Raw genomic sequence first — 72,089 nt, forward strand, 5'->3', positions numbered from 1 at the left:
TAGAATTTCTTTGGGTGCCATTGAGGCTGATTTTTGTTGTTGTTGTTGTTGTCATTTTCCTAATAGAAGTATTTGTTACTATAAATTTCCCACTATGCAAGTTTTAGCTAAATCTGATTAGATTTAAAAAACTAGTTTAGTTCAAGATTTACTCAAAAGTCCTTTTTTATGTCTTCTTTCATCAGTAAGTTATTTAGAAATGTGTTAATTATTCACCAATTCTTGGAGATTTTCCAAAAATTCTTGTTATTTATTTGATTGTTGTCAGAAAACACCTTTTACAATGTAACTTTGAATTTATTGAGACTTGTTTTGTGACCAAACCACTTTCTATATAGTAAGTGTTTCATGCACCTTTGAGAAGAATGCATATCTTACATTATTGTAGGAAATTAATGTAGTTTAGACAAAAATTGAAATATAAAATAGGGATACAATGTTAGTGGAACCAAAAGTTGGTTCTTTCAAAAATAAACAAAACTTATAAAAGTTTAGCTCCATTTATCAGAAAAAAAGGAGAACATACATAGATACATAGATTACTTAGGTAAAGTCCTATAACCCTCAGGGAAAGTTGTTTAATAGTATTTTCTTTCTTGTTGTTGTTTTTTAAAGATTTTATTTGTTTATATGAGAGAGAGAGAGAACAGAGCAAGAGAGCGAGAATATAGAAGAGAGTGAGAGGGACAAGCAGACTCCCTGCTGAGTAGGTATCCTGATTCAGGGCTTGATCCCAGGACCCTGGGATCATGACCTGAGCCAAAGGCAGACACTTAACCATGTAAGCCACCTAGAGACCCCCAGTTGATAGCATTTTCCAGTCTACCTTACTGTTATTGAGTACTCTGCCTATTTTTAAAATTAATTACTGAGAGAAAGCTTTTACAGTATTCAACCATAATTATGGATTTGTTGATTTCTCCTTGGAATATTATTAGTTTTTGCTTTGTGTGTTTTGAAGCTATATCATTAGATGCATAGGTATTTGGGATTGGTTTGTATTCTTGATTAATTTGTCTTCTTATCATTATGAAATTATATAGTTAACTCTAGTAACATAATTTGCTCTGAAATTACTTTTCCTATTATTTATATAGCCATTCCACTTGTCTTTTAAGTAGTGACAAAATGGTGCACCTTTCTGGCCCTTTACATTGAACCTATTTATCTTTAAAAAAGAGTGTTTCTGTGTTGCCAGGGTGTCTCAGGCAGTTACATGTCTGTCTCTTGATTTCAGTTCAGGTCATGATCTCAGGGTTATGAGATCCAGCCTCTGCTTCAGCTATGCAATGAGTGTGGAGTCTGCTCATGATTCTCTTTCTTCCTCACCTTCTGCCTCTTTTCCCCTGCTCACACTCCCTCTTTAAAAAAAAAAATAAATAAAAGGAGTGTTTTTTCTTTTTTATCTCATCCAACTTCTTCTACCTTTAACTCGAAGTCTTTAGACTATTCACATTACATGTGGTTATTGATATAGTTAAATATGACTCTCGTCTTACCTTATGTTTTCTACTTCTCTGTTATTTTTTCTCCTTTATTGTCTTTTCTACCTTAAATTATTTTTAAATATTCCATCACCATTTTTTTATTGGTCTATTACCTATTACTATTTTTTGTTACCTTACCGTTCAGTATAGGGTTCATATATTAAATTTATCACTGCCTAGTGTCACTTGATACTATGTAACCTCATATAGAGGAAAGGAACCTTTTTATGCTATATTATTGTCAATCATTTTACTCTAATAGATGTTATAATCCTCACAATATGTTTTTATTGTCTTATTTAAATAATCAATCCTCTTTTAAAGAGATTACTCAAATATGGTTGACTGAATAATAGCTTCCCAAAGATTTCTACCTCCTGATCTCCAAAACCTATGAATATGTTACCATACACGGTAAAAAATAATTTACAGATGTGAACAAGTTAAGGATTCTGAGGCAGTAAGTTATCTTTAATTGGCTCAGTTGGTCTCATATGATCACAAGGGTTCTAAGGATAGGAAGACAGGAATATCAAAGTGAGTACTAGGATAAACAAGGACTAAAGCAAAGGTCATAGAGGGAATAACACTATTTTGTTGACTGGACATTGAGGAAGGGTCCATAGCCAAAAAGTATAGGTGGGTTTCAGAAACTGGAAAAGGCAAGGACATAGATTCTCCAGTAGAACTTTGAGAAGAAACACAGTCTTGCAGAACCATTTTAGACTTCTGACTTCAGGAAATTAAAGACAATAAATTTGTTGTCTTAAGCTGCTAATTTTTTACAACAGCAATAGGAAACTAATACAAATAATAAGAAAAATATTCTATATATCAACTCATGTAGTTACCCACTCCGGTGGTCTCTGTTCTTTTTTGGTGATCTAAATACACATCTAGTATTATTTTTCTTCCTTCTAAAGAATAGTTACAATATATCTTGCATTTCAGGTTTGGTGCTGAGAAATTCTTTCAGCCATTTTAATGTCTGAAAATGTTCTGTTTTTCAAGTGGGTTAATTTCTATGAACATTTCTTCAGGTTTATAAATTCTGTCTTCTTCCATCTTCAAGATCATATTGTCTGACTAGTAAGTTTATCATTTCAGATATTTTGCTTTTTAAAAATCTTTTAAAATCTTTTTATTTATTTTAGCGACAGAGGGAGAGAACATAAGTCGGGGACAGATGAAGAAGCAAGCTTACTGCTCAAGGTGGGGCTTGATCCCAAGGCTCTGGAATCATGACCTGAGCCTAAGGCAAGTGTTGAACCAACGAGCTACCCAGGTCCCCCTTGGATATTTTACTTTTAGGTTCTGATTCTATTTGTTGTTTTTATAGTTTATATCTCTCTGCTGATTTTCCTGTGTTCATTCTTCATTGCCATACTTTTTTTCTCTTTAAAATATTTTAACTATTCTTTTGATAGATTTTCAAACATTATTCTGTGCTTATTTCCACATCTGGATCATCTACTTTTTGACTTATATTGGTTTTTCTTTTGACTATGTCACATTTTCTAGATTGTTCATTTGTTTATATTTGTATTATATACTGAACATTGTGGATTATGTGTTGTAGAGACTATAGGTTCCACTGATTTCTATTAAAAAGTGTTGGTTTTTGTTCTAGCAGGGAATTAATTTAGTTTAACTGTAAATCCAAACTCTGCTGTCTTTGTGATGAACAGCAGCCAAATCACTTTACTTTTTCATCCTTCCACTTGTGACTTTCTATCCCTATGCGTGCACTATTTAGAACTCAGCCAATTATTTTGGTGGTGTTTGTATGAAGCTTTTGTGTTTCCCTTGTGACACCATCCTTCCTGGAATTTCTGCAATTATTTTCCTATTATTCCGGCAACCTCAATCTTTGTTCTCTGTCTCCTCAAGCCAGTGAAACTGAAATTTTTTTCATGTAATTTCTTACCAATTTAACTGGGAAAAATGGGATATACCATCTGGTGAAAAACTAAACAAATGCAATCCTCACTCAGAATCCTTCCTCTCAGTTTCTTTTTCCCAACACTTTTAAGTAGTTATTTTTCAAGAATGTATAACTGTTGTCTGTTAGAGGACAAACCCAGCATAACCTCTACTGCCATCATCAAAAATGGAACCCCATCTGCCAAAACGTAAAAATCCAGGTTCAATTTTCAACTAGTCTGTTCTGTAGTCTTTTCTGGTACTCTGATTTATGGGAACTGCCTCAACAGACTGTTAAGTCCTACAGGCAGTTCTGTGTCTTGTGTTCAGCCATACTTTGAATCACCTCTCATATTTCCCCAAGATTGTTTATTTGTTGACCTATTATGTTTTCCTGAGCTTAGATACCCAACTGCACAGCTAATATCTTCTCTGTAATTCCCAAGCCAGATTCACACATGGACTAACCACTCAGAACTTTAGTTTATATAGAGATGACAATTCTTCTTTGATTCTACCTGAATTTATCCTCCCCTGTGGTCTACAAACTCCTTTACATTTTGCAAAAGCCATTTCAACTGTGCACACCTTTCCATACTCACCCTTCTAATGAACAGGTTAGATGATTAATGGATGAAGAAACAACCCCAAATAAATGAGTCAATACATAAAAATGCTCTATCAGTCATTTATTTTCAAATTATTACTCATATTCAGTACATGATGTTATGCGATGAAGTAATCAATTTCAGACATATCCCATGAGATATTATTTACTAGAGGTGGAATGTGTATAAAGCAATCCATAGGGATAGTCATAGTAACAAAATCCAAGGTTGCAGCCTTCTTTTATCATAGTTATAGCATATTGGTTCAGTTATAATCCCTGCTGTCTAACAGAGCGATCATCCCTGAAAATATGTGAAATTTCAGGAAATGATGTTTTTGAGGTTAATTTGCAGTTCTGTAGATTTTCCTCAACCTCACATGGATTTGAAATCCAATGCTCTTAGCAAAAGTTGCTATACCAGTCACATTCTTTGGAGCTTATTGTATAATTTTAAAATCTCAGGAAAAGAGAATCCATTCTGAACAGTATGATTGCATCTAAAAAGTGGTATAACATCAGAATTGTTTTCTGTTTTCTAAAGTAGAGTCAGCTGTTATTCAAAGGAAGTTTCCAGATGCTTTACCTTTTCTGTTTTGTGATATAAGGAACTAATTGAATGTGGAAAAATGTAAACAGCTTCTATAATAATGCAATATCCAGTTCCAGAGAGGATATGTGCCACTATTTTCTGATCACATAAGCCATCCTCATAGGCACCAGAACTAGATTTTACTGTCTATGGTTAGTACAAACTCTGAGCCTACAGTGCCTCCTCATTTAGTAACATTGGAGAGTAATCAGACTGTGAAAATTTGTAAACCAGCTGTTCATTTATGTTTATGAATTTTATTTCAGCCTTTATGGGAATGGTTAATCTGTTCTTTTTATGAAATGAGGCTTAAAGCTTTTAATCCACCCAAATGCTGAAGCTGGACATCTAACCCCTCCTACTCACAAAAATATAGAGAAAGAGTTGGTTATCTCTAATGGCCTTATTTTCTCCAGTCTAGCATAACCAATAACCTTTGTGATTGTTTTTACTCTGGGAAAAATCGCTAATAGTACACAGACACAGTAGGGAACAAGAATTAGTCAGGCAAACCCATCTTCTCAGAGTCTCATAAGGGAATGAGTTTTCAAGTATCTCTCTGGATATTCCAAAGGTCAAAGTTTTAAATGTGCTAGCTATTCTGCTATATTTTTCCTGACTAAAATATTTTTGTTTAATTCTTACCCAGTTTTGACCATAGTAAAAATTATTAAATGTTTTGTACATATACTATTCAATATAAAGTTTTGAAACATAGGTAAAAAGACTGTTATAGTACGTAAATGTAGAAATAGTAAAAAATAAAGTATTGAGATTGTACATGACAATGTAATTATTTAGAAAGATAATTCTAGGTTTTTGTTTATATGGAAAGAGTCTTTGTTCTTTGGTCATTTGAGACTGCAGCTTTGAATAAATAAACAAACAAAATGTTTCTTTCCATTCTGGTTATTTTTTATTTTTTAAATTTATATTTTTGTGAACATGTAGTGTGACACATTTCAATATTAGCCTTAATCTTCATCTCCAGTATGACATTTACTCATTTCTTGCTTTCCACCTTTTTGCATATATTGTACTTAATGGGCAATATGTCTTCTACTTTTTCCCTAAGATGTCATATATAATTCTTTATCTGTTGATATTTTTAAATCAACCATTCCTTTATGATTTCTTTCTTTCCACCCTCCCTTCCTTCGTCCTTTCCTTCATAATTTCTTCCTTCCCTCTTTACTTTCTTCATGCTCCAGACTTAATTTCCTTTTAGATGAGATACAAATCTAAAGAAAGAGTACAAAGCACCCAAACCACCAATACAGGTAATCAAATCCTGAAACTTGTAGGTATCCTCTTTTACACTTGTATGATATTGTCTTATATGTAATATAATTTTCCATCATATATGTGTATAGTTAAATAAGTGTGTTTATGCATGTTTGTGTAACTGTGTATAATATTGTATTCTGTGCTTTAAAAATTTATGGTGTGACACAATACATTGCATTCATATCTTGTAATTTGACAAAAGCAAAGCCAGTTTTCTTTTTTTTTTTAGATTTATCCATGGTAAGTCTTATAGCCTTGTTCTGTCAGAGATTATCAGATACTCTTTAGGATCAGTGTTTAAAGTGCAGTTCATAGATATTATAGAAGAAATTTGTCTCTAGGTCCTCAATATTATTATGTGTCTTTCCTAAAAGTAATCTTATTAGAAAAAGTCTTTGCTAAAGGTCAAGGTGTGCCTTTGTCAATCAATTTCCTCCTACTTTGCAAAATAATTTCAAAGTATTTTGTAGAAAAAATACTTTTTGAATATTAATTTCATATGTTTTGCCTTCAAGAACGTTGAAGAAGGAATTAATCAATCTGTCAGTTCCTCAATCACTAATATTACTCAGAAAGAACTCAAAGAATCAAATGACAAAAATTCTTACCTGCTTGTCCATTAATTTTTGTCAATGTTTCTGACACAGGTTTAAATGGAATTCAAAGAATCAAATGACAAAACTTTCCACCTGCTTGTCTATTAATTCATGTGAACACAGATACAGTGCCTAGATCTAGAGAAATGATACTGAAACTCCGACTCATTCAAGCAGCAAGTAGTAAACACAATTTAAAATAAATCAAGGTGTTGCTCATTTAGATATGCAGATGAAGTTAAATGATATTCCCTGCATCTTTATATTTAAGATTTACTAAAATTTATAACGCATTTCTATGGTTTGATCAACTTTTCATTGTAATGTATCAATGCCATTGTAATAAATCAACCCAGATTATTAACTTGGAAACATATGATTATAGAGTTTTTTTAATCACTGTTTATAGATTTGAATTTATAATAGAGACATGATAGAATAATTTAAAAAGTACTTCAAGTATGAAATATATTATATAAAGATAAAATACTGTGAAATTTTGTGAGAAATGGAATGGAACTACATTAGAGGAAAAAAGACTTGCAAAGAAATGCTTGCACATTATGAAGAATAGCAAATCACCATAGTATTTAGATTGTTTGGAGCAATTTCAAAGATAAAATTAACAGTTTTATTTTTAAATGTTTAATCAGGTTGAAAATTTCACCCTATTTGACTCTTTAAGCTTTAAATGAAATGTTATTTCCCCACTGAAAAACATCCAATGTAGTATGTAGATTTCCAAAACTTTTAATTTAGATAACAAACAAAAATAAAACTCTGAAGAAAATTGCTCTATAGTATTTCTTTATAATTTTAAAATATTCCATCAAAGATTCAAGTTTTGTTTTTTTTTTTAATATCGGTCGTCATTTTCCTGCTCACTATAAAATTATTTTCTATCATATTTCAGGTTGCCATATTGATGTTGACTTGTTCCTGGACTCAACAGTTTTCAGTGGTCTATATGTACATTTCTATATCAAAAATATGCTGGTTTATTTTTACAGCCTTGATACTTAATAGACCAAATTCTGTTTCTTTATTTTCCTTTATTTTTTCTACTTCTTCATGCATAAAAGTATTCAAATTGATCTGTAAAGTTATGTGAGATATAGCTCTCTTAAAATTTTGACTGAATTTTAGGGCATCTGGGTGGCTTAGTTGGTTAAGCCTCTGCCTTCAGCTCAGGTCATGATCCCAGGCCCTAGGATTGAGTGCAGCATTGGGCTTCCTACTCAGCAGGGAGTCTGCTTCTCCCTCTCCCCCGTGCCTTCTCCCTGCTCATGCTCTCTCTCTCTCTTAAATAAATAATAAAATCTTAAAAAAATTTTTTTGGACTGATTTTTAAATATCTTTTGGAAAGAATTTAACTCTGTAGTATATATGGTTGTTCCCTCCATGTACATAATTTACCTCTCCCTTTAATTAGTTTTCTTTTAGATCTTGAAGTAATATTTCATAGTTTTCTTCACAGTGTTCATTCATTCCTCAAAATCTTAGAATTCTCTTGCTATTGTGACTATGGCTTTCAAAATTTGCCTCTTGGGTGTTTTTAGTTTCTACAATATTGATTTTTGTTTACTGCTGTACATTCTATTATCCTACTTATTGCTGGTTATTTTGAATTGTTTTTATTTCTATAGATTCTCTTGGGCTTTCTCTGTAGAAAAATCATATTATTTGAAAGAAAATTATTATTTTTTCTTTTCTTAGACATATCATTTGTACTTTTCTTTTTATTTTATCAGTCTTCAATTCATTATATGATACTGGAGTGGCAAAGTACACACGGGAACATTTTGTAACTAAGTTTAAATGGGACACAGTTATGTGCATTCATTTACATATTGTCTGTAGATGGACTGTAGTAACTGGAAAGGAAACCCTCTCAAGTATCCAAAACTTGAGAATTTGGAGACATGTGACAAGTAGAAGAAGGGTAGCAGGACCAACCCTCTATACTGCCATGATAACGTAAAGTTTCCTGACTAATCCCTGTCCCCACTGCCTTCATTTGCATGCAGAAACATGAAAAGTTCTTGGCTCTGACCACCTCCATCTGACTAGAACGTGGATGACTGCACACTTGTCAGCTGGCAAAGCCAAAAGTAGTTTCACTGAGTTGTATAAAGACTTGATTCTAAGACTGAAAAAGGCAAAGTAACTTAAGGACACAATGATTAAAACAAAATAACAATAATAACACATCCAAGGAATTTCTGAAAGTCACTGATACAAAGAAAACTTATAAAACTCCCAAAGAGAAAAATAACATTTAAGAAAAGGACAATCAAAAAAAAAGCAACAATCAGATTCATAATCTTTTCATATAAAACAACAAAATATTAGCGTTATCATCAAATAGAGCAACATATACAGAAAGCAGAAATAGATTAAATGCTGCGATTATAATTCCAACATACTTTTATGTTTGAGAAAGAAAGAAATGTGTTTTCAGGCATATGAAAGCCAAGACTTATTATCACTGTTATAACACTGTAAGTACATTAACAGGATAAAACAACAGTGTTTATTAAAAAAAAAAGTGTGTCCTTAAAAATTAAAGAGAAAATTCTGAATTCCTTCTTTTTGAATTTGGAAAAAATCAAGGGTTGTTGATAGCACCACTTCTACTCAGTATCACTTTAGACGGTTGAGTAATAAAGTAAGGCAATAAAAAAAGGAAAGGAAGGAAAACACAAAACTGCCACTATTGGATGATGTAATTGTGGATAAGATCATCCAAGGATTAAATTGTCAGAATATATTATGAGAACGAATAAGAAACTATCACAACTTTAATAGATGAAATGTCATTAAGACATAGACTAATTGCAATTTTATAAGGCTGTAATATAGAAAATAAACAATTTTAAAGCTACTATTTATAATAGCAATAAATTAAATACTTCAGAATAAATATAATAAAAGATGTAAAATATATTTATGCAGTAAACTAAAATATAATATTGGCATAAACTTAAAAAGGCATAAATAAACAGAAAATATCATGTTTACATGGATAGGGAGACTCAATAAAGATGTTAATTCTTTCCACATTCATTTTATATTAAATTAAATTAATTAAATTCTGAATAGATATTTGTGAAAAGAACTGACTACTGAATTCTAAGCTTGCAAAAAGAAATGAAAGGGATAAGAATAGACAAACCCTCTTGAAAAGAATAACATGGAGGCATTACCTATATTATATCAAATTTATTTCAGAAGTTTTATTTTTGAGTTCTGCCAAAATGATCCCTTTCTTCCTCCATCCTCCCCCCTCTAACTAAAGGACCCTGAAGATAACACAGTTAACAAGCAAGAAAATCTCTGAAATGTGGAAAGAAGGAGGAGGACTGCCTAAGGACCTCCAAATTTGAGGAATGTCTCTGTTCTTATATATCCCAATCAAGGTGCTGCAGAAACCTCCACCCTGGAACCTCCAGGAAGAGAACAGAAGAGCTTCCATAAAGCCTATCCTTTTAACCAAAGGATGAGGAAAAGGATGGCTTGACCACAAAAATCTTTTTGGCAATGCCAGCTCACCTTCAGTAAGACACTGATCAGAAAACTTCCTCCCTCCCAAGGTCTCAGAGGAGGCCCCATGGGAAGTTGGTCTTGCACCCACGTACCTCATTCTGCATCTTGTGCTACAGGGGCAGACAGAAATGCTCAGAACCCTGCAGAATGCTGCTAGGCTGAGTAGGGAGCTGATCTCCCAGTTTCTAAAAATGGAAACAAGAAGTACACCAACTTCTCTCATGGGATAGTGCTGGTGAGGCTGGCAAGGAGCTGATTTTCCACCACTTTCCTTCTGCCCACTGCCATGTCATCCAACTCTGGGTAACTGAGCCTTGGCATCAACCTGACATCAACAAGGCTGAACAAGGTGGTACAAGTCAGGATTAGAAAGCAGTCCTGCCCTCCCCCATGCCACCCCTGGTTTTAGTGAGACTCAGGGAAACCTGAACCTCCACATTCAGCTGACAGCAACAAAACTGGAAAAGCAGTACAAAACAACGGGAGCTACCACTCTACCCTTTCCTCCAGCCCTTGATGTTAGTGGGTCTACGAAGGAAGCTCAGCCTCCACCCAACTTACCATCAATCAGGCAGAACAAGACAGAAAAAGGTGGAGTAGTCAAGACTCAGTTCCTAGCCTTCCCTGGTGTCTGTAGAGGCCAGTGAGGAGCTGCATCCCTGCTTTGCACAGGTATCTCTGAGGCAAGGTGGTTGAGGGAGCACTTGGCACTCTGGACTTGCTCCCTTCTCTCTGGGAGTGGGGCAGGCCCAGCAGGTAGCTTCTCAGCAGGTACCTCATTACAACGATAAATCAGTGTGAGTAAACTCCCTGTTCTCACCCTCCCTGGTGGCATTTGAACGCAGCAAAGTTGATCTTACAGTCTCACTTGGAGGCAACAGATGGGTGCAAGTCAATGTCTCACATTTGAGGTGGTGGTGGTGGACCCAGAGAGAAGTTCATAGATGCACACTCCTGTCTTTCATGCTTTACCTCAACAGAGATTTCTGCGAAAACAAAAGTATTAATTGGGATCCAGAGTCTCATAAAAGAATATCCCAAATGTCCAAGACACAGTGAAAACTCACTTGTCATATCAATAACCAGAAAATTACAAAAACAATGAGAAAAAAACAATTGATGGATACCAACCTCAAGATAAATTGTTGGGATTATCTAAAGTGGATTTTAAAGCAATCATCATAATAGCATCTTACTTAATAATTATGAATTCTCTTGAAATAAATGAATAATTGGACAATATTAAGAAAATAATACAGGTTACTGCAAAAAAATGGTAATTGCAGAACTAAAAATACAATGACCAAAATAAAGTACTCACTGGATGATATCAATAGTAGAAGAGACATGGCAGAAGATATAGTCAATGAACTTAGGACCAATAATCAGATTGTATTCAATCTGCATATTTTTTAAAAAGACTAAAAGTGAACAAAGTCTCAGAGATCTACAGGACAATCAAAAGTGCTAACATTTATATTAAATACCCAAAGGAAAGGAGAGACTGAAGTTGAGAAGGCATAATGGTTGAATTCTCCTCAAACTGGCCAAAAGTCATAAAGCTACAGACTGAAGAAGTTGAGCGAAACCTAAATAAAGTAATTCCAAAGAAAACCATACCACACCACATCATAAATTACTCATGAAAACTAAAGAATAAATAATCTTGAAAGCAGTCAAAGAGAAATGATACATCACTGAGCGGGGCATGGCCGGCTGAATGACAGCAATCTCTCACCAGAAACAGTCAAGGCCAGAAGGAACTGGTACAGCGTATTTGGGTAAAGAAAGGCCCGAAATGTTAACGAAGAATTTTGCACCTGACAAAAATGTCTTTAGGAATCAAGAGGAAATGAACGTGTGCTGAGAAGAAGGTAAAATTAGATCTGTTGCTATTGAACATACCTTCAAAGAATGACTAAAGAAACTTCTCCAAACAGAAAGGAAATAATAAAGGTGGAACATCAGAAATGGAGGGAAAAAAAAGAATATTGAAATGAATAAAAACAAGGATAATTTTAATATACTGCACTTATTTTCAGAAGTTTCTTAAGTCATATTTGGTGAATTAAAATTTATAATACCATCTCATGTGATACTCAGTATATTTAGAAATAAAACAATTAATTTAAAAAGTGGGGAGGGTAAAGGAAACTACACTTGATTCAAACTACTAAAACATCAATACAAGTAGAGTGTGATAAGTTATATATAAGCAATTTAATACTTATAGTAACTACTGAAAACACAATTGGAAGTGATATACACAAAATAAAACACTGTAAAAAAGTCAGGATGGAATCCTAAAAAAAAAAAAAAATTAATTTTAAAAAGATCACCTAACCAACACAGAGGTAAGAAAGGAGAAGCAGAGAAATGAAAAACAAAGGAAACAACATAAAGCAACTAATAAATAATATAATAAATAAATAATGGCAGTAAAACACTAACATCTCAATAATTAATATAATTTTTAAAATTCAACAATTAAAAGAGATAGATTGGTAGAGTGGATGAAACAATGAAACTCGGTCCAACAATAGGTTTTATACAAGAAACTCACTTCAAAAACAATGGCATAGGTAAACCAAATATAAAAGGATGAAAACATAGTCCACACCATCTCTACTTTAAGAATAAATGGCAACATTAACATCATGGAAACCAGACATCAGAATGCAGAAAATTATTAGTGACAGAAGTGCATTGCATAATGATAAGCCAGCAGAAGGATATAAAATCCTAAATGTGTACACACTAAACAAAAGAAACTTGAAAAACATGAGGCAAAAGCCAATGGAGCTGAAAAGAGAAATAGACGAAGTTACCATTTATAGTGGCGACCCCAACATGCCACTCTCAGCAAGCAATGGAAATACTAGACAAAAATTTAGCAAGAATAGAGAAGTGAACACCACCATGAACCAATAAGATGTAACTGATAAATGCAGAACAAAAACCCTAAGACAGCAGAATATACATTTTTTCAAACATCCATGGACACTTACCAAGAGGAACATACCCTGTGCCTTTGGCAAACCCCAACAAATATAAAGGAATAAAGGAATAAAAACCATACAGAGTGGGTCTTTTCACCAAAATGGAATCAAACTAGTAATCAATACCAGAAAGACGACAAGAAAATCTTCAAAAACTTAGAAATTAATAATAGCCCCAACTTAATAAAGAACATTGACAAGAAAAGTAAACAAAAAAATCAAAAATCTGGGGCGCCTGGGTGGCTCAGTGGGTTAAGGCCTCTGCCTTCGGCTCAGGTCATGATCCCAGAGTCCTGGGATCGAGCCCCGCATCGGGCTCTCTGCTCAGCAGGGAGCCTGCTTCTCTCTCTCTCTCTCTCTGCCTGCCTCTCTGACTACTTGTGATCTCTGTCAAATAAATAAATAAAATCTTAAAAAAAATAAAAAATCTAGCACAATATCATGATTAACAGTAAAGGACAATACAGACAACGAAAGACTTAGGAATAGATCTGTTTACTGTATTGTGAAAATGGTCTCGGTACTTGAGGGAAGCATTATATATTTTGAGAATAGCCTACAGAGTGTTAAGACAAATGACAAACTGTATTTTAAACTCAGTCTTGATTTAAGGGAAAGGCTATAAATTATTAGCTGGAATGCATTCAGCATGAACTCAGATTCTATAGAACATAAAGCATGAAAGAGTACAAAAGATGTCTCAGTTCAATAAGCCCATACCTGAATTTTAACTGTAAAGCTGCAAGGACTTTTTGTTTGTTCTTTTATCCTAGTTTTCTTCCGAGACAAGTTGAATTTACTCCAAGACTTAAAGCCGTTCTCTGTAAAGAAGAATGACAAGGCTTACGATTATTGAAACTATGTAAAACCAGCAGGTTATTCCGTTGTGGCCAAGCCCTCATTCAAAGATATCACATCAACAATGAAACCCAGGATGTACAAAACAGACTCATGAAACCTCACTCGGGTAAGTACTTTTAGTGCTAGATTTGGAAATAATCACTAGATTTGTAGTTTGGACTTCAAAAAACTCCAGAGAACCCATTTCACAAACATTCTCATGGGGATCAATCTGGTTTTAAGCAAATAATCCAGAATGATAACCCCCAAAAGTGGAACATTTTATTTTATTTTATTTTATGTTTTAGTTTATTTTTAAAGATTTTATTTATTTATTTATTTGAAACAGAGAGAGAGAGATCACAAGTAGGCAGAGAGGCAGGCAGAGAGAGAGGAGGAACAGGCTCCCTGCTGAGCAGAGAGCCTGATGCGGGGCTCGATCCCAGGACCCTGAGATCATGACCTGAGCTGAAGGAAGAGGCTTAACCCACTGAGCCACCCAGGTGCCCCAGTGGAACATTTTAATAAAACAAATGTTACATTTCTATTCCTATTCAGAGAATATTATATTACTACAATGACAGAGGATATTACATAGACTAATAAGAAAAAACATAAATTTTTTCTCCCTTTCTTCAGTTCAGGGATTATCTGTAAGAAGCCTTGTTATTTGACTTTGCACGAATTCTCACGTGGGCAGTAACAAGGACCTCTAGTCCCTGCTGAATTGGCTTCTCAGTGCTGACATTTGCAAATGCATCTTCTCCAAATATGGAAGGAGCCATAAAACCACAGTAAACAGAAAAGGTCTGGAATAAATTTTTGATAAACTCAGTACTTTACTAGGGCACATTACATAACCAAGACCAAACGGCATAAGTGAGTTACCACTTAAAATAGTACTTATGTGGTGATGGTTACACAACTATGAAGATGTCAAAACACAGAACTATATGGACAAAAAGTGTGAATTTTACTGTATGCATGTTATATCTCAATAAACCTGACTCCAGAGAAATAACACATTCCAGTTTGCATTTTTTTTTTTTTTTTATTAGAGAGAAGCAGGCAGAGGGAGACGGTGTGAGAAATTTAAGCAGGTCCACGGCTAGCATGGAGCCTCACACAGGGCTTGATGCCATGACCCTGAGATCATGACCTGAGCCAAAATCAAGAGTCAGTCGCTTATCTGAATGAGCCACACAGGCACCCCCACCCCGCAACTGCATTTATACATTCTCTGTATACTTACAGAGCTGTGGACTGCCTCCCACACCAGACTTTACCGTCCATGAGAGAAGAGACTATTCTCATTTTGCTCTTTACTGTGTACCCCGTAGCTCACAGAGTACGGGGCATATAATATTGTCGGGGAAGGTCATCAGGAGAACATGACTGCAGGTTGACTGATGAGCTGGAACCCAGCAATCAAAGCCACCCCAAGACCTCCGCTGGCCTCAGAATGTGCATTCCATGTGCCTTCCCTGTTCTCAGGCTGCTCCAAGGACATAGCCTCGAGATACTGAGGTGGTGTTGAAACCATCTGGTTGGTATAAATTACTGAACCCAGCTCAGGCTGTTCTAGAAACTTTCAACTTTTGGGTGTGAGAACAGAGACCTTCTCACCTTGCAGCACCCAAAAAAAGCTTGCATATAAGTTCCCTTGCTGATTATACTGTCCACCTGCCCATTGTGCCCTGCCTCTTCCTTCCATCTCTCCCTGCCCTCCACACAGGAGCCGGTTTCAGATCTCACTCAGAAATCTCCTGAGGGGGCAAAACCATTGGTGAGCCAGCCAGGGGACCAAAGAAAGGTGCCTTCTGAAAGGAAGGCAATGGAAGGATAGGGATGCTTGCCAAATGCTGGCTTTAATACACTTGCTTGAGGAACTACGCAAAATGCACTTTGGCAGAAAAGGAGGCATATGGCCCAGTGGGCTGGCTCCTCGTGTGGGAAGTTCAGTTGGCCACTAATGCCCAACTGGCAGCTAAAGCCCAAGTTAGGAGTTGGAAGAACAGCTGAGGTTAGGGAAGGATGTGTGGGTGTCCACTACTCTGTTAGCTTCGGGGCCGGCAGATAGGTGGAGAGCAAGATAATCAGTTGGAGACGTTTGTATGCCTTTCTGCAAAGCTGATAGAGCACGAGATGTTATGGATTAAAATCTGATTGGGATGCTAGGATTGGGATGCTAGGAGACAAAAGCCTTGGGAAAACAAGGACATGGAAGAAGAGAGTGTTGTGATGGACAGGGAAGGGGACAGGACACTGTCAGGCACCTGACCCCTAAAACAATGGAAAACAAAAACACAGCCCCAGTAGCCCTAACCAGCCAGGCAGCCCCAGTTCAGGGAGCACTCATGATGAGAGAATGTACTACTTCTGTTGAGTTTACTGACATGGCTGCCAAATTCTAGCAAAAGGCCAGGGAGAGCACCCAGGTGTGGACAGTGCTGCTATGGGATTTGGGGGTGATGCCATTTCTCTGACAAGACAGGAGGCAGAGAATACACAATGTCACCACCCGCCCTGACCTTCAGCAGCACCTGCTCTGCACAGGGAGAGGGGATGCTCAAGGTACTCACTCCCTTAAAGATCGGATTATTCTAGCCTGTAGGAAGGCTTGGGCCAAAGAGGGGGACCTCGCTGGGCATGTGGGACCCTAGAAATTGATAAGAGGGGCATAACAAATTCTTAGAGAGTTGGGAATGAGATAGGTTTCTGTCTTTGAAGGTGCAATCAGGCCACAGTCAGTGCAGGGATGAAAGCCAAAGATTCTCCAGTCTGTCCCAGCACCTGATAGGAACAGATACCGTGCTGAGCCCAGTGATGAGACAAGACATTTACAATATTGGGCAACCCATCGCTGATGTGGGGGGGACTGACAAGTCTCAGAATAGGTACAGGATGAAACATAGAGGAAACTTAGAAAGCAAAACATCATCCTAATCGGCTGTAAAGGGTCTTGTAAAAATAACCCAGGCAGTTTGACTCCTTGCTGCTAAGATCCACGTGAACAGGTGGACCGACAACCATCTGCTGTGTTGGTTGGCCTGTGAAAAGCATGAAGCCTGAACAACAGTTCAGACCTACCCTATCTGCCCCTACCATTCCTGATGCCTGCCTTCTCAAGCACAGTCTGAGGAATACAGACCATTAGGGTTGGGTGTTTCCCACACCTTGTGGGGGGAGGAGCCAGGCCAAAGACTGTCTCCAGGTTAGAGCCCTTGGAGCCAACTGTAGCCCTCAACCTCCTGTTGAGCTCACTATTCTCTGGTCCTCCAGGAAAGAACACAAGTTGGCAGATCTTGTGGATACTGGAGCTGAATGTACTTCAATACATGGTACATGTTACTCTCCAGAAGTTTTCTGATCCCCTTGGTACCACTGATGATTATGGGAGAAAGCAGTCATGGTCAGGAAGGTACTTTGATACTGCAAATTGGGTGTTGTCCCCCTTGAGATTATAAGTCTTTTATCTCTCCAATACCAGAGAACATATCAGGTATGGATATTCTTCAAGGTCAAATTTTGCAAACCTCTATCAGTGAAGTCTGCTTAGAGTAATCAAACCAGTTAGAGTATCAAACCAGTGCTGAGGGGAAACACCCATTGGAAATAAGTAAGACTGCCCCCATCCCCGTGAAAGGCGGTAATGTCATACAATATAAATTGTCTGCGTGGGGAACGGATAGATAGGAGAAATCAAGAACGGCACCGAGTGGGCATTGTACACCTTGCCCATTGTGCATTCAACAGCACAGTATGGCCAGTGGGGGAAAAAAAATGACTCGAGGTAGATGACCATGAGCTACTGAGGTACTCTCACCCATATGTCTATGTCCAACATGGCCAACATCTTAAGCAACTTGGCCATGGTCCTAGGAGGATATCATACTGGGCTGTACTTAGGAAATGTGTTTTTCGGTGTATCCCTGGGCATTGAGCAACACCAAATTTGCACACTGCAATCTGCAAACTGTATTTGTTGGATAGACGGATATTTGAATTAGAACTTGTTTTTTGGGGGTGCCTGGGTGGCTCAGTGGGTTAGGGCCTCTGCCTTCGGCTCAGGTCATGATCCCAGGGTCCTGGGATCGAGCCCCGCATCGGGCTATCTGCTCCACAGGGAGCCTGCTTCCTCCTGCCTCTCTGCCTAGTTGTGATTTCTCTCTGTCAAATAAATAAAATATTTAAAAAAAAAGAACTTTTTTTTGGCAGTAAATAATATTATGACATTGGTAGAAATTTTATAAAGAAAAATAATTCCTTAGAACCTCAGCTTCCTTTGTTGTCTTTCTACTGTTTTGTCATACACAAACATAACAGAAAACAGGGTATTTCAACAATTCTGTACTTGAGGAGATATACTCTAACCTACAATCAGAACAACAGAAGAGGTCAGCGACATTTGCTAATCAGCATCACAAACTATTTTGGAATAAGCCTTTAGCTGAGAGGGAGAAGACTGAAAATAAAAACTCAAGTTGACTGTTCAATTATCCACTGCTCTAGGAGCAGAAGGCTGGTATATTTCAGTAGGAAGGCGTAAACAGACTCATTCACTCTATGGGGTTACTCATTTCAGCTCATTCAGAAGGATGCTGTTTTCCTCATGCTGAATAATAATAAAAATACACTGGAGGAAATATAGGAAAGTCAGGAATCTATTATATGACGATCAGATTTAAGTCATATCTTACCTCTCTGGAGTGAGGCATTTTATGTCAGTTGACTTTAATATGTGCTGTAAATAGTCATTAACATCAGTTATATTTGTGCTAACCATCACCTGTGCAGAGGGAGGAAAAAGTCAAAGAGATGATAATTCTTTCAAAGAGAAAGTTGTGAATTTCCTGCCTTGGGGCTGAGAAAACAATCACTTGTATGATGTATGAGAACCTCCTTCCCACTACTCAGAGAGTATAGACAACAAGCAGTAAATGACACGTACAAAATCCAACAAATTACATCAGAAATTTCAGATATAGATTACTTCACAGAGGATTAACATGCTGCACATAAAATATATCTAAAACATAACAAAACAGAACAGTACAGAGCAAGATTAGATGCTTTCCCTCGAAGATGGGAAACACCATAGGAATGTCTACCCCAGCAGCCTTCTTCAACATAATGCTGGGAATTTTCGTCACTTCAATAAGGTAAGATAAGTGATGAAAATTAGAAAAGAAAATATAAAGATCATCTCTATTTTTCCTATTTGCAGGTGACATAATTGCCTATGCATAAAATTTCAAAGCATCTGAGTAAGTTTGTTAAGGCTACCAAAATACGACAGACCAGGCGGCTTAAAAAACAATAATTTAGTTCCCCCTGATTTGGGAGGCTGGAAGTCCAGGATGCAGGTCTCAGCAGGGTTAGGTTCTCCTGAAGCCTCCTTCCTTGTCCTGCAGCTGCCTGTTTGCTCTCCGTGTCTTCACATGCTCCCATTCTGTGTATGCCTGGTGTGTTCTCATCTCTTCCTCTGAGGACACCAGTCATATTGGATTAGGACTCATCTTAATTACCTTATTTTCCCTTAATTACCTCTTTAAAACCCCTATCTTCAAATACAGTAGTATTCTGAGGCACTGAGGGTTAGGACTTCAATATAAGAGTTGTGGGGGTGGGTCACTTTTAACTCATAACAGCATCTAAAATTAAAACTTCTGGAATTAATAAGTATGTGTAACAAGTTTAATATATATTATATAGTTATATAATATATATAAATATAATATAATATAACAATATGACATATATTATATATACATAATACATAAAATGCATTTATGTATAATATATAATGTATTTATACATTATATATAATATATATAACAATATGGCATATAATATATATACATAATATTATATATAATAATAAAATATATTATATATAATATTATGCCATACTGTTATATTATATTATAATATATATTATATTATATTATATATAAAAGACTGATCTCCTCAGAGCAAGAGGGAATTCGCTTTTTAATTAAGTTAATTAAGTTTAATTAAGATAATATAAATCATATATTATCATATATATCATAAGATAACATATATCTATATTATTATATTATATTATATTATATACATAAAGTCAATACTCAACAATCAACCACATTTGTGTACATTAACAGTAGAATACTGTTATGTGTACATTATGTGTACATTAACAGAAGAGATAGAAGCAAAAATTAAAATCACAATATTTTTCCCTATGTTTTATTTAGGTAGTTGACACACAGAGTCACATTACATTCACTGTACAATACAGTGATTCAGCAAGTTTATACGCTGTCTTATGCTTACCACAGTGTAACTACCATCTGTCACCATGCAATGCTAACACAATGCCGTCAAATCACAACATAATTTGAATCACTGTAAAGAATACAAAATACTTAAATATATACGTTACATGTAAAGAATCTGGAGGCAGAAAATTACAGAAAGTGGATGAAAGAAATGGAGTAAGTTAATAAATGCAGAGATGTACTGTTACTGAACTGGTAGAATCAACGCAGGAAAGACGGAAATTCTCCCTAAATTGATGTTTAAGTTTAGAGCAACTTTTCTTTAAATGGGTTTTTTTGTGTAGATACAGATGATTATTGTTAAGATTTATATAGAAATCAAAGTAGTTCGGATAGATACAATGATTTTGAAAAATGCAAATAAAGTGGAAGAAATCTCTCTACCTCTTTTTAAAATTTTTTCCGCCTTATGATTTTTTTAAATGTTATTTTTTCAGTGTTCCAAGATTCATTGTTTATGTACCACACCCAGTGCTCCATGCAATCTGTGCCCTCCTTAATACTCACCACCGGTCTCACCCCCTCCCCCCCCAAAACCCTCAGTTTGTTTCTCAGAGTCCACAGTCTTTCATGGTTTGGCTCCCTCTCTAATTTCCCTCAAATCACTTTTCCTTTCCTTCTCCTAATGTCCTCCATGTTATTCCTTATGCCCCACAAGTAAGTGAAGCCATATGATAATTGACTCTCTCTGCTTGACTTATTTCACTCAGCATAATCTCCAGTCCCATCCGTGTTGATACAAAAGCTGGGTATTCATCCTTTCTGATGGCTGAGTAATATTCCATTGCATATATGGACCACATCTTCTTTATCCATTCCTCTATTGAAGGGCATCTCGGCTTTTTCCAGTTTGGCGATTGTGACCATTGCTGCTATGAACATTTGGGTACATATGGCCCTTCTTTTCACTCCATCTGTATCTTTGGGGTGAATACTCAGAAGTGTATTTTTAATTTCTTAAATACTCCACACTGTTTTCCAAAGTGGCTGCACCAACTTGCATTCCCACCAACAGTGTAAGAGGGTTCCCCTTTCTCCACATCCTCTCCAACACTTGTTTCTTGTCTACCTGATCTTTATAATTATTATAGACTGCAGTAATTTACACTGTGTATAATTGGAAAATGGATAGATTCCTAGGTCAATATAATAGAATAAAGAACCCAGAAGACTCACATAAAATGCCCAACTGATTTTGGGCAAAGGGCAAAAGCAGTTCAATGGAGAAAGGACAGCTTTTTTTTTTTTAAAGATTTTATTTATTCTTTTGACAGACAGAGATCACAAGTAGGCAGAGAGGCAGGCAGAGAGAGAGGGGGAAGCAGGCTCCCCACTGAGCAGAGAGCCCAATGCAGGGCTCGATCCCAGGACCCTGAGATCATGACCTGAGTCGAAGTCAGAGGCTTTAACCCACTGAGCCACCCAGGCGCCCCAAGGACAGCATTTTTTTTTTTAATTTTATTTTTCATAAACATATAATATCTTTTTATCCCCAGGGGTACAGGTCTGTGAATCGCCAGGTTTACACACTTCACAGCACTCACCATAGCACATACCCTCCCCAATGTCCATAATCCCACCCCCCCCACCCCCCCCCCCCCACACACCCCCAGTTTGTTTTGTGAGATTAAAAGGACAGCATTTTTGACAAACGGTGCCAGACTAATTGGACAACCACAGGAGAAAATAATTGAACTATGATTCATATCTTATGCAAAGATTAACTCAAAATATGTCATGCACTGAATTCTTAATTCTGTTGACTGGGCCGTGGTGCCCAAATAGTTGGTCAGCTATTCTTCCTGTATATTAAGGAGTTTGGGAAAGATTTTTATTTAAATTGGTGGACATCTAGAGAAGCAGATTGCTTTCCCTAATGTGGGTGGACCGCATCCAATCAGTTGAAGCCCTGAGTAAAACAAAAGACTGACCTCCTCAGAGCAAGAGGGAATTCTATTTTTAATTAAGTTTTAAATATTAATTCCAGTATAGTTAATACACAGTGTTATATTAGTTCCAGGTGTGCAATATAGTGATTCAACAATTCAATACAGTACTTAGCACTCGTCATTAGTATACTCCTAATCCCATCATCCTTCCCCTACCTATGTTCCCGCCCACCCCCCATAACCATTTGTTTGTTCTCTGTAGTTAAGAGTCTGGTTTTTGGAGTCTCTCTCTCTCTTTTTCTTTTGTTCATTTGTTTTGTTTTTTAAATTCCAAATATGAGTGAAACTATATGGTATTTGTCTTTCTCCTGCTGACTTATTTCACTTAACATTTTACTCTCTAGCTCCATTCACTTTATTGGAAATGAAAGATTTCATTCTTTTTTATGTATATATACACACACGATATCTTTATCAATTCTCTACTGATGGACACTTGGGCTCTTTCTATAATGTTTCTATAATTTGGCTATTGTAAACAATGCCATAATAAACATAGGGGTACCTATGTCCCATCATATGATATTTGTTTTTCTCTGACTGACCTCTTTTGTTAGATAATATACTCTAACTCCATCCACATCATTGCAAATGGCAATATTTAATTCTTTTTTAAGGTGAGTAATATTCTATTACATATATGTATACACCACTACTTCTTTATCCATTCTTCAGTTAATGGACCTTCTTTATCCATTCTTCAATTAATGGACTCCAGGGCTGTTTCCATAAGTTGGCTATTGTAGATTATACTGCTATAAACATGGGGGTACATGTATACCTTTGAATTAATATTTTTGTATTCTTTGCGTAAATACCTAACAGTACAATTGCTGGATTATAGGGTAGTTCTATTTTTAACTTTTTGAGGAATCTTCCTACTGTTTTGAAGAGTAGATACATAGGTTTGCATTCCTACCAACAGTGCAAAGAAAATTCCCTTCCTCCATATCCTGGCCAACACCTGTGGTTCCTTGTGTTGTTGATTTTAACCATTCTGACAGGTGTAAAGTGATATCTCATTATGGTTTAGATTTGTATTTCCCTGAAGGTTAGTGATGTTGAGCATCTTTTCATATGTCTGTTGGCCATCTGTAGGTCTTTTTTGGAGAAAGGTCTACTCATATCTTCTGCCCATTTTTTATTGGATTATTATTTTTTTGGAGTGTTGAGGTTTATAACTTCTTTATATAGTTTGTATACTAATCCTATAACAATTATGTCCTTTGCAAATTTCTTCTCCCCTTATATAGGTTACCTTTTGGTTTTATTGATTGTTTCCTTTGCTATGCAGAAGGTGTTTTTTGTTTGTTTGTTTGTTTGTTTGTTTTTGATGAAGTCCAATAGTTTATTTTTGCTTTGCCTTGCCTGACGGGATAAATCTAGAAAAAATGTTGCTACAGCTAATGTCAGAAATTACTACCTATGCTCTCTTCTAGGGTTTTTATGGTTTTAGGTCTCACATTTAGGTCCTGAATCTATTTTGGGTTTATTTTTGTGTGTGGTATAAACTTCATTCTTTTGCATGTTGCTGTCTATATTTCCCAGCACCATTTGTGGAAAAGACTGTCTTTTTTCCCATTGCATATTCTCACCTCTTTTTTTTAAGATTTATTGGCTATGTAATCACGGGTTCTTTTTTGGGTTTTCTACTCTGTTCTATTGATCTTTTTGCCAATTTTTGTGCCGGTACCATACTGTTTTCATTAATACAACTTTGTATAACTCGAAATCTGGAATTGTTATATCTCCAGCTTTGTTTTTCTTTTTCAAGATAATTTTGTCTATTTTGGGTTTTTTATGTTTCCATACAAATTTTAGGATTATTTGTTCTAATTCTGTGAAAAATACTGTTGGTATTTTGACAGAGATTGCACTGAATGTGTAGACTGCTTTGGGTGGTATGGACATTTTAACAATACTTATTTTTCCAATCTATGAGCATGGAATGTCTTTCCATTGTTTGTTTCATCTTCAATTTCTTTCATCAGAGTTGTATCATTTTCAGAGTACAGGTCTTTTATCACTTTGGTTAAACTTATTCCTAAACATTTATTATTTTGGTTCAATTGTAAATGGGATTGCTTTCCTAATTTCTCTTCCTCTTGCTTCATTGTTGTATAGAAATGCAAGTCTTCTGTACATTGATTTTTGTATCCTACAACCTTACTAAATTCATTCACCAGTTCTAAGAGTTTTTTGGTAGAGTCTTTAGGATTTTCTCTATATAGTATCATGTCATCTGTGATAGTTTTACTTCTTTCCTACCAATTTGGATGCCTTTTATTTCTTTTTGTTGTCTGATTGCTGTGGTTAGGACTTCCAGTACCATGTTGAATAAAAGTGGTGACAGTGGACATCCTTGTCTTATTCCTGACCTTAGGGGAAAAGCTCTCAGTTTCTTCCACACTAAGGATGATGTCAACAGTAGGCTTTTCATAGATGACCTTTATTATACTGAGTTATGTTCCCTCTAAACCTACTTTGTTGGTGATGTCTTTATCATGAATTGATGTTGTACTTTGTCAATTGCTTTCTGTTGTGTGTGACTTCAAATACATCTCTCTCTCTCACTTTCTCTCTTTTGTTTGATACAGCTTTTCATCTTCAGGGTCAACATTCCTAAGTCACAGTAGAAGAGAATGTTGCTCTGTAAACCTACAGAATATATTGTGAGTCTTTATGTTGTTAAATCAAATACTCAGATTGAAGTGAGGAAAAGAGAATGATACTATAGGAAAAAAAAAGTTTCACAGAATGATGTACACATTAAATAATTATCAAGAATCAAAATACATGAACTATTAATTCCTAATGTAATCATGATTTATAACTTTGTGAAATTATTTAAAACATGTTTAGCAAATCTAACCTTTGGATGAACCTTCAAGAGTATATCTTATTGGAGTAGAAATGTTTTAATAGTAAACAACTATATCACATTGTACTTAATGTTATGACACAAAAATGTGAAATATCATGATGTGATAAATTCAAAGTATGGCCTAAATTTTACTTCTGAATTTTTTCTTGCACTTTTTCTTAGGCAAATTTTGGAATTATTTTGGAGATTTTGAAATTTATATTGAGATTTTGATTGGAATTTCCTTTCATTAAGTGTTATTTTTTGTTAGTGTACTACTAATAGTTCTTTAACTCTCTAGGTAGGGTTGAAGCTGTTCTGCACCCAATTTTTTCATTATATTTGTCAAAGTTAAAACTGAAGTCTGTTGGACAATCTTTCAACGTCTTCATTGTGCCTTTTTCTACACTCCAATTTTCATTCCCAAGATTTATGCTTTCTTGTCTCCTTTTCTCTGAATGTAGCCAGAATGGATGCCTTTCACATTCTCTTTCTAGATAAATCTTAAACTGGTCAACACTGTTGACCTTTTCCTCAATTATATCCTGCCACACAAATATTTCTCAAATAATCTGGCTTCTTTAGGGTGCTAGTTCCCTAAAAAAGGTTTTTCCCTTAAAAAAACAGCACTATTGATGAGATCTTCTGTATGATTTTGTGTTTGTTTACTATTTTATTTTGTGATCTTTGGGTGATTAGTCATATCATCTTCATAAGAGTATACAAATAGAGGGGAAAGAAGCCCTGCTTTGGTTTTCAAATTGTTTATTCCTCTAATATAAAGGATGTAAGGGTAGGAAGGATTGTAAGCACTTGGCTTAATGTCCAGTGACTGACACCCATTCTAACCCTTTGACGGAGCTGATGGGTGGAGGCATGACTAAGACATCCTTCAGCTGCCTAGAAAACTTTGAAGCCATTCCCAGGAAACTAACAGACTCACTTATAAATCCTTTTCCTCTCAAACCCCCTTACTAAGTATTAGAAACCTATTATTCATGCCCATTATTTTTGGAGGATTTTAACTTTTGCCTGGGAGAGGAGCAGGAAAGCATTTTAAAAGCAGGTAGAGGGCGCCTGGGTGGCTCAGTGGGTTAAAGCCTCTGCCTTTGGCTCAGGTCATGATCCCAGGGTCATGGCATCGGGCTCTCTGCTCAGCGGGGAGCCTGCTTCCTCCTCTCTGCCTGTCTCTCTGTCTACTTGTGATCTCTATCTGTCAAATGAATAAATTAAAAAAAAAAAATCTTAAAAAAAAAAAAAGCAGGTAGATACTGATAAACTGTATTCACCTAGTAGAGAGACCTAAGTCTATTTGGGGGGGGGATTTCTGGTTGGAGCACACCCTAGTTTCTATACTTGTAGGTTGGAAACCCTGGGGAATTGAAGTGAAACAACAACAAACAAAAACAAAAACATGTTTGTCATATTCACTTCTAAGTGGTAAAGAGACTCCAGGATCAGCTGTTGCCTGAGATTTTATTTTGAGTTAAATGTGCCATACGTTTATGAGAAATGTGCTCAGAGTTTATCAATTAGCTGTTATTTTGTTTTGTTGATATGATTTTTTATCACTCCCTCCCCCTGAATTTTAATGTTTTAGTAGGAAATTGGGAAAACATAAGCCAAGGACTTAGATACCATCTTGAATGGGTATTTTGTGCTGATATTTTAGTGCAAAAGAAGCAAATATCAACATATAGAAGAATCCTTTGAATTTCTAAGTCATTTTTAATACTAGTTTTAATAAATAAAATCTTGAACATATTTTATATATTACTCTATTAACTTGAAAGTATACTACAAGCATTTATAAAACCTCTAAAAAAATTAACAGTCAACCATTATTTTTACTTCCCCAATAATTATAACATCTTTATTTCTCTTTTGTGCAAACAATTCAAAGTTAATTACATGGTTGTCCATCCTTAAATGCTATCATTATTATTATCTTTTTATTAATCTTTTTATTATCTTTTTATTAATGTATGGCAAACTGCTCAGCTTAGCTTGTAATAAGGAGTTGAATTATTATTGGAGCCATAGAGAATTGAACAGTTGGAAGTCATAAGCTAAATGACTATGGGGAAAAATAATGTCATGTTGCTTAACTAGCTCATGTCACAAAATGGTTTATTTAGCTCCATTCATACAGAGATAAATATCACACAAATTTGTTTATGTTTCTACAAGTCAGATTTCTAAGTAGAAATGTTTAAAAATTCCTTACCTGTGGCATAGCTGGTGAGGCACAAAATGGATTTCAGAAAACAAACATATTGCATCATCTGGGAAATTTACCCACAGACCAGTGCTGGCAAATAATAGTAAGACATTCATAGGATTCTGAAAGAAGTGTATGGAAATGTAAGAAAGTAGAGTGTTATAATGACATTTTAAAAAGTAAAATGTAGTTTATTTTTAAAAAAGCATTTAGTTGAATATATATAGATAATTGTTTCCAACTTTTTTATTTTGAGAAAATTGTAGATTTGCATGCAGTTGTAAAAATTAATACAGATATGCCATGCACTATTTATCCAGTTTCCTTCAAAGGTGACAATTGGATACCTAAAGTATAGTATCACAACCAGTGTATTGATATTGACACAGAAGTTTCTGTCACTGCAAGGATCTCTCATGTTGCCCATTTAGTCACAACCTCCTCACTGTCCCCATCCCATCTCTTACCTTTGGAACTATTATTACCTTCTATTGTTTTGACATTTCAAGAATTTTATATAAATGGAATCAACGTATGCCATTTTATGATTGGCTTTTTTCACTCAGTGTAATTTTCTAGAGATTCATTGTGGTTGATATATATATCAGTAACTTATAACTTTGTATTGCATTTTGTTACATTGTATGAAAATTCCAATCTGTTTAGCCATTCACCAATTAATGGACATTTGAATTGCTTCTAATTTTTTTGCTATTAGAAAAAGTAACTGCTATGAAAATCTATGTACATATTTTTGTGGGAACATAAGTTTTTGTTTATCCAGGATAATTACTCAGGATTACAATTGCTGGGTTATTCAATTATTCCATGTTTAGTTTTATGAGAAAACCCCAAAATGTTTTCCAGAGTTCCTCTGTCACTTTAAATTCCTACCAGTAATATGTGAGAGATCCAGTTTTTTTGCATCACCATTAGGATTTGATGTTGTCACTACTTTTTACTTTACACATCCTGGTAAGTTTATAGTAATATCATTTCATGATTTTAATTTCTATTTCCTTAATGGTGAATTGTGTTGAACATCTTTTCATGTGCCTGTTATCTGTACATCTTCTTCAATGAAATGTCTGATATGCCTTTTGCCCTTTTGATTATTTTATTTTATTATTATTTTTTTAAGATTTATTTATTTATTTGACAGAGAGAGGAGGAAGCAGGCTCCCCGCTGAGTGGCGAGCCCAATGCAGGGCTCTATCTCAGGACCCCGGGACCATGACCCTAGCCAAAGGCCGAGGCTTTAACCCACTGAGCCACCCAGGTGCCCCGGTAATTTTATTTTATTATTATAATTTTTCACTCTTGAGTTTTGAGAGTTCCTCATATATTCTTGGTACTAGTAACTTGTCAGTAGGTTATTTTCTCATTTTTTCTCCCAGTCTACAGCTTGCCTTTTCATCTTCTCAAAAATATACAGGCAGAACAAACATTTTAAATTTTGAGGAAGTACAATTTATCAACTTTGTTTGTTTGTTTATGCTTTTGGTGTCAGGTTTATGAACACTTTGCCTAGCTCTAGATCCTAAAGAATTTCATTTCAAATGTTTTAGAAACTAAGGTTCTCACTTAAATACATGATGCATTTTGAGTTAATGTTTATTTAAGGTGTAAAATTTAGGGGAAAGTTTTTTTTGTTTGTTGGTTTGTTGGTTTGTTTGATTTTTTATTTTTGTTGTTGTTTTATGGCTTTTTTTTTTTTTTCCTGACTGTGGATGTCTTATTGTTCTAGCACTGTTGCTGAAAGGCTATCCTTCCTCCATTGAATTTCTTTGTGTCTTAGTCAAGGATCTATTGAGCATATCTGTGTGTGTCAACTTATGTGTTCTATAGTTTCTTCCAGCAATTTAGTGTCTATCCCTTTATGAACACCACAGAATCTTGGTTGTGTAGCTATACAGTCAGTCTTCAAATGTAGTAGGTTTATTCTTCCCAATTTACTCTATTTTTCAAAAAATTGTTTTAACTATTGTTCCCTTGTCTTAGATAAAATATAAAACATATATAAAATATATTAAAGCTTACATAAAATATAAGTTTTAGAAAAATATTATTTATATGTACAAACTTTTTTTGACATTTTAATAGAACTTCTTTAATTTATATATCAATTCAGAGGAATTAACATCTTCAGTGTGTTGCATTCCGATTCATGAAATGGTACATCTTTTAAATTTTTTTGGATCATCTTTGATTTATTTCATTATTTCTTATAGCTTCTACTGTACAACTTATGTAGATGTTTTTAGATTTATACAAATATGTTTTATTTATTGAATGCTTTTACATGATATCACATTTTTAGTTTCTTTATCAATGTGCTCAGTGGTACTGTATCAATAGTGGTAGACTTTTGTAACCTGTGAACTTTTGAACCCATTTATGAGTTTTAGGAGTTACATTTTCAGTTTGCTTTCTAGTTCCCTCAGGCTTTCTGTGTAGACATTCATGCCATAGGAAAATATGGATCATTTTATATATTCCTTTTTAGTCAAAGTGATTTTTATTTCTTTCTCTTTCTCTATTATGCTGGCTAGAATGTTACCACTACATTGAAAATGAGTGGCAGAGCAGACTATTCTTTCTTCCTTTCTGTTCTTATGGAGAATGCATTTAATTTTTCACAATTAGGTATAAAGTTTGATGTAGGCTTTTGTAGACATTCTTACTAGTTCAGGAAGTTCCCTTTACCTAAATTTTTTCAGAGGATTTTGTTTTTATTTTGTTGTTGTGGTTGTTTATAAATGGAGACTGAATTTTGTAAAGTGTAATTTTGTCTCAATCAACATGATCTTTTGATTGTTCTCCTATAGTTTATTAATATGGTGCATTATTTTAATTTTCAAATGTGAGCCAGTTTTGTATCTTGGGAATAAGCCTTTCTGCCGTTTTGAGTATAGAAAAGTTTTACATGTTGCTAAAATCTATTCACTAATACTTTGTTAAGAATGTTTTCACCTGTGGGGTGCTCAGGTGATTCAGTTGGGGTTAAGTATCTGCTGTCAGTTTAGGTCATGATCTCAGGGTCCTGGAGTCTAGTCCTACATTGGGCTTCCTGCTCAGCGGGGAGTCTGCTTCTCCCTCTCCCTCTGCCCCTTTACCCTCTTCCACTCTGCTCATGCATGAGTGTGTGCTCTCATTCTCCCTTTCTTGAAAATGAATAAATAAAATCTAAAAAAAAAAAAGAATGTTCTCACCTATATTTATGAGTGATATTGGTCTACAATTTTTTATTTATTTATGGACTACCTTTGTCTTATTTTGGTATCCAGCTAATAATAGTATCATAAAAGCAATCCATTCCCTCTTCTATTTTCTAGAAGACATTGTATAGAATTGATTTTAATCATTTACATATCTAGGATATACTCCAATTACTAACTTACCTAGAAATTTCTTTTTTGTTTTAACTATAAATTCAAATTCCTTGATATTTTAAGTTTATCGATATCATCTTTTTCATATTAGGTCAGTTGTGGTAGTTTGTAATTTTTGAAGAATTAATCAAAGTGGTAAAAGTTATGTCCATAAAGTTGTTTATGGTATTCCTTCACTATTGTTTTTATCATTGCATAACTAATAGTAATATCTACTCTTTTGTTGCAGATTTTGTAATTCTGTAATTTGTGACTTCTCTATGTTTTTTTGTCAGTCTATCCAAACATTCATCCATTTTATTCATCTTTTTAAAGAATTAGCTCTCTGTTTCATTGAATTTTCTCTATTGTTTTTCTGTATTCAAATGTATTGATTCCTCCTGGTATCTTTACCTTTATCCTTACAGCATTGTGTAATCACCATCATTATCTATTTCCAGAACACTTTATCAGCCGAATTATGAACTCTGTACCCTTTGAATAACAACCTCTGGTTTTTGGCAACCTCTATTACAATTTCTGTCCCTATGAATTTGACTACCCTAGTTATCTCACGTTAGGGAAATCTTACAATATTTGTATTTCTGTGTCTCATTTATTTAACTTAGCATAATGTTTTCAAGGTTTAGCCATGTTGTAGCATCTGTCAGTACTCCCTTTGTTTTTATGACTTAAGAACATTCCATGTATGTATATGCAATATTTCACATATCCATTCATCCACTGATGGACACATGGGTTATTCATATATATCCCATATATCATGATAAATGGGTTATTCATATATTGCATATACACACACTGATGTGTAAGTAGATGATTGAATCTCTGTTACCAATACTTTTGGGTGAGTTAGTGAGATTGCTGGATCATATGATAATGTTATATTTAAGTTTTTGAGAAACAGCCAAAGTGTTTTCCACAGTAGTTGCACCATTTTGTAGTCCCCTAGAAATGTACAAGGGTTTCAATTTCTCTATATCTTTGCCAGTACTCACATATGTGTTTTTAATTTTAATATAATAATTATTCTAACTGATGTAAAAAGTATCTCATTGGGCTTTTAGTTGGCATTGGTTAGTAATGATTAGTGAAGTTGAGCATCTTTTCATGTGTTTATTGGATAATTATATAAGTTTTTTGGGGAAAATTTGTTATGGGTTGAATTGTAACCTCCAAAAAAGATATGTTGAAGTCTTGGCATCCGATATGTCAGAATGTGACCTTATTTGGAAATAGGATTTTTGAGAAGTAATGAACTTTGAGAGTTCATTAGGGTCAGCCCTTATCCTATATGACCTACATCTTTAATAGAGGGGGAATATTAGACACAGAGAGAGACATACACAGAAAGAAGACTATGCGAAGATGCAGAAGGAGAAGACAACCATGCGACTGGTATAACGTACCTACAAGCCAAGGAATGCTGCAGATTCCCAGCAAACAGCAGAAGCTAGAAATGACAAAGAAAGATTCTCCCTTAGAGCCTTCATAGAGACCATGGCCCTGATGACATGCTTATTTTAGACTTCTAATGTCTAGAACTTCTAGAAAGTTTCTGTTGTTTTAAGCCACTCAGCTATTTTGGAATGTTGCTATAGGAACCTCAGGATACTAATACAGATTTTGGTACAAAGAGTGATTCTAGAGAGATAAAATCTTGAGGATGCGTTTTCTAAATTGCTTCTGTGGCTACTGGAGTTGATGCTCTGATCTGATTAGATCTAAAGGGAGTCATAACTCTATTGCCAGTAGTAAAGAAAATATGAAAATGTGGCAGCAGAGGTGTAAGATTATCCCATTAAATACTCCTAATTACATAATTGAAAAGGTTATGAAAAACCATGTAGATTGATACTTTAGCCCATTTTTGTTAAACTCATGAGTATAATGAAAAAAAAAAAAAAAAAAAAGGGTGAGTTCAGGGATACAAATTCCCAGCTCAAGTACTACATAAGTGACCTGAAAGCTTCTATGTTTGCCCTGAAAGAAACCTGTATCTCCTGTAGCCACAGAGCTGAGATTTTTAAAAATCTCCAGAGTCTCATCCTATAAGTGGCAGAATTAAAGTGGAAACAGAATTCCCAAACCCTTAGAAGGTCCACTCTTGAAGTGAGGGCACTGATTGGGAAGGAATGGGACCCTCATAACTGGAATGTGCCCATACAGGCTGACCTCTTGTAGCTGGGGCACTGATCCTTCAAATTCCATTGTTTTCTTGTCAGGAGAAGCAATCATTCCATTTCTAGGGAGATTACCTCTTTTATGCCTACAGAGATTGTAATATCCTCCCCTTGAGGTAGTTGCTTTGCAAGACACTGCTGATTCTTTTCTGGGTATACCCCAACACCCTTCTTTGCTCCTAGAACTATAATTAGACTCAGATCCTAGGAAATCCCAAAAGATGAGTTATATAGTATGACCCATGAAGAAGTGGACTACACTCTAAAAGTCCTGCATTTTTCCTTTTTCAATTCATACCAGCAGAAATCTAGGGAGTAGGTATGGGAGTGAATATTAAGGGTGTGGGAAAATGGCAAAAAGAATATAAAGTTGTATCAGGTCAGTTTATTTATATAAACTCCATAAAGCAGAGATTCTGGATTTAATGTTGTAGTTTTAAGGGTTAGGAAGGGCTCTCTATCATTCTCCTGATTCATATACTGTATCAAGTATATTCAAATATAATCAAAATATAATCAAAAGGTAGCCAACACTACATGACATTGAAATGATAGGAAGAAGAGATACAAGGGCTTGGAGAGATTGTAATGTTAGAAAATATTTATTATATGGGACCTGGTCATCCCTCTGAGAGGATCCAGACTCTGGAACATGACTGATCCAGACCATTTTCACCATGACTATGAGGAATAAATTTGGAAAGGGAAGTACAGTATCCTTGAAAATCTCTGGGGTTGCTCTGTGCTGTGGGTCAGCAATTATAGCAGCCATTGAAGCAGGATATTTAAATGCAATAGGGATAATTGGTTGCAGAGATGGAAGGGGCCAAGAGGCAATACTTAACCACCAAAGACAAGGTGGATGTGGTTACTGTAATGAACTATAGAGTCAAAGCAGTAATCAGAATACCATGATTTGCACAGTCCTATGGTGTTGGCTTGTTAATCACAGTGTCCTTAGAAGTAAGATAAATGGACACTCTACTGAATTCTTACTTGATCTGAATGAGCTAAAGAGTTTTGGATCAAATGAACTAAAGTTTAAGTTGACTTTTCAAAACAGAGAGATTAGTCCTTCAATAAATTCCCACACATGAAACAATTTGCAGACCCAGCATCTCTTGAAGGAAGGAAAGATGGGGTCCCTTTGATGAACCCTACTACACTGTCAGCATTTTATACTTTTAATCTTTCTCCCAGCCTTCCTCAAAGGGACCTACATGGTGTCTGTGCATTAAGGATAAGAAAGTGACTAGACCTTTTGAGGATTAGTGGCCCTGGTTCGGAAATGATACTAATTCTGGGAGACCAAAACACGATTGTGGCCCACAGTCAGAGCAGGGGCTTCTTGAGGTCAATCAATGGAGTTTAGCTCAAAATTGTCTCAGAGCAGACCCAGTGGGTCCCTGAAGTCTTCACCCCATAGTTATTTCCTTATTTCTGGATTGTGTAATGGGAACAGACATACAAGCAACTGGCAAAATTTTCACATCAATTCACTGACCTGTGGAATTAGGCTTGTTATGATAAGAAGGGCCAACTGGAAGCTGCTAAAATGGTCTCTACCCAGGAAAAGAGTAAACCAAAAGCAATACTGCGTTCCTTGATTTCCTATGCTTCAGGTGTCATAACCCAGAAATCATTGCCAAATCCAATACCAGGAAGTTTTTCTCCCATGTTTTCCTCTCTGAGTTTTAAACTTGGAGCAATTAAGTTTATGTCTTTGATACATTTTGAGTATGTACTACCTTTGAATTCAATGGTTTGTAAAATTAATTTGAAATTTCTAAATGAAAGAAGCCTATAAAATTTTCTTTAGTTGATTATTTAAAATCTTGCTAAACATATGATTATATTTTACAGTGAACATGTCAAGAAACATTAATAATTTTAATTCTAAAGGAAAACTTATAAATTAGTTAAAAATAAAGTTAATTCACAAGGAGATAGTATAATTGTCCAATAAATACATGAACTAATTGTATTAAATAGATAGCATTTTCAATTTTCTTGTCATTTGGAGAATAAATTCTATCCTGTTCTTCCTCTGAAATACTCCTGTGTGTTTACACAAAGCCAAGCTAACTATATGGATACATATATATATTCATTAAATACTAATTCTTAAAAAGTGTAAGCAAGTCCACAAAGTAAAATCCAAAGTCCATGTTAAAAAACATCATATATATATTAGATGCAGCATAAGCCTTTTAGCTTGGAAACCCAGAGAAAAAGTCTGTACACAGAAGAAGTACTTAGTATTTGCTTAATGAATGACAAAGCATTTTATAAGAGGAGATTCTAATTAAAATGTGTCCAGTTTCTAAGCTGGGGAAGTCAGAAAAATGGAGATCAAACGGTTTATTTTTTATTTTTTCTTTACAGAAAAATGTGTCAGCATCATTTGGTATACCCCAGCAAGAACCAAGTGGTCTTCCTCCTCTAATATCCTGTGTCCCATAACAACAACATCAGGGAGACAATTAAAGGGGGAAAAAGTGGGAAAAAGTCATACCAATTTAGGAAACACTGAGTGCCAAACTTGTGCAATATCAGCCCGGCTGATTGATGGTGGGAATGAAAGAGCAGAATGGGCACCTGAGCCAGATAATACTGTTAAGAAAGCCTCTGGCATCCCTGTGTGCACTTACAGAGTCCAAGTACAATTCTCCCGCCCATGGCCAGCAGGAGTAGGAGTCGCAGAAGCTCACTGCTTCTGGTGAGCACTCTCATCAGACAAAGGAATCAAACTGCAAGACTTGGAAAGATCTTCTCTGTGTAATGTTGAGTTACAAGTAGTGAGAATTTTTCAGAATATGGGAAGGAAATGAAAGCTTCCTTCAAATGCAATTGATCCATCCTGTGTATAAATGGAAGTTTGACTAAGTAGGTAAACGGAGTTTGAGAACAGGGCCCAGATGCACTGTGATAGGGTCCCAGCTTAGAATGCATGTGGAAAACATAACATGATACAGGAAAAAGGCCAGTTAACTGTTGACATCTTGAAAATAATCAAGCTAAGGTTTCCTTTATCATCAAGTATTAGGTATGAATATCAACTGTGCTATGTATTAGACATGACTGAATATAGCAAACTGATATAATTCTTATATTAAGTACACATTTAGCCACTCAAATAACTCTTTTTGGTGACTTCATAATAACCTGCATGAAGCTTTACAAATTCCTTAGGTCATTCCAGAAATAACTTCATTCACTACACTTCTCATCCTAATCCTCTCTCCATCCCTGCCTTCCCTATTTCTCTCACCTAGGACTCCCTGGATTGCCACATTTCCTAGAAGAAAAATACATTTATGTGTCAGAGCAAAGTTTTCCACGGTGGTGTTTTTTTAACATCTTTGAAGGAAGTAGTCATAACCTCTGATTCTTAGATCTGTCTGATTCAAATGACCCCCCCCCCCAAAAAAAAAAATTCCAGCTGCTTTACCACTAACCTTTGTGACCACAGCTTCAGGGAATTTCCTTAACCCTGAAAACTACTTCTGGAATACCCAACTCTTATAGAATCCTCACTTCTCTGGTCTGCTCTCTTACTGCCAAATTTTCCATTTTGTAAATACACGTTTCCTCTGTTCACCAGGTACAATATCCCAACTGTGACTGTTTTCACTCCTATAAGGCATTAAGCCAATGGCCTGACGATCCAGGTGCTTTCTTGTTAACATTTAATCACAACCCCAAGTTGGATCATGTGACCACCTGCCCTTTGCATTTATGCACCAAGGATTTTGAGGGCTGAGAAAGAAAACCACATGATGAAGAGACAAGCACTTTCAGATTTGTGTCATTTGTTGTCACAAGGGGGGTGTTAGTCCTGACCAGGAAGCTTGTTATATAAATTTACCTAGAAACTCCTTTCTTATCCTGTAGAAGTTAATCTGTATCCTCCTCTTCTCTTCAAATCCAAATCCATTCCCATACATTTCCAGTCAACAAATCATTGAAAACAGAAAATAATAAGGAAAATTCACAGTGCATTCTAGTCAAATTAATTACAAACCTAGAAATTAGCCTAGAACTATGGGAATACACAAACTGAGTTTAATACAAAGTCCAAAATTTAGTACCAAAGTACACACGAATTTAAGTACAAAACAGAAGTAGCATTTCAAAGCTGTGGGGGAAGTAGATGTATCTTTCAGTCATGCTGTGAGAATTGACCAGGTAAGTGTTTCTATGTTGCACTCAGTTCTACAACCAAATAAACTCCCCTTGACTTTAGATCATTGGAAATACTAAACTACTTGTGGGTCTCAGAAAAGTAATGTTTATGCCATGTCTCCAGGCCATTGAATATTATAATTCCTCTGCCTCAAATACCCCTCTATGATAAACTCTGTCTTATTCTTCACCTTTAAAGCTGTTTCCAACTACCTGTCTTCCTGGGGTTTTTTAACATCTAACTGCATATTTTTCTATTATTTCATTGTTTAAAAACATGCTCTGTCCACATCTGAAATTCCCTCAGTCACAAAGAATGTATTAAGTCATGTTTATCTCTAATACCTGCCCCAATACATGATAGGGGCTAAGCAATGTACTAATTTTGAATTGGGAATCTTTCATTGTATGAACATTTATTGAGTGTCTATTATTAATATAGAAGGTGCTGTGAGTTATGAGAGACACAGGGATGATAAATAAGACCAAGGACCTGCCCTGGAGTGGTTCCATAGCCCAGTGGCTGAGGCAATTTGGCTTGCAGGGGGGAGAAAAAAAAATATATATGTATTATAAAATTAAAAAAAAATGATCTTGATGCACTTAGCCTGAAAAACAGCACCATTAGGGATGATTTAATAACAGAGTGTGATCATATTAAGGTTAGAAAAGGAGATGCATTAAACAGTTCTCTATCTTTCTGAAGACCTAAAAAGACTATTAAGTACCATATGAAGAATGTGTTTCTATAAATGTTTCTCATAAAAAATAGGTTAACTCAGGGTTCACAATTATTATTTCTGGTGCTATTTCAAAATAAGAATGAATTGACTTGTGTATAATTTTTTTTCTTGATCAGGGATTGTGTGGAAATACTCTTTTCTTTTGCAAATTATTTTAGGCATATTTTATAATTCTAATTTTATTAAGCCTTGACAATAAGTTAAAAAAATATTTATTTGGATTAATATTGATATTTAGTGATATCAACTTGAAAGTGAATGATAACATATTGTAAGGCTCTCTTGTATGAAATATTTTTGGAATTATAAAATAGATCTTATACATTTCTGAGTATTCAGATGTTCCTGTTCAGTTATTATACTAAAGATAACTCGAGAATGTCATTTTTATTCCAAGGGATTATATGCACATGATCTTCGATACAAAGTCACACTTCAACAAACTAGATAAATTCAGACCTTTAGAAGTTGTGACATTTGCATATAAATTTAAACTCTGCCTCTGAGCTATAAGAATAAATTAATAATCCAATTTAAATATTTGACAGATATGTCTCATAAGAAATATGGTATTGAAAGATCTATTATAGTAGGAATACAGTAGGAAAGCCATTCTTCCTAATAACTTTAATTTACTATCACAAAAATAAGGTATACGGAGTCCATGAATTTTTTTATTAGAGATTTAAAATACACATCTTTAATTAAAGAAACTGCCCTAGGGCAGAAGTAATACTCTCATTGATAATTAAGGTTAATTCACAATTTTTGTGGTAAAGAAGGAAAATGATTCTGTTTTAAAGAGAAAATTAGGAAAAAAATTCAAATTAAAAGAAAAAAACATTATGAACAGCTTACTCTTTAAGTAAATTATTTTTTAAATGTGCATGCCTTAACATAATTTTAATTTGGGTAGAGACTTTTCTGGATCGGTAAGTTAAAGCTAAGTGTTCAGTTTTTACTTACAATCTAGAACAGAGAGGCACCAAACTTGCAAAGCTCCCTGACTTTCTGAATTTAGGGTTTTCTCAAAATAGTCTGGTTACATATAAGAAATATTATGTTGTTTTATTGGTTATTTTAAAATATATGTCAAAGAATATATTGACAAAGGAAGAATTGAGAGAAGTACTTAGCCCATGCATCAGTATGATAGCATATCAAACAAAATTTCTTACGGTAAAATGTAATTTAGCTAATGAACCATTAAAGCAACTTCATATGTATGATTATTCTGAAATATAATTGGAATCATGTTAGTTTATTGAGATTTGACTTCATTTAACTGACAAATTGTTGCTCCATTTTGCACAATTATACCCTAACAACTCACTGAGAAGAAGAAAGAGGAGAAAAGGAAAAATTGCCATAAAATGCTGAATGTATTACTTAAAGTCACCAATATTTTTATATTTACAATTCCCTGACATTTTTTTTAAAGATTTTACTTATTTTTTTGACACAGAGAAAGACGGAGATCACAAGTAAGCAGAGAGGCAGGCAGAGAGAGGGGGAAGCAGGCTCCCTGCTGAGCAGAGAGCCTGATGCGGGGCTCGATCCCAGGACCCTGGGATCATGACCTGAGCCGAAGGCAGAGGCTTAACCCACTGAGCCACCCAGGTGCCCCACCCTGACATATTTTTAACTGCCTGGGATTATAGATATCTTCCCTTAGATTGACCTCTGCTTGTTTATTCAGCTTTTGTACGCAGTGTTTCTCATATCTGGAATTTTGTGCTTGTTGGGAGGAGACTTGCCTGTGTGATAATAGAGCTGATTATTTGTTTGTCAATGATGCCTGCCCCTTGCTTTCTCTATATGTAGGCAAACTGACTGTGAGATAATAAAATTAATTAAAGGATAGTTTATTGGCAAAGGTTTATCCTAAGCAAAAGGAAATCACTACTTGAAATTATTTCCCAAATGCCTGCTATCCAACACTTGGGTTAATAAGTTCCTTTACAAATACAAAATTAAAGAAGAGGATTCGTTTTCTTCTTTTTATGAATTGTCTTACTAAAGTTATCACACTGGCCACACCCCAAAGCACTTAGTGAAAATACCAATGGGTGCAGCAGGCTGTGATTAAATGAACTCGAAGTTCAGAACCAGCATCGAAATGAGGATGTGTTATGGCTGATTAGGTCACACAAGCAACAGTTATGTTTTCAGGAAGATTATGATTTGGCTTTAAACATGGCCATTATTTAGAATTAAATCAAAGAAGTTTAATTAAATGAATCACATTAGAAAAAAATAAGTTAATATATAGTCAAACTATTTTACTCCTAGTTATGTTACGTTTTTATATTTTCTGTGCTGTTGAGGTTATCTATGTCTATTGAAACTATGTGGTGGAAATAACGGGCCACAGTGTGGTCTTGCAGATCATGTTGACAGCTTGATATTGGCCATAGTAGAAAGAGTGGCACCATGGAAGTCAGGGTTTGAGATACTGTTCTGTTGACTCTCTAGTCTTTTTTTTTTTTTTTTAATTTTTTTTTTAAGATTTTATTTGTTTATTTGACAGACAGAGATCACAAGCAGGTAGAGAGGCAGGCAGAGAGAGAGGAGGAAGCAGGCTCCCTGCTGAGCAGAAAGTCCGATGCGGGGCTCGATCCCAGGACCCCAAGATCATGACCTGAGCCGAAGGCAGAGGCTTTAACCCACTGAACCACCCAGGCGCCCCTGACTCTCTAGTCTTAAAACAATGATGGAGAAATGTGATTGTGTAGATTAGGCCTACAAGTGTGATATGTTTAAAAAAAATAGTGTGATATGTTTATAGTCCTTAAATCATAAATAGAACTTAAACATTGAGGAAATCTTCTGTTTCAGTATCAGGAAACTAATATTCAGTTTGGCAAGTTTGGTAAAGAAGTCACTCCTGTCAATGATGAACAAGTGAAGCCTCAATGTATGTATGTCTTAATTGCCTCACTGTCATCTTTTCTCATTAGTGTAAAAAAAAGCATCAGCCAACAACATTCATTCATAAGTATGCTCCTGTGTCAATTTCAACTAGAATTTGGCTTCACATATAAAAGCTTGGCAAAAAAATTAGTGAAAGCATTCTGTGAGAATGAAACAGATAAATGGAATTAAAAAATATTTTATCATTATTTCTAAATTATGTATTGTAACTTCTTTTTATTAGTAAAAGTTATGAGAAATATATAAATATATATACAAATATTTTAATTAAAAAATATACAAATCATTAACATATATTTATTTATTTTTAAAAATATATGGGACACCTGGGTGGCTCAGTCGATTGGGTGGCTGCCTTCGGCTTGGGTCATGATCCCAGCATCCTGGGATCGAGTCCCACATTGGGCTCCTTGCTCAGCAGGGAGGCTGCTTCTCCCTGCCTCTGCCTGCCTGTTCTCAGTCTCTCTCTCTCTCTCTGACAAATAAAAATAAAAATCTTAAAAAAAAAAATATATATATATATATATTTGTAAAAAAGTATATATATGTGTATATACATATTTAAAACACTATATATGTATATATATGTATTTGTATGTATATGTATATATACGTATATATGTATTCATATACATAGTATATACTATATATATATATATATAGTGTTTTTAAATCAATTATTAAACATTTGCTGGTGCTACTGTACTGGCAAAAAAGCTGTATTTCAGCAATTTATCTCAGGGTCCCCAGTTCAGGCAAGTATAAACAATATTATTTATTCAGACCTCTGTCTCTCTGACCAATCCTTTGTCTCTCAAAGGAGGAATCAGAAAAATATTAATACCATAGCTTATATGATACACTCCAATAAAAATAATTGTCTTGATTATATAATAAGGCTTGCAAACAAACTATCCAGAAGGTATCTGGAATACAATTTTAGTTAATTGTATGATACTGATTCATCTTTTTCAATCTCCTCATTAAAATTAGCGCCCACATAGAAAGAAAGAGAGAGAAAGAAAAAGAACAAGGAAAAGAGCAAATGTTGAAATAGCATTGCCATTGTTCAATGACATATTTCACAAAGAGCTACCATTTATAGAAGAATGGGCCAAGAGAGCAATATTTGGTTTTAATCAACTTACTTCCAAATATTTCCTATAACGAAACTTTACCCAGTAGGACAATGGCATGTGCCTTCTACCCATGCCCATCCACTAACCTGAGATCAGAAAATTAAGCCTGGCGGTGGAACAGAAACCTCCACTTATCTCCTACGGAGTTCCTTTCCAAGAAGGTCTGTCTCATTTTCTACACCCACTCAGGAGACTGTAGCTTCAGGTAACATAAAAGTCTCAAGAAAAAAGGGAGCAGAATGTACTATATTAAATAATGGTATGTAGGGTAAGATGAAAAATACAAAAAGTACTAATCTTCAAGGCACAGTTGTTGACAGAAACAGTACTGAAGTCTATTCAATAATATTACAAACGTAACTCAGCGCACACATCAGAGTGAAATGTATAAAATGATATACAGTTGAATATATATAAAAGGGGGATGCCTGGGCGGTTCAGTCAGTTATGGATCTGTCTTCAGCTCAGGTCATGATCTCAGGGTCCTAGGATGGATTCTGCTCTGCTCAGTGGGGAGCCTGCTTCTCCCTCTGCCTGCTGCTCCCCCTGCTTGTGCTCTCTCTATCTCTCCAACAATAAAATCTTTTTCTTAAAAAAGGCATATAATGAGAACACTTAAAAATTGACTGTCATGGTTAAAAATTAAAGAAAAATTAAAGTTTTAAAAATCCGTAATTAAACTTTATTTTTTTAAAGATTTTATCTATTTATTTGACAGAGATCAGAAGTAGGCAGAGAGGCAGGCAGAGAGAGAGTATAATTAAACTTTAAAAAGTGAGGAAAAGAAAAGTAAAATTTTAAAATAGGAAATGAAAATCTTGTGATAATTCATGTTCATCTTAAATTGTTCAGTGATTGTTTTAAAGTAAATAAATAAAATGGAAAAGTCAAAACATTACAGGATGGAAAATACATAAAACATGGAAATACTTCCAATTAGTTGGGGTTTACAAAACTTGAGTTTATCACTATATTTTTAGATTTTGACTTTCTGTAGTAAGTTTCTGTACAAATGAATAATGCCTAAAATGATTGCAAGACTTTGGAAAAATAGAATGGACAAAAATAAAATTATAAGACTGTCTCAGGAAAGTACAGGCCAGATGGTGACATGAGCTAGATTACATGAGTAATAAATTTTAGTTGATTTTCTAGGGTTTTATAGACATAGAAATTTTTCTCAATTTTATAAGACTTGCACAGTCCTGATGGTCACAGATTTAAAAAAAAAAATCACGAAAAGAACATGATGGTCCTCAATCATGATGTAACACAGTCCATAATGAAGGATTCTATATATTGAAATTAATAATAAGGTATGATAAAATGTATTAAAAGACATCAAGAGTAACCATATAGTAATCAATTAATATGTTTAAAACAGGAAGATAATTTGGGAAACTTCTTTGTTTATTACGTTTAGAAAGTCATTAAAAATTTAACAACTGTCATTATAAAACATCAGTATAAAAATAATATAACTTTACTTCTTTAGTATGGCACAGTGTCCATCGCAAACATCATTAAAAATGCTGAGACACTTTAGGCTTCACCATTAAAAGCTTTAAGACCAGGTGATTCATTTTCATCACTACAGAACATTTTTTTTTTTTGGATTTTAGCCATTGCAATCAAGTATGAAAAAAGTAATTAAATGTGTTCATCAAAACTGAGCAAGCACCATTATCATTATTTGCCAGAGAAAACATTTTCTAACTGAAAATTCAAAAAAATCTACTCAAAACATTGGAAGTATAAAAAACAAAAACAGGTTAGTTGGAAAATGACAAGAGTAAAAATCATAGTCAGCAGTATATGTGGAAAAGCAGTGAAAAATTATGATTTTCATCATACTAGTATAAAAATATTTCAAAAAATTAGGAAGAACTGTTTATTAGGAAAGACCAAGGTGAAAATATCAAAAAAATACCATTTGGGGACACAAATAAATACTGAATAGAAGGAGAGGCTGTCTTATTCTTTTATGGGAAGAATGAAGAAGAATTAATATTAAGGATGGGTAAATTCTTCCAAAATTAATCTTTAAATAGAGTATATTTTCAATCAAACCTCTACTGCTTTTTTAAAGTAAGATTAAATAATTTAAAAATTCACCTTCACTTTGTAACATAGGATACTAACATAACTAGGAAAGAACAGAAGAAAGGCTCTTGTTCTAAGAAGTACTGAGTGTCTAAGTTCCCTCTAACCTGAGTTACCTATTTCCTTTTAGCTATTTGAGAGACATACTGTCTGCCTGCTGGATAGGTTAGCTCTTCTCCATGCGTCTGAGAGATGTGCAAAGGGCAGTTATGTGTCTGTTTCACAGTGGCTGACCATTGGCCCAGGCTTTCGGCTTCACCAGATTCTCTCAGATGATCATCAAGGACACTTTAGCTGCTTTACTTTGTATGTATACAGTTGAACCTTGAACAACACAAAGGTTTGAGCACTGACCCAACCCAGCTGAAAGTCCACTAATAATTTTGCCCCCCCTAAAACGTAACTACTTTAGCCTACTGTTAATATAAACAGTCGATTAACACATCTTTTATGTTACATATATTACATATTGTATTCTTACAAGAAAGCAAACCAGAGAAAAGAAAATGTTATTAAGAAAATCATAAGGGGGCACCTGGGAGACTCAGCTGGGTAAGCAACTGCCTTCTGCTCAGGTCATGATCTCAGGGTCCTGGGATTGAGACCCGCATCGGGCTCCCTGCTTCTCCTTCTCCCTCTACTCCTCCTCCTCCTGCTTGTGCTCTCACTCTTGCTTTCTCACTCTCAGGTAAATAATAAATAAATCTTTTTACAAAAGAGAAAATCATAAGAAAGGAGAAAATACAGTACTGAATTTATTTAAGAAAAAAGAAATCCGTGTTTAAGTAGACCTACCAGTTCAAACCCCTGTTGTTCAAGTGTCAACAACGTATTCTTTTATTATCCAAGGTAGAATTAATAAAAGGCTGGCATCAAGCTGATATTGTATAATAAACCTAACAGAAGAATTGAAGCATTATAAAGGATTTACAATGTAGACAAGTAAATTTTGAATAGCATATTATCCACCACTACTACCAGCAGAATAACATCCATTGTCCAGCAAATGGAATTCTCTGGGCACTCTGCTTTCTTTAGACCTAGCCTGCTCTCTTGTTGGGACCCATGTTTCACTTAGTCTCTTATCAACTCCTCTCTCCAGTATCCTGTTTGGGTATAAATCCCTATTTACTGGTTCACTGGAAGTAACCTTACACTCCAAAAGAAACTCTCTACATTTCTCTACAGAAATGATCATCCCTTTTCCTTTATTTAAAAATAATTCCTTAGATCACTTATATCCCTTACTTCTTCAAACAGCTTCTCCAGTCTTGGCTCAAGGCTTTTCATATTCAAAAGTTCAGAAAAAGCATTCTCCCAAATGAAACGGCAACATTTCCCTAAACCCAATACTGTCATCCCTTAAAATGCACTAAAAATATTGCATGATGCATTAAAAAAAAAGTGAAAGTATAATAATATGAAAACTTGAATGAATACAGATGAACATTTATACAATTTAACATGACTGAGAACTTCCTAAGCCTGACTCTAAGAATAAAATTTGTTAATCAAAATGTTGATTTGACAATTAAAAATATTACTTCTCTAACAGGAAGATGCAAAATGGAAAGCAGCAAAAAGGAGTGAAAAAGAAACAAAAGAAGGAAATAAGGAAAGGGGGGCGCCTGGGTGGCTCAGTGGGTTAAGCCGCTGCCTTCGGCTCAGGTCATGATCTCAGGGTCCTGGGATCGAGTCCCACATTGGGCTCTCTGCTCAGCAAGAAGCCTGCTTCCTCCTCTCTCTCTCTCTCTCTGCCTGCCTCTCCGTCTACTTGTGATCTCTCTCTGTCAAATAAATAAATAAAATCTTTAAAAAAAAAAAAGAAATAAGGAAAGGAAGGGAGCAGGGAGAGTAGGACAGAAGAAAATTAAAGAAATATTCAAGGGGAAAGAAAAGAAGAAATAGGAATTAAGAAAAAAAAATATTTTTTAAATGGAAACTCAGAAAAAGTACCTGCAACACTTATAAAAGACTAAGGGCAAATAATTTGAATATATAAAGTGCTTTTAGAATTTAATAGAAGTATCATAATTCACAATGACATGAAAAAGGAATTCACAAAAGAAGAAAAGTATGTGAGCAATAAATATATGAAATAACTATTTGAGAAATACATAAGGCACAAATGCACTTTTATTCCTTTTACTAAACTGGCAATGATGAAAAATGATAAATCCCAAAATAGGTCTATGTCTAGAAAAATGGACATCAAACATCTTAGAAAAAAATGTAAATGTAGTATTTTTCATGGGGAGCAGTTTAGGAAAAGACTTAGAAATATGTGCTACTTTTGACACAAATATCCTGTGGAAATAATTTATGCTTTCATTTTATCACAAAGTATTTTTCAGAACTATTTAGAAGACCCAAATACAACATGATCTAAATAAGTTGCAATAATAGATCACTGACTATCCAAGATAGTATTCTTAATGTATTCTACATTATGAATAATTGAGGTATCAGTTGATATGAATTTTTAAATTGATTTTAGTAGAAAAGCAGATTATAAAATAATGTTATCTTGTTTGTATATGTAGCCATTTTTAAATTTTTAATTATAGATGTTCTGCAGTGAAAATTGTTTTGGAAATTGAAGTACAATTACATTATTTTAATTCAAGGACTATTTATACCTATGTAAGTGTGCAGTATATATATTCGTCTCATTCTGGCTTGTAACTACTACTTTGGTTTAAGGAATGCCAGGCTATATATGAGACTTTACATGAATGTTTATGTACACATTATTTAAGGTAATTATTTAAGGTATGCTTTGGATTCAGGCAGCAATATGTATAGACCAAGGGTGACGGTCATAGACGGTGACAAATTCATATTTGTCTATGGAGTCCTTACTTCCCATAAGACCCCACAAGTCTTATTTTACAATTCTAGAGGATAGCTATTGTGTTGTGTTAACAAGTTTCAATGTATTAGTTGTCATATTACTGATGATGCTCAGAGTATACTTAAATTTAGGAGAGTGTAAATACTGTAGTTTTCTATAAGCAGACTCTGAGACAAGGATCTAAGTGGCAATAATTTCTTTAGGAGGTTAAGAAATTAGGAAGCAATGAATACTCTCCATTTGCGTTAACATGGATGGAACTGGAAAGGATTATACGTAGTGAAGTAAATCAAGCAGAGAAAGACAATTATCATGTTGTTCCTCTCATATGTGGAGCATAAGCAGTAGCACGGAGTACCATAAGGGAAGGGAGGGGAATTGAAGGGAGAGAAATCGGAGAGGGAGAAGAACCATGAGAGACTACGGACCTCAGGAAAGAAACTGAGAGTTTCAGAGGGGAAGAGGGTCAGGGAGAGGGTGACAGGTGATGGGTATTGAGGAGGGCACGTGCTGTGATGAGCACTGGGTGTTATACATAACTAATGAATCACCGAACACCACAGCAAAAACTGAGGGCCAAATACAATTAAACAAAAAGAAAGAAAGAAATTGGGAAGTGGGCCAGAGAACAGAAGGCAGCCGACAAAGGTGTGTTAATGAGGCATTTATACTGGTAGCCATTGAAAATTAATTCAGCTGGGTCAGCTCCAGGAGCCCATGTAAACATGTTCCTCAGAGTTATGCTGGTTTAGTGAAAGGCACCAGGATATTTAAACAATAGTGTTCCTGGATGCCTCTGTCTACCATGCCATGAGCCAAGTGTCTTTCCAAGCACTCTGGGAAAAACCCTCAGGTAAATGCTAATATTGGCAGATAGAAGTGTACTAGCTCATGCTAAGGCCTTAGGGACATTGACTGATACAGCCTAATATTTTATTTATCCAAAAGACAGCCATATGTAAGTATCATACGGTTTTAAAATAATCTCCAGTCCGAGCCTCACCCTGTGATAGTTTTCACACAGCACAAGAATGGAACAATCCCCTTCAGCCCAGTCAAGCAAATGATATGGCCTAGAAACTTAATTTCAGCCACACGGTGCCACCAATATTTAAGGCCTCTGTTGTTGTTGTTTTAAGATTTTATTTATTTATTTTAGAGAGAAGGAGAATCTCAAGCGTATGCCATTCTGAGTGCAGAGCCCGTGGAGGGACTTGGACATTCAACACTGAGCCACCCGGTGCCCTAAGGCCTCTGTTTTATTTACTTTGTTTAATATATTATTATTTGCTTAACATAACAACCTACCAATGTGGGTTTACTTATTTTCAATTAATTATTTTGTGGATGTTTTAAGTGTTACATTAGATGATCATCAATTATTGACACATATACATAAGTTGATAGAAAGATGAAACAAATACGCAGGGAGGGAATAGAGAGGTAGGTAGATGGAGATAGACCTAGATACATAATAGGTAGATGGATAACCTTGACTATTTTACCTGTCTTGTGACACTCGTCATGATATTTCCACAAAAAAGAGACAATCCATACAATTAACATACCTCACAGAGATTATATAAATTATTGTAACTGACCTTCATACGTGATACATATTTTTAAAAATAATTTGTTCGATATTACAAATAAAATTAAAATTCAAAATTCCCCTTAACACAGTCCATCTGCAGTGACAAGATTTTTCTTTTTTTTTTTTTTAAAGATTTTATTTATTTATTTGACAGACAGAGATCACAAGCAGGCAGAGAGAGAGAGGGAAGCAGGCTCCCTGCTGAGCAGAGAGCCCGATGTGGGGCTCGATCCCAGGACCCTGGGATCATGACCAGAGCCGAAGGCAGAGGCTTTAACCCACTGAGCCACCCAGGTGCCCCAGTGACAAGAATTCTGAACTTTGCTCCCTCCCTGAAAGCCGATAACCTGCCAAGGAAGCAGCCAACGTCCTTAGGACGGTTTCCCCTGATGCATATCAGATCGTCAAGAGGGAAAATCATGTATTTAGAGTACCTATCGGCTCAGTCAACTTGCTAATGGAATTTTGTCAGGTTCCTAGAAGCCAAGCACAGTTATATTAATATAAAGTAAAATAGATAAAACAGATAAAAGATGTGAAGGGGTATTTTCTTTTCCTTTTTAATAAACTATTTTGTGACAAAGTTTGCGCTACTCCCAGATTCCACTAGTATAATGTCTTATGTAAGCGTGGTACGTCTGTTATGATTTAATAAACCAATATCAACATGTCATTATTAACTGAAGTCCAGAGTTCATTCACATAACCTTAGTTTTACCTACTGTCCTTTTTATATTCTAGGATCCCATCCAGAATATCACCTCTCGTTGTCTTATCTTTCTAGATCTCTTTCGTCTGTGGTAGATTCTCAGACTTCTCTTGTTGTTTTTATGTCCCTGAGAGTTTTGGGGAGGATTGGTCAGGTATTTACCAGGATGCCCACTGTGGGAATTTGTCTAATGTTCCTCTTGCAATAACCCTGGAGTTGTGGGTTGACAGGTGGAAAATCACGGGGGATCAGTGCCGTTTTCATGGAATTGTTTCCAGAGCAGATATTAGCATGATTTACAAATGTGTGTCAGGTTCCCCTGGCAGCAAAATGATTTTTTTTTTTTAATTTAGTTTCATTTTATTTTTTTTCAGGGTTCCAAAATTCATTGTTTATGCACCACACCCAGTGCTCCATGCAATACGTGCCCTCCTCAATACCCACCAACAGGCTCACCCACCCCACCCTACCCCCAAAACCCTCAGTTTGTCTTTATCCTCTTTCCTCACTGGACACTTTGGAAGGAAGTCACTAAGTGCAGTCTTGCACTCTTCCTGAAGACAGAGTGTTGACATGTTTTATCTGTGATTATTCTCCGTGAGGGCATTGTCTTTTCTTTCCCATGTGCTGATTTACTCAATTACTTATTTAATCATTTTTTAATTTATTCAATCACATATTTATGCTATGGGCTTACGAATATTTATTGTACTAATATGCCCTGGACTCATCTTGCATATTTATTGACTCCATCCTAAAATCAGCCATTTCTCCAATGATCCGTGGTTCTTTTTATTGGCAAATAGTATTAGAAACTGAGATCTGGGTGTGAGGCATGCATATTGCCTCTACGTGTCATTGACCTGAGGCTCTCTCAACCGATAGAGCACAAAATACGTATGCGCATACTAACCCATGCATAAACACATATATAAAATGCTTCTACATCTAATCGTTTGTGTCCATATTGACCTAAACCTGATGTCGTTTTGGGGTCTCCAACTCCTATCTATTACTTCACAGATCATTGTAGCTTCCTCCAACAGGTGAGAAACCTGCCACCAATTTACTTCATTGTTCTGTTCTTGTGTATACATTCATAGCAGTATCAGAATCATTCACAAATACTTCTGCGGGAAACATTCCATCAGCTGGAGCACAGTGTAAATGCGCAATTTATTTTGCCTTGAGTCTTACGTTCATTTCCAAAGACATTTAGGTCAGCCCTTTCCTCCATCTCTTTCAGTGTGGTGGTTTCATATGGTTTGTTGAGTCACATTCTCTTGTCACAGCATTCTTTCCAGGGATCCCCCAAGTTTTAAACCTTGCCTACATTAAAGTTAATAATTTGAGCTCTACTGTTCTATGGGTTTGATAAATGCATACTATCTTGTATTCATCGGTATAGTATCATACAGAATAATGACTGCCCTGAAAATCCACTGGGACCTTCAGGTAGCCATCCCTGCCCCCCAGCCCCTAACGATCATAATCTTTTCATAGTCTCTACAGTTTTTTATTTACCACCTTGCCATACAACTGGAATCACACCACTACATCAAATAACTAGAAATACACAAAAGTAGTTTTTTGTTTTTTTGTTTTTCACAAACTGGCTCCTCTCATTTAGGAATATGAATGTAAGGTTTTTCTCATGGTGGGATTGCTTATTCTTTTTCATCACTGAATAATAGTTGACGGTTTGGATTTACCGTACTTTGCTTATCCATGCACATAGTAAAAGACATTGTGGTTAATCCAGGTTTAGACAACTATGAGTAAAGGTAGATAAACTTTTGTAGGAGGCTGCTATGAGAACATAAGGTTTCGAAATTGTGTTCCTTTTCACCTTTTGCATTTTCCTGTATTTTAGAATAACCACCCTGCCACACACATACTTCCTACAGTGCCATACACACCACACAAGCCCCTACACACTCCCATAGGAACTGATTGAGTTTATTTTGATACTATGATCATTTGGGAAGAACTGACACCTATGAGATCGAGTCTTCCAAGCTATAGTCATAGAATATCCCTCTCCAAGTATCTCCAATATATCTGATGGTATTTTTTATTTTTATTTATTTTTATTTTTTAAAGATTGTATTTATTTATTTGACAGAGAGAGAGAGAGAGCAAGCACAAACAAGAGGGAAAGGCAGAAGAACAGGGAGAAGCAGGCTCCCCACTGAGCAGGGAGCCTGACACGAGGCTCAAACCCAGAACCCTGGGATCATGAGCTGAGCCAAACACAGACACATAACCGACTGACCACCTATAAGTCCTTCGTGGTATTTCTAAAATTCATTTTTTCTGTAATATTGAAATACAATCTACTCTTATCTACTGACACTGAATCCAGGTTTTCACTAAATTTACTATAGATTATAAATTCTTCCTGAATTGCTACATATACATTTATATCACCTGAAAATAGAGTTTTCTTTTATACATCTGTATCATTGTGTTTTTTAATTCTTTTTCTTACTTTATAAGATCATCAGTAAAATTATGTATAGATGTAGTGACAATATTCTCCCTTGCATCATTTCTAATATCTAATATTTCATCATTGATATTTCACCAAATTTCTTACCTCAATGTTTTAATATACTTATTAGCAACTTACATTTCTTTCAACTCTTATTTCACTAAGATTTTTAAATTATTATTGCAATATAATTAACATACAAGGTCATATTAGTTTCAGGTGTACAACACATTGTTTTGACAAGTTTATACATTACTCAGTGCTCACCGTAAGTGTAGTCACCATACAATATTTTATAAGATTGTTGACTATATTCTCTATGCTATATTTTTTATCTCCATGTTATTTTACAAGTGGAAGTTTGTGTCTCTTAATGCCCTTTATCTATTTCACTTATGTCCCCACCCTCCCCTCTGGCAACCACCGGGTTTTTCTCTATTTACGAGTGAGTCTGTTTCTGTTTTTGTGTGTTTGTTCATTTGCTTTGACTTTTAGATTCCACATATAAGTAAGGTCATATGGTATCTGTCTTTCTGTCTAAATTATTTCACTTAGCATCGTACTTACACACTCATTTATTTGTTGCAAATGGATAGAAATCCTTCTTTATGGATGAGTAATATTCCATTATATATGTATATATAATAATATAATATTCCATTATATATATACACATATATGCATATATGTGTGTATGTATGTGTATGTGCATATATATGCACATATATATGCATATATATATATATGTTGCAAATGGAAAGATATTCTTCTTTATGGATGAGTAATATTCCATTATATATGTACCCACATCTCCTTTATCCTTTCATCCATCAGTGGACACTTGGGCTCCTTCCATATCTTGGCTATTGTAAACAATGCTGCAATAAACATGAGAGTGAGTATATCTTTTTGAATTAGGTTTTTATTTTCTTTGGTAAATACCCAGTAGTGGAATTATGGGAGCATATGGTATTTCTATTTTTAATTTTTTTAAGAATCTCAGTAATGTTTTCTACAGTGGCTATATCAATTTACATTCCCACCAACAATGTATGAGGATTTCTTTTTCTCCACATCCTCACCAACATTTGTTATTCTTTGTCCTTTTTATTTTAGCCATTCTGACAGATGTGAGGTGATAGCTCATTGTGGTTTTATTTTGCATTTTCTTGATGATTAGTGACATTGAGCATTTTTCCATGTGTTTGTTAGCCATCTGAATGTCCTCTTGGGGGGGAAAAAAGTCCTTTGTCCATTTTTTAATCAGATTTCTTGATTTTTGGTGTTGAGTTGTATAACTTCTTACCTGATAAAGGGTTAATATTAAAAATATATAAAGAACTTATATATAAAGAATTCAATAACAAAATAAGATTTAAGAACAAATAATGAATATATATTATTTTGTAGGGGTTTTATATTAATTTCACTGACTTTTTCCAAACTTTTCTCTGAAATCTTTTGCAGAAATGTTTTCTGTAATTTTGATGAGTTGTATAAATTGGTTTAAACTGTTAAAGTAAACCCTCCCTCAGAAAAACTCTCTCATGTTTTTCTCTTTTATATACTAATAGAGTCAATTTGCTAAATATTCATGAAAATATTGTTTGTAATATACTTTTCTTTAAAATATTCTTGTCAGGTTTTGGTATCAAGATTATAGTGATCTCATGGATTTAGGAAATGTTCTCTCTGTTTCTAGTCTTCGTAAGAGTTAGTGTAAGATTGAAGATATCTCCTCTATGGATTATGGGAGCAATTGACAAGTTAAATAATCTGGGAGTATAGTTCATTTGTAAGAAGTCCTTTAATATTAAAATTGATTTCTGTAGTTTTAAAAAATATTTTTATTTATTTATTTTAGAGAGAGAGAGAATGAGCAGGTGGAGGGGCAGAGGGAGAGAGAAAGAAGTCCTCATGCAGACTTCCTGCTGAGCACAGAGCCCAAAGTTGGGCTCCATGCTAGAACCCTGAGATCATGACCTGAGCCAAAATCAAGAGTTAGTTGCTTAACCCACTGAGCCACCGAAGGCACCCCAGAAATCGATTTCTTTAACTGAGATTGGACTGCATAAGATTTTTTACTTTTACTGTATGTTTAGTAGGTTGTGTTTGTTTTTGAAAACTGCCTATGTCACTCAGTTTGCCATATTGATTGTTGCAAAAATCTTCATTATATGCTCTTACTGCCTTTTTAATGTGATGATGTTCTTTGTATTCATATCTGTAGTCATATAATTTCTATATTTTTTCATAAGCAGTTTGCTAGGAGTCTATTAATTATATCAGTTGTTTCATAGGGTCAGTTTTTCACTTTTTAATTTTTGTTTAAAATTTATTTGTATGAAATTAATTTCTGTTTTTATATTTATTGTTTCCTTATATCCACTTAATATTTATGTTTGATTTGTTTTTTTTCCAGTTTCTAAAACTGGAAATTTAGGTCATTGATTTATTTAATGTTGTAATGTCTTTTCAAATATTTGCTTTCATAAATTTACTCTCTAATCATTTTTGCCATTTTCCAGATGTTTTGATATTGTTCTCATCTTTCAGTTAAAAATATATCATATTTGTATCATAATTTCTCATTTGAACCAGTTTGCTTAGTAATCTCTTATTCTATGTCTAGAACTGGCATTTTTCTGCTTATATTCCTTTTTGTTTTGTACAATTACTAATATCATTAAGTTAATAACCTACTCATTCATGTCACCTCTATGTCCTCTAGTAGCACCCTTGTCATTAGACAAGCCTATATTCTCAGACTCCAGCTTTCACTCAGTTGGAAAATGGTTCAGATATAGCTCTAGATTTTTAGCTCATTGATAAGATTACTTCCTTCTGTAGAATTTTATTCCCATCAGTCCTTGATCCTTCTAAGATTTTTTGATAACTTTAAACCTATGATTTTCATAATTTATCCAGCATCTCTTGCTTATCAGAGTGAGATCATTGACTTATGACAGTTTCATTCTGCCCTTATTTGGCAATATAATCAATGTTTTTATGCTACTCATGATAATTTGAAAATTTTTTCTGTTTTCTAATTTCACAAGATATATTACCATAGTATTATTTATCTTTTCCTGTGATACATTTCTTGAACTAATCTAACCATGTTTATTCCTTTCATGATCACAGGTTAAATTTATCAACTTATAAATAGCTTATATTAAGAGTATTAAATGGATTTATAGAGTATGTTTACTTTTTCCCTCTAGCAATCATTTTAAAGTGCTAAGTTCCTACCTCTAAAATAAATCAATTTGAAAGAGATGATTTTATTTCATTATAGATATGAACCATTGATTGCATGTTTTATCTATATTTTTACTTGTACTTGGTGCTGATTAAGGACGGCTCATCACTCTTTTCACCACTTGACATCAGAGTGATTTGCGTTGGTCAACAATAGCCTGCAATGGGGTCATCACAGAGGGCCGTGATCTGTCTTTCAATATATGGAGCTAAAAACCATGTTGATATGTAGTTTAACAGTTTGCCCCCACTGGAGCCAGGCAGCAAACTCATAGACAGTACCTCTAGATTTTTTCAAATGCTAACTTCTTTCCAAATGCTTCTTTTTTTCTTTTATAAACATATCATTTTATCCTACTGTCCTCATTTTGTCTTATCATTTTTTTTTCCGGTCATGTATGTGCTCTTCAGAAATTGTTCTGAGAATATATATTCATGAAAAAAGATTACACACACACACACACCAGCACCACAAGATGTGTCTGTCAATTGTGAAGGGTGTGAAAAAGTGAAATTTTACCCTACGTGTAAGCTAACAAACTAGCCTGTCACACATCGTTTCATGAAGACACAAAATTCCTGAGTCAGATACAAACACTTTATTACTCAAGTGAGAAGCTGTAGCTGGAATGTCAGCATGACGCTCATGCTGCTTCATCCCTCACGTGCAACACAGAGACCCATCTTGGATCCTGCTCACACAGTGGGCAGTGTTTCTGAATAGGAACCCTGGACTGGGGAATTCATTAGTTTCACTGTGAGTGAAAACAAGCCTGCTCTTGTTGCCTAACCCCTCCAGCTGCCCTTAAGTCCAGATCAAAAGTCATCACGTCCTGTGTAGTAATGAAAAATATGCAGTATGCTCAGGGTTCAGGGCAGGTTGCGTCTTCCAAGGGTATCCTTCTATATCATAGGTTGGAGGAAGGGAAATTAGAGAGGATGTCTCCCTCTAAGTTATAGTTTGCTTTTCCCCTAAATTCTGAAGGTGAGCAGTTTGGGATGTTAAAGGAGAGCCCCACAATATAAAGACAGAATAAGTAGTTTGCCCACAATTACAAACCTACAAGTAGTCAAATAAGAAGGAATCCAGGAAATTTCTTAATCTTTATCCTCTACTGCCCACAGAAAAATAAAATGTCTGCATAAGGTACTAGGGTAATATAGAAATAATTTATTTTAGACCTGATTTTTATTCTCAGATTACTTCATTTCCATATCCTCTTCACTTCATGAAACTTTTAACCTTGACTGATCCCTCTCCCAACAGAACCTTATCTTGTGGCCCTAAAACATTTTTTGTCACCATAAACTCATTCGCAATCAGCTTAGTAACTGACATTAACTACTGATGATCTGCTCTGAGGATCGGCTGTAGATTTGCTGGCAACATGTCTACCATTATGCTTTCAGGCATGTCAGAGTGATCTTACTATAGACATGCTAAGGATACTTGTTTCATGTTGGGTAGCTCATAAACATAGTAAAAATAATTTTATTCTAACATTTTACCAATCTTCAGCTCCTGAAAGCAATGTTTCTCATATCTTCTAAAAGAAATCTTCAGTCAGGGAAACAGTTATTCATTTCAATTACCATCAATGTCAGTACACACTCCTATATCACATGCTAATTATCAAGTTTATTATAATTTCTTAAGCAAGCCAGAAAGGGTGTGGTATACTTAAATATGTTTTACTATTAGAATTTAACATAATGGATGTTGACATATTTTTTGGTGAGAATTCAATAACAGCAATGGGGATGTGAACGCCTACTTCTTCGGTATCTGGCCATGTCTTATGGAAAGATTCACATTTCCCTTCACTTTGGAAATTACCCTTCTTCAGTTTTGATGTCAGCTGATGTTATCTTGAATTCTTGGTTCTTTCTTTTGAGGTTCCTCAATGTTATAATAATTCTTGAAACTGCTACATTTCTTCTGTTATCAGGCCCATTCTATTTGGAAGTTTCAGGTAGCTCTGTATGGATTTCTAACATCTGCAGTTGAAAACATTCTAAGTTATACAAAATATTGAGCCATGTGTGGGATATTGTGGGTAAAGACTAAAATGTGGAATAAGGTGATCTCAGGTCTGCCTGGAATATCTCCTTGAACAATAAACTGCAGGCCTTTTCACAAATCTGCAATACAGTATCTCATGTCTCAGTTCCTTGATCAGGTAAGATTTGTACCACCTCAGTATTTAGAGCTCCCTGGGATAATAATGCCTTTATACTTGACCCTGTCAAGAGAATCTTTAAGCTATATCCCTCACACTTCTATAAAATGAGAGAGAAATTTGCTCCATGCCTGGATCCACTGTGATTGGACAGTTGGTTTCTTCCTCAGGGGCAGGGAAAGATGGTTCTGGCCATGCCTCTCCCGCTCACATACTTCTCACTGTTCAACATTTCTTCAATCAGATCTTTTATAACTATGTACTAAAATTTTGTCTAGCCTAGATTCATAAGATCTAGATCCAATTAAAAAAAAGAAATATGTGAAATACTTGCTTCTGAGAAAATAAAAAATTCCATATTTTTGGAGGTAAATTAATAAATTAATTAAAAGGAATCATTTAACATAAGGAAGAGCACAATTTTGTGAAAAAAAAACATTAAATAAGTGTCAGTGTAATAAAATTTTCTCCAATAAATTATTTTAATCAATTAAAAATCGTTAACATGATGAAGTTCAGAGAAATAGTTATGAGGTATACTCTGAAGAGATATTCAGCTCTTGGAAATTCTTTTCAGTTAACCTCTTTTATAAACTAGGAGAATTAGGTCAACCAGATGTCAATGGGAATCTGTGTTTCCACAGTCACTCTTATTGTAGCCATAAGGCAATTCTGTTCTGGAATCTATATTTATTAATAGCCTTAATAGGTAAGCCAAGAGACTCTCACTGGGATTTGTTTTACTCAGGATTTCTTGAAGAAATAAGGTTCTTTAAAATACTTAACTGAATATATTTCTGAATAGTTTTCCTTTAGCCTACTTGACATGCTGCTGCTACCACAAGCATGGCACAATTGGGGCATTCTTAACCTGTCAGAAATCTATGGACATGCTTCAGATCACGGAGTGGCCTGTTGTCAAGGTAGAAAGCCCATCCATCCAAAAGTTAAAGTAGTGCTAAGAATTCTTTCATGTCCTCTATTTCAAATTGACACAATAAGATTGTTTTTTCCCTCCTTTTTAAAAAATCTAACCCAAAATACTAAGTATAGTAAAAGTAAATAATTGACAAGTAAAATCACAAAACAAGAGTCTATATCAAAAACAGTGAAGCAAACCCAAGTAAATACTGATTAATTTGGACCTGAATCTAGAAGAAACTTAAGCTGATACATACTATCTTGAACAATAGGAAAAATACCATCTTAAGATAATGCCATTGCTTTAAAAGATCTATCCAACAACTAGTTAATTGGAAGAATGAAATTAATATATGGGTTAACAAAATGAAAAGCAGAGAATTTCTTTGGAATTGAAAGGGAAATAAGTTCAATACCTTTTTCTTATCAATTATCACCACCAAGGGGCAGAGACAGGTATCATGGAGACAGAATGGTAATAGTCATCATATCTACACATGCAAAGGAAATGATTTTATGGGCCCTAGTGAAAAAAATGGAATGCCAAAGCCTGAAAAAGAAAGAAAGAAATGAGAGAGAGAGAGAGAGAGAGAAAGAGAACCCACCCCCCAAAAAAATAAATGTTACTAGAGAAGAAGACAGAAAATGCAGTTAGAAGCTTAGCTAAATTCACAATGCCCCTGGTCATAATCTATTCTGTTCACGTTATCCTTCAACAATTGGTTGGTTCTGCATAAATATTAATCACAATAAATGTATGAAACAAGGAAATGTCTGCCATTTTTTCCCTCAAAGGATGTTACTTGTTATGAACTAGTAACAGTTGAGGGATTTTCACTCCTCCGTTTTACAAATGAAGCTATTACAATGTTTATATTGTTTATTCTCAACCGTTTTATATTGGATGTATTTGGAGCATATAAATTGTAAACTTATTGGTTACTAACAAATGAGGATCAACAATGACATAGTGAAGATGCTTTTATATCACTCAGAAATTCTGCACTGTTTCTCAAAGATGAAAGCAATAGCTAGAAGAGGCTTTGGGTCATCATCCTTAGAGATGGAGAAATTGCATTATATATATATATATACATATATATATATGTATACATATATACACATATACACATATACATACATATACAAACCATTGAAGTTTCCAAATTTTTCACACACAAGCATTTTCATATATATGTGTGTGTGTGTGTATGTATATATATATATATATATATATATATATATATACCACTGAAGTTTCCAAATTTTCACGCACAAGCATTTTCATATATATATATTTGAATATACATATATATATATATGTGAAAATTTGGAAACTTCAATGGTGGAGAACCAATAGAGTTTAGTATTAACTTTCCAATACCTATTTATCTCTTCTTACTAAATAATAGAACTATTATCTTGGGAGTGGCATTGTGTTCACCTTTTCAAAAAATTATATTTGCTTGGCTCTCTTTTTTTTTTTTTTTAAGATTTTATTTATTTATTCGAGAGAGAGACAGTGAGAGAGAGCATGAGCGAGGAGAAGGTCAGAGAGAGAAGCAGACTCCCCGTGGAGCTGGGAGCCCGATGCGGGACTCGATCCCGGGACTCCAGGATCATGACCTGAGCCGAAGGCAGTCGTCCAACCAACTGAGCCACCCAGGCGTCCCTGCTTGGCTCTCTTGAAGATAATATCAAATTACATATAAGTCAGTTTTTGGATGAAATGTCCAGGAAAATTGTGCTGATACACTAGTAGTCACCAATTTTGAACCTCCCATTTTCTCTGTATTCCTGACTGTGAAGGAAATGCAAATATTGATGTTCTAGGGGCTATCAAATGATCATTAGGCACTCTTGATAGTGGAAGTCCATGTTAAGGATGCTAAGGGGAGAGAGGGCTCTGGGAAGAAGAGAAAGAGAAAGAAGAGAAAGAAAATAGTATGTACTGCTTACCTTCAAACTTCAGGACATGTGATAGAAAATCACCTTAACATTTATGTATTTTTAGCTAAAATTCACATACAAAGAAATGCATTGATCTTAAATGCAGAATTTAATGAGCTTTGATAAATTTGTACACTCATGTATCCATTGTACCATAGTCAAAGTATAGACTATGTCTACCACCAAGAAAGTTTACTGGCATCTTTTTCCAGTTAATCTTCCTTACCACTGTTTTGATTTCTTACATCTTGGATTGATTCTTCAACTTTCTGAGTTTCATGTAACTGAAATCATAAAGTATAAAATTTCTGTGTCTAGCTTTTTCCAAACGCCACAATATTTATTAAGACAGATCTATGTTAGCAGCATTATCTATAATAACCAAACTATGGAAACAGCCCAAGTGTCCATTAGTGTCCATCAACTGATGAATGGATAAAGAAGATATATATTCATTCAGTATATGTGGTACACATTCCATTATACACACACACATGCTGTATATATAGCCTTAAAAAAAAAAACAGTGAAATCCTGCTGTTTGTAAGGAAATAGATGGAGCTAGAGCATATAATGCTAAGCAAAATAAGTCAGTCAGAAAAAGACAAATACCAAATGATTTCACTCATATGTGAAATTTTATAAATAAAATGAGCATAGAGAAAAAATGGAGAGAGACAAATCAAGAAACAGACTCTTAACCATGGTATTCACTCTGAGCATGTAATATTCCAGTTTTAATTTTCAATGGTTTTTTTATTAAAAAATTTAAGTTTGTTTAATTAAATTTATATTTTTTATGCTTGATGTTAATGCTTTTTGTCTTTAAGAAATCTTTGCATTTATTAAAGTTGTTATGATATCATCCATGTTACCTTATGGAAGCTTTATAGTTTTAACTTTTTATGGTTAGAACTATGGTACATCTTAATTGAATTTTGAGAGTGACAGGAAAATGTAGTCAATACACACTTTTTAATATATTTGTATCTGGCAGTATCAGGATTATTTTTAAGAGTAGAAGTAAGTTTCATGTAGACAAATTATAGTTGGTTAATTTTTAAAATTACTCCTGCCATTCTTTTTCTTTATTTCATGTGTTTAGACCTTTTATATTTAATGTAATTATTAGGCTTAATCATTTTGTTATTTCTTTTTCTGTTTACGCTCTTTCTCTTTTTCTTCATTTTACGTTTCCTCCTTTATTATATACAATTGGTAGTCACTGTTGAAGATTGTCAGACAAGTGACAAGATCCTGTTTTCATTTTAGGAAGACATTTCTAATTCATTCCAGAAGAAATTTTATGCCTTACTGAAGAATGAAATCATGGAGACCAATCAAGAAGATATCATACTACTTCAGTGAGAAGGATGGTTCATTGCAGATGTATGGTGACAATAAAGTTGGGAAAAAATTATAAAATTAAGATATATATTGATCGTAGAAAAGTTCATTGATGATTAACATAGAGTGAAAGGAGGAAGAAGAGAGAAGACTAAATGATACTTCCCAGGATCATAATTTGAACAAGTTAGAGATAAATTTAGTATTTACTTAAATGAACAATGCAAAATATTAGTTTTAGGAAGGGTAAGAAGTGTTGAGATTTGGGGAATATTTGGCTCCAAATTCCTGAAGGCAATTAGTATTAATGTCAAGTAGACATTCTTACTAGTGAAAAAAAAATTATGTGCGTATATATGGTGATTGAAGCTATTGGAATGCATAAGAATATATTGGTCTATACTTCACGGTAAGCAATAAAGGGAATTCAGTAATAAACTAAAAATATTAATAATAAAGATTATTAAAGGGGAAGCTGGAGAAAGTAGTGAATAGAGTTATCAGAAATAAAAGAAAAATAGGAGACACAGGCGCAGAAAATAAATACAAATGTGCTGAAGAAGAAAATGACTCATTGCACCAGATGCTGCCTAGTAATGAAGTAAAAGGAAAGTATAAAAGATATTGAACTTGACAATTTGCAGGTCATAGATATGGTGGCAACTCCAGTGATGTGATACGGACAGATGCAGATTAAAGTGAGTTGAAGAATCGATGAAGAAATTTTAAGTTCAGGCAAAATGGGGCAAGGTTATGCAGAATTGTTGCTGTGCCAATCTTTAAAATGATGTGCAATTGTAGGAATTTTAAAATGGACTTTGGAGCTTATAGAAAAGAACAGAACATTTCTAGTATTAGAAACAAAGAGATAATTTAGAGCTACAAAGGGAGGAGTGGACTGTATCATACAGAGTAATGCCTTTAAATACCCATGAAAGAAAGTATGTGGCTTGAAGTTAGAACTGAGATGTCTGCATAAAAGATAGAACCATTAAAGGAATCTAGAAAAAGATCTGCCTGTAGATTCAAAAACACAATGAAGATTCTTGATACTCCGCAGTTAAAAAGTAATAAAGTTTTACATGGAAAATCTAAGCCCCAGTCTCATACATTAAATTGGTGTGAATTCTGAATCTATATTTCTTATCAGAAGATAAAACTTAGAAAGTTAAGGAATTTATATAAAACTTAGAGCCTGGCAATGGCAAAGGTGGAGAAAATCCCAAAGTCCAGCTATATAGAACCCCATAACTATACATACAAAAACGCCTCACTGAATAATATCTCACAGTACATAGGTACAAAATAGGGGGGAAAAATCACCAGAGAACTGCTTATTAGATAAAAGGATGGTTGCTTTCTGGAAAGACAGTGTTCTGGCACTTTAGCTCAACTGCTTACTGTGTCCTATTTTCCAATTTAGTGGAAGCAGCTATGAGGTGGAAGGTTGAGTTTCTGGAACCGATTGCAGGTGCCAGGGCACTAATATGGACGCTTTGACTGGCACAGAGGCTAAGCTTTGTTTTGCTGCCTCTCCCTCTCTACCTTGGGCTAGAACAGCTTTCTGAGCATTGGTGGAATCTGTCAAAAGATTCAAAGACATACACTTTCTGTTGCCATGTAAGCCAACATATGGCAGATGGAGCAAGTGGAATGCAGATCCAAACCTGGGCAGGAGAAAACAGAAGAGGAAGTCTCTTAGGAAATAAGGGCTCAAAAGAGAAAGTAAAATTCATATACTCAGGACAAAGACCCTGCTTTAAAAATATCTGATATGACCCTAGACTTGCATCTCTGATAGCTCCATGGGCTCTGTACAAGTAGGAGGTGAAGGCAAAAAAAAAAAAAAAAAAAGAAAGAAAGAAAGAAAGAAAGAAAGAAAAGAAAAGAAAAGAAAAGAGAAGAAAAAACAGTTGTTGGCAGTTTAGTATTGAAACAGTGTCCCAGCTAAGCAGTGCTGGAAGAAGCAAAGGCCAGGACAGTAATATTTTCTTTTTCTCTTTTTGGCTCCAGACACTTAAGAAAATCTGTCTCAGATCACTGGGTGACCACAAAGATGATGAAACAGATTGCAATAACCACATATGAGGATATATAAGGAATATGCTTTTTGGAAATGAAAAAGATAAAAAGAAAAAAATCTCAAAACAAATAGATAACTGCAGACTTCAATAATTCACAGGACATTCTAGGAAATAGAGACTCTGATTTCAGACTTTTCACATTATAATATTCAAAACCATAAAAACAACAACAAAAATAAAACAAGTCACACAAGGAACAGTAATGTATGGGCAACTCAAAGTAAAACAAAATTGATGGAACTGTCCCTTCCTAGGATCAAATACTAGATTTATTAGACAAAAGCTTTAAACCAATTGTCTTAATCTGTTCAAAGAGCTCAAGAAAACAATGGGCAAAGAACTAAAGTAAACCAGTAAAATTATGTCTGAACACAATGAGAATATCTATAAGGAGGTGGACGTGTGGCAAGACAGAAGAAAGAATTGGTAAAATTGAAAACTGGATAACTGAGATTATTCAATCTGAGGAGTGGAGACAAAAATGAATGAAAAAAATGTTAACAGCAACAACACAAAACAACAACAACAACAACAACAACAAAATGTAAACAGACCCTGAGGGACCTGTGGGACACCCACAAATGTACCACATACATGTTGTTGGAATCCCAGAAGGCAAAGGGAGAAAAGGATAAGAAGAATATTTGAAGAACAATGGCTGAAAACTTTCCAAATTTGATGAAAAATATGAAATCTTCTCCAGGAAACTAAATAAATTCAACTAGAATAATTTCTAAGAATAAATACTGAGACACATTATAACCAAATGGTTGAAAGACAGAATCTTAAAAGCAACAAGAGAAAAATGACATCACATAAAAGATAATCTCAAAGAGATTAACACCCGATTTCTAATCAAAACTACTTTCTCTTGTTATTTTCTTCATGATTTAAAAGTCAAATGGATGAAAATAATATAACCTGTTAATGAGCACAGAATATGTAAAGATATAATTTTTAACAACAACACAAAGAGTGGGGAACAAGTTATACAGCAAAAGAGATTTTTGTATTCTAAGGCAGCTGAGTTGAAATTCCCAGGGTAACTAGATACTATCTAAATTTTTTATATATAGGAAAAGGAAATGGAAGGGATAAAAATGGTATACTACAAAAATCAGTTAAACATAAATGAATGTAGTAAGAGCATAAAGCACAAAAAAGAGGAGCACCTAAGTGGTGCAGTCAATTAAGTATTTTGGACTCTCAGTTTTGGTTCAGGTCATGATCTCGGGGTCATGAGATCGAGCCCCATGCTGGTCTCCACATTCAGCGTGGAGTCTGCTTGACATTCTTTCTCCCTCTCCCTGTGCCCCTCCTGAACTGCTCTCTCTCAATCTCTCTCTCAGATAAATAAATAAATCTTTTAAAATAAAAAAAGATGTGCACACAAATAGAAATATGGGAAAATTAAATTCCTCCTTATCACTCATTGCTTTCAATATGAGTAAACTCTCTAATTAAAAGAGATTGCCAGAAAGGGAAAACAACAACAACAAAAATCTATCTTCTATCTAAGAGAGACCCACTTTATATCCAAAGACACAAATAGGTTGAAAGTCAAAGGATATAAAACAACAAAAACAACAACAACAATAACAAAACATATTCTGTGAAAACAGTAATCAACAGAGAAGAGTGGCTATACTACCATCAGAAAAAAATATTCTTTGAGTGAAAAACTTACAAGACACAAAGAAGAATATAATGTATTTTTATTTTGTTTTTAAATTTATTTTAAAGTTTTTTTAATAAAGTAATCTCTACACCCAACATAAGCTCAAACTTAAAATGCCAAGATCAAGAGTCAAGGGCTCTGCTGACTGAGTCAGCCAGTCAAACATGATGTATTTTTGAAAGGGTCAATTGATATTACAATTATAAACATGTATACCCCAAACAACAAAGCCCCCAAAATATATAAGAAAACATTGACAGAATCAAAAGGAAAATAGTTCCACAATAAAAGCTGGAGACTCGACACCCAATTTCAATGATGGAGAGACCATTCAGAAAGAAAGTGATAGGGAAATATAGGAGTTGAACAACACTCGATGAAGTAGACCTTACATACAGGTACATCCCACCCAACAGCAGCAGAATAAGCATACCTCTCACATGGAACTTTCTGCAGGAAGGACCACATGTTAGCTCACAAAACAATCTCAATGAATTTACAAAGATGGAAATTATATAAATTAACTAATTTATATAATAAATAAGCTAAATACATAAATAAAATAAACTAATACAAAGGTGGAAATTATATAAATTAACTAATAAAGTTTTAATATAAAGAATATAAAAAGAACTTCTATAGCTGAACAAAAAGGCAAACAATTGATTCTTTAAAAAAAATAAGCAAACAAGTTTAATAGATGTTTCTTCCAAAAAAGATACACAAATGGCCAAAAAGCACATGAGAAGATGATCAACATCATTACATGAGGGAAATGCAGATGAAAATCACAGTGATGTCTTGTTTCAAACCCATTAGGATGAAAGTAATTTAAAAAAATGGAAAATCATAAGTGGTGATAAAGAGGTGAAGAAACTGAATCTTATGTGTACTGCCATGTACGTTTAATATAAAATAGCCCCGCCACTATCAAATCAATCTGTCTACTCTTCAAAATGTTAAACATAGAATTCCCATGTGACCCAACAATTCTTCTCCTAGATATATAGCCTGAATAATAGAAAACTGGTACTTAAACAAATGTGCACATATTTTTGAAACATACTATTCAACAACAGCCAAAAGGTGAAACTAGGCCAAATGTCCATCAATAAGACGAATGGATAAACTAAGATACAATGAAATATTATTCAGCCATAAAAAAGAATGGAATACATGATATAAGTATATAGCATAGATGAACGTTGAAAACACTATGCTAAATGAAAGAGTCCAGACACAAAATGTCACATACTGCATTATTCCATATATATGAAATAGTCATAACAGGTAAATATAGAGAGACAGAATGCTGACTGATGATTTCCAGGGGCCAGAGGGAAGGAATAATAAGGAACCTACAGAGTTTACTTCTGGCGTGGTGAAAGTGTTTTGGACATAGACAGAGGTCATAGTTGCCTAACATTGTGAATACACTAAATGCCACATTAATGGTTCACTTCAAAATGTTTAATTTTATACCTCGTGAATTTCACTTCAATAAAAAGTTTTAAAATGTAAAGATTGAATTTAAAATCTAAAATAGTAATGTTTAGGTATAGATAAGTACACATACATGTACACATGCGTGTATGTACATGTTAAACAGAACACTAAAAGAGTTTTGAAAAAGAACCAATTAAGGAGACCTTCCCTATCATATATTAACCCATATTTTATTCTATTTCTTTATTTTAAAAAAATTAAGATTTTTATTTATTTGACAGAGAGCACACAAGCAGGGGGAGCTACAGGCAGAAAAAGAGGGAGAAGCAGGCTCCACGCTATGCAGAGAGCCCGATGTGGGGCTCGATCCCCGGACCCCAGGATCATGACCAGAGCCAAAGGCAGACGCTTAACTGGCTAAGCCACCCAGGTGCTCCTTAACACATATTTTAAAGCAATATTTTTTAAGACAATGTAGTATCTGCAAGGAGCTAGAAAAATAGGATAGAGAAGCTGGATAGAGATCTCACAAAAGGGATTGTGAATTTTCAGAACATGTATATATGAGATGAGGTGTTGTTAAACAGCCATAGGGAAAACCTGATCTCTTCCATGAATGGAAGTTTATGAGTAATGCAGAGACAAATGATTATCAATATAAAACATTATATTTGGTATCCCCGTCACATGACACTGAGTAGAATTTCCACAGGGACTGAAGATATAAATGTGAAAAGCATATTGAAACACTCAGCTAGGGAGTAATTTACAACAAACAGTGAGCAATACCATACAAAAATGTTTGAATATTATGCCTTAAAATTATAAATCAATATATTAATAACAAGAAAATGAACAAGAAATCACAATGAAAAATTTTTTTTAAAGCTTTTATTTCTTTATCTGACAGACAGAGATCACAAGTAGGCAGAGAGAGAGGGGGAAGCAGGTTCCCCGCTGAGCAGAGAGCCCCATGCAGGGCTCAGTTCCAGAACTCTGGGATCATGACCTGAGCCGAAGGCAGAGGCTTAACCCACTGAGCCACCCAGGCGCCCCTGAGAAATCACAATGAAATATTAAAAAATAGATTTAAATAACTTTTGGCTAAAAAGAAATACCTATGATGACTAGATACTAAGGGGTCATGATTGAAAATGAAAGAAATTTTTAACAAAACTTGTGCAAGAAATTTTTAACAAAACTTGTGCAGTGCAGGTAATGTACCTCATTACAAAAAAGGTAATTTTTATGTTTAAACTCAGGTATAGAAATGAGGAAACACTAAAAGGACAGAAATAGACAATAAAACATGCAAAAATGTAGAAGGATAAAAATATTAGATATGAGAATAGAAACGAATAAAATAGAGAACAGAAAGAATAAAGAAGCTAACAAAACCAAAAGCTCATTCATCGAAAATACTACACTGAGAAGGGACCCATCAGCCAGACACAATGAGAATTTTTGGGAAAGTCTTCCACACAAAAACCTGAGTCTGGCATGAAAGGACATCTCTGTACGAAAATGGTTCTAATCAGGAGAGTGATATGATCTCTGCCTAAGTTATCACTCTGGTTGATGTTTGTAACCTAGAGTGGAGATAGGAAGGCCAGGAAGGAGATAAATAGTGGCCCCTTTGATTTAGAATGATGACAAAAATCCACAGGAATTGGGGATAGATTATATGTGGGTTATGAGTAAGGAGTAAGGAATATCTTCCAGGTTTTGTGAATGAACAATGGGTGCCATCTCCGTAAATGGGGGGAGATGGTGGCAGAATGGCGTAAGGTCTTTAATTAAAGTTACTGATGGACATTTTAAGTCTGTGATGTGAATGGTGGTGACAAGCAAAGGAAAGAAACTTTCTTTGTCCTTGCAACAAATACCACTGCAACGGACAGTCTTTCAAGTAAAGCTCTTTTTCTGGGTATTAAGAAAAGGGTCCTAACTCTCATAAAGAAGAACAGTTTATGTTATCATTTGTGTAAAGTGAGCCTGTTTGTGAAGTACCGCTGGGGGACATTATAGCTTCCTCATTTGGGATCTCTGTGTTAAGTCTGTAAGGCCATTTTTTCTCAGCTTTTCTGACGCTGGGTCAGGAATGCCTGCAGGCAGCTGGATGTTTCCAGTTCTACGGTCACATCATCTCATTGCCATGGCCATTCATCTAAATCGACAGACTTGAGATATTTTATTCCTGCTAATTAACACCAATATTTCCCCTCCAACGTAATACATTCTCCTTTGGTCAATCCTGCCAACTCAACAGTGACTTCATTTTCCTTGGTGTGTTCCTTGAGGCAGATGGAAACAATATGCCTTCTCCTCAGCCAGTGAGGCCTGAGATTAAGGTACACATTAGCTGAGAAGGGAAAGAAAACCTTCACTTGATACATGCAGACAATTACTAGACGAAACTGAAGACAGCCAACAAACTTTGCACCCAAATTGGTTACTGACAACAGCTATCACTAATTTATCCTACTTATTTGATTCTATTTGGTTTTTTTGAATATTTCTGTGTTAAATACACTTAGAAATCAATTTTGTCAAGTATATACTTATTCACGAGGGAAAGACTAACCATTCACATACAACTATGAATCGTATTTATTGCAAAGGGGTGATTTTTAGTGAGTCTTTAATTGCCTCTTAATTTCTCTATTTTTAAAATTTCTATAATAACATATAACTTTGTTAGGAAAAAAGAGCCATTTAAAAGTCATCTTCTAAAACTGTATATCCCTCGGATGATACTTACAGCATGAACAATTGCGATGCACGCTTTTGGTAGATTGGATTATGAATTACTCTCCCCTCACTCCTCCCTCAGGTTTTTTTTTTTTTCCTCCCTAATTTACACTTCAATCTCCTGGTATTTGTTGGAATGAAAAACATGCAACTTTAGGGGGAAGAAGAGACACACATATAGAACTTGTAAACTCTTAAGATTCCAAAGAGCAAAATCAACCATAATTGCTCTAATAATTGGAAGAAAGAGCACAGAGCCTGGAGGCCCTGGGCTAAGTTTTCCTCCATCAGAAGATCAGCTAAGAGAGATAGATGGCAGGAAGGCAATGGTGGTTTATTATCTGATGATTTATGTTATGCTTGCAAGGACCACTGAAATGGTGAAATAAAAATTGACTTTTGATATTTTATAATTAACATTATTATCTGCCCATCAAAGAAGAAAAGATTTGAAAGGAACCATGTGAAAAGAGTGTAAATTTATATCTGGCAACATGAAAACCTAAAAGAATAAGATTTCACGAGAACCAATTATTTAAGTGTGGTCCTCCACAGAACGCCAAAAGAAAGATAGAGAAAGAGAGAAGGAACAAAGGAAGAAAGGTGGGAGGGAGGGAGAGAGGAAGGAAGGAAGGAAGAGATGTAGGTAGGTAGGGAGGGAGGAAAGAAGTAAGGCAAGAAGGCAAGAAAAAAGGAAGTGGTAAATCCCAGTTCCCTGAGGAGAGCAATTCCTGATACACATGGATAACTGACTAGTGGTGTGGACTACAGTCCTTCAAAACTGGCAAGCAAAGAACGATCTGATAGGAAAAGTACACCACCCAAAGTGTGATTTTTCGCAAACCGCTGAAGGCATATGAAAAACACTTGGAAGGTATTGCTCTGGGAAATGCCATTATATTTATAATAATTTAAAAAAATGGCCTCTCACTTCTCATCAAGCCAAATTGAAACCTCTGGTGAGCAGTAAATTTATCATCACCTCAGCTCATGTAGGAAGCAGTGTCATGTATGCACACTCTTGAATGCACGTATACGAGATGGTGAGTGTGGGTGTCTTTATAAGCATCCATAACATTTTATGATTCTAATCTTTGCTACAAAGGTTTAATGGACTAAAAATTCCACCAAGAGACATCAATGCAAAAATATATCCATTACTTAATTTGATACATATGCATACATTATTCTAAAGTTCCCTTGTCTTGCCTCTTAATAGGAGGGGTGGGGTGGACCATAACTTGGAGGTTCCTAGTAAGGGCTTTGGAGTCAGAACACCTTGGCTGGGATTCCAGCTCTGCCAGTCCCAAGAGTGATGTCTGACAAGTTATTTAATATCTTAAAACTTGTTTCTTCATCTCTATAATGGGGGTAATATTAGCTCTTTTATAGGGCTGGCATGAAACATGATGTAATGCATTTAAAAGATCTAACACTGTAGCTAGCATTACAGTAGTGCTTAACAAAATTTGGCTATTGATATAACTTTAAGCTGATTTTAGTTGAAATACCAATTGATTTGTCAAAATGTTTACTGTAACAACTTCTACTTTATTCTGTTTTATAAAATTCAATACTATTTTGAAAGGAGATTTTATTTTAGGGACAGTGGTAATAGTTTTGTTTTGCTCTGCAAAATTCATTGGATTTAAAATTTAAATGGCTCTTTAAAAAATATTTCTTTCCCAATTCCATGAACATAGATCTCAAAAATCAATTTCACTTGGTTTAAAGCATGCTTTGTTACTATGTCAACAAACAAAATGGGCCAACACATGGCTTAATAACATTCTATAATTTATATTTCTTAATACATGTCAGAAGCTCACAATTCATCTTTATATCATCATTCATATTCATAGAGATAGATGTGTATCTATTTTGATTTTGAAATACTGTATTTTGTCAATTATAGGAAAAAATCAGCAAATATAGAAGAAACTGTTTTGTAGGATCAGTGACTTTATTTAAAAAAGTAAGTCCAATAAGTAAAAAATAGTTTAAAATCTGTTAAGTTATAGGCACTAACCATAACACTATAGTCAGTGCTCAACTTTTTCTGGAGACTGTGTGTGGGACTGTTCCATCAAGCCAGAATTTTCCTGGTTTCCATCTGGACTTGTGTTCAGCCCCCAACACCGCATCTACCCCCCAGTTCTATACCTTTATATCCAGCATGCCAATGAGTTATTTTAATTCTGTTCTTTATGGTGACTTTTTCCTCTCTTTTTCTGATATGATGCCCTTTTGTTAAGAGCTGGCTAAGATGAATTGGAAAATATCAAAGACAGAAGAAGAACTCATCATGGTGTCTGGATTTATAAATGAATTCAAAACTCCAGGCAGGGCCAGGTGCTCCCAGCTGCTCCAGGATTCCTTACTCTTAGGCACTTCAGCCCAAGGTTCTCACTTAGCAGAACTGCCCTGGCTTAACCTCTAATTTCTCACTATTCCCATGGCCATCAGTAGAATTTATATAACAGTACGTATTTCCCAGCGGGCCATTTAAGATGTTGGGGGAGAGGCAGATGGAGAGATATAGATGCCAAGATGCCCATGTAAACATCAGTGGTTCTACTGATGGGCAGTTAGAGCAGGGCCAGACCTGGAGGGCTGCCTGGAAGAAGAAGAGGCCAGGTGGGCCCCAAGGCAGCAAGTAGTGTTCTCCATTCTTGGATTCCATTTGACCAGAGCATGTGTGATTACAGCACCCCTGAGCACATACACAAAGCACATTGCTCTTCCTCCCTGGGAGAACTAGGACACCACTGGAATTCTGGGGCTTGTACAATTATTTGAAACACTTGGTTCTGCAAACTGGGTCTGGGCCTGGCATTGCGTGGCTTCTGGTTTGGGAAAAGTCATCTTCAGGGACCTGCTGCAGAAAACTCCAGGTCCTTCTCTCCAG

The sequence above is a fragment of the Enhydra lutris genome, unplaced genomic scaffold (genome assembly GCF_002288905.1).
Source record: "Enhydra lutris kenyoni isolate GAN:26980312 unplaced genomic scaffold, ASM228890v2 scaffoldscaffold51, whole genome shotgun sequence".
Classification (NCBI taxonomy): domain Eukaryota; kingdom Metazoa; phylum Chordata; class Mammalia; order Carnivora; family Mustelidae; genus Enhydra; species Enhydra lutris.